Consider the following 60948-nt stretch of genomic DNA (forward strand, 5'->3'; position numbering starts at 1 on the left):
TACAGGATTAGCTAAAGGTAAAGGTACCCCTGCCTGTTTGGGCCAGTCTTGACAGACTCTGGGGTTTGTGCGCCCATCTCACTCAAGAGGCCGGGGGCCAGCGCTGTCCGGAGACACTTCCGGGTCACGTGGCCAGCGTGACAAAGCTGCATCTGGTGAGCCAGCGCAGCACACGGAACGCCGTTTACCTTCCCGCTGGTAAGCGGTACCTATTTATCTACTTGCACCCGGGGGTGCTTTCGAACTGCTAGGTTGGCAGGCGCTGGGACCGAGCGACGGGAGCGCACCCCGCCGCGGGGATTCGAACCGCCGACCTTTCGATCGGCAAGCCCTAGGCGCTGAGGCTTTTACCCACAGCGCCTCCCGCGTCTCATAACCCCTCACTGTACTAAATGGGTCTGATGGGAGCTGGAATCCAACAACATCATCTTGAGCATGTCAGAGAGTGAGAGGGTTTAATGGCGGCAGGAGGTCAGGGCAGGGTGGGGACAGTCTTTCACAGATACTCCTGTGTCAGGAGTGAGCCAGCAGTAAATCACACCGTGCAAGTTGGAATTAAGTTTCATTAGCAAAAACACAATCTGTACACGGGTGGCGCTGTGGGTTAAACCACAGAGCCTAGGACTTGCTGATCAGAAGGTCAGCGGTTTGAATCCCCGCGACGGGGTGAGCTCCCATTGCTCTGTCCCTGCTCCTGCCAACCTAGCAGTTCGAAAGCACGTCAAAGTGCAAGTAGATAAATAGGTACCACTCTGGCGGGAAGGTAAACGGCGTTTCCGTGCGCTGCTCTGGTTCGCCAGAAGCGGCTTAGTCATGCTGGCCACATGACCCGGAAGCTGTATGCCGGCTCCCTCGGCCAATAAAGTGAGATGAGCGCCGCAACCCCAGAGTCAGTCACGACTGGACCTAATGGTCAGGGCTCCCTTTACCTTTACCTTACAATGTGTAGAGGAGTGTCAGGCCTAATGAGGACAGCGACCCATCTCTGGTAGGTCTTGCCACCATGAAGCAGGTGAAGGACTGAAGGTCAGGGATGATGGGAAATATAGTCCCAAACATCTGGAGGACCGGAGTTTGCCTATGCCTGAATAAACAGTAAATGCATTCTACAATCTCACATGTTGTGTTTTCTCACAATGCAGCCTCTGCACACCAGGTGCACACACCCAACAAAAACCCATCTCTTTCTCGGCAGGTTGGGAACAACGCTGAAGCCTGGATCAGTGTTAACGTCAAACTTTTAATATTATGTCACACTACTGATTGCTTATCTCATCTTAATTTGCAGGGCCCAACCCTATCCAAGTATAATGCCAACTTGGTCTGCTATGGCTTGACATTCTAAACCTTTAATTTAATTTTTTTAAAAAAACAAATACAAATATGTACAAAAAGCCAGCTTCTTGTAAAGCTTATCTTAAGGTGCAGAGGGCAATCTTGTACATGCTTATCCCTAAACAAATAGTGCAGAGTAACTATTCAGGGTTCTCGGGACATCAGACTTGCAGAGCTGCTTGGCTCCATCTGTCAGTTCCAAAAGAAAAAAATTAATTCGTTTTAAACATGTATGCATGTTTACTCATATATGCAGGTCTCCTCCTTTATCCTGTTCTCTTCTGTGTAACCCCTGAGGGTGGATGGCTATGTCGGTTTTCCAAGCTGAGGTTTCGTTTGACACATTTCTGCACCAGTTTGCAATTTCCCCTAATGCGCATTTTTGCAAGCAGTGCTCCCTAACGTTAATGCATTTTTGTATGCTGTTTTCACTTGTATATGCATTGTTCTGCACACTTTCCCCTAACATAGCTGTCAACTTACAGATTTGAAAATAAGGGACCGGCAGCCTCAAAAATAAGGGATCAGCAGCCAAAATAAGGGATTTTCAGAGCACAGGTATGTTCGACTTCTGAGCCCCTCCGAGCCAAAGGCAGAAAGCCCAGCCAGCAGCCAAACGAAGCCTCAAGCGGTGGTTCCCACAGCGCAGCAACCCGGCAAAGGGGATGCAGCAAGGAAAACCCCCATCACCTCTCCGCTGGGAAGCGCTGAGCAAAGACAAGTCCCGAGGCAACACGGCCGATTTGATCGGCACAAGGCATGCAAGCTCCACCCGCCAGTCGTTCTTAGACTCCTTATTGGGTGAGCAACGCAGCCAAGCAACACAGTTGGAGCCTCCCTCCTCCCTGGCCGGCAGGGAGGGAGGGAGAGGAGCTGCTTCCTTTGAAACCCGGGAAATTTAAGGGACATCATCAGTCCGGGAGAGCAGAGGGACACGGCGCTGGGATAAGGGACTTTCCCACCAAATAAGGGACGGTTGACAGCTATGTCCCATAATAGGTGCATTTTTGTACACTTCAGTGGGGGGGGGGAGAACTGCATCACCCGGTTCAGAGAAGTGTGAATTTCAAATGCTCGCTGCATTTCTTTGGAACTCCCTCCCTAGAGAAGTTTAACTAGTTCCCTCCTAGTTGTCTTCCTGTTGGCAAGTGAAGACCTTCTTACTCCAGCAGCTTTTGAGAACCAACTGTTTTAATGAAAGTGTCATGCAGTATTACGGCAATTATATGTATAGTTTTAAAAGATGAAAGAACGGGAGCACTTTAATTCTATGAATGTTTAATTGTTTTTTAATCATGGATGTGTGTGTTTTCCTATGTTTTTAGCTGTTCTTATTCTAACTGCAAGTTCCTGTCAAGGGAAAAGGGTGGAGTATAAACAAATATATAACAATTATCATAATCATAAGTCATTAAGGAGGCTCATTAAAATGCAAGCTAGAGCAAACTTTCCCCCATTCCTAGTTACCTTGTGGTGTACACAGACCCTATAACCGTTTCCTCAAGTCTTGTGGTCCTCTCTGCATCCTGTCAAATTCATTCCCCTGTCCCCACAGAAAACGTAGCAAATACCATTTTCACCAACCCAAAAGCAAATATTTCCCTGGCTAGATAAAACACATATTAAAAAAAAAATGTTTCAGGAAAACATGTTATAAAGCTCATACAGTCATACCTTGGAAGTCGAACATCCGTTTGATTTCCAAAGTGTTCGACTTCCAAAGCGCAGCTTCGGATTGGATGCAGGAACCTCCCGCAGCCAATCAGAAGCCACAGAAGCCCTGTCGGACGTTCGGCTTCCAAAAGAACATTCGAAAACCGGAACATTCACTTCCAATTTTCAATCGTTCAGGAGCCAGAACGTTCGACTCCCAAGGCGTTTGGGAGCAAAGGCATGACTTTAATGGGAAATCACGTTGCTGAAGGATCAAACTCTATAGCACCATCTGGTGTTATACGCATTTAATGCTCTTTTTTTTTACTAATGTAGCTGAGTCTCCTGAGATGACCTAGCTGACCCCGTGTCCCCTCTTGCTCACTAATATCCTGAGTCAGCCCAACCAGTTCCCAGCAGGCAGATGTTATAGCAGTCCAGCCCAGCCTGATTCAAGAAAGTGAACGGGAGTCCTGCCATTTTGTACTTTGTTGTGTAAAAAAAGGGGTAAAGGTAAAGGACCTCTGGACGGTTAAGTCCAGCCAAAGGCGACTCTGGGGTTGTGGCGCTCATCTTGCTTTAAGGCCGAAGCAGCCATCGTTTCTCCACAGACAGCTTTCCAGGTTGTGCGGCCAGCATGACTAAACCACTTCTGGCGCAAGGGAACAAGAGCGCACGGAAACGGCGTTTACCTTCTCGCCACAGTGGTACCTATTTATCTACTTGCACTGGCATGCTTTCGAACTGCTAGGTTGGCAGGAGCTGGGACAGAGCAACAGGAGCTCACCCCGTCACGGGGATTCGAACCGCCGACCTTTCGATCGGCAAGCCCAAGAGGCTCATAAGCGAGATGAGCACTGCAACCCCAGAGTCGGCCACGACTGGACCTAATGGTCAGGGGTCCCTTTACCTTTACCTTTTCTGCATTATAGTAACTGAAGCCACAGTTCCCCAAAAACGAGAGGCACCAGCAATTTGATAATTTAGAGCAGGGGTAGGCAACCTAAGGCCCGGAGACTAGATGCGGCCCAATCGACTTCTCAATCCGGCCCACGGACGGTCCAGGAGTCAGCGTGTTTTTACATGAGTAGAATGTGTCCTTTTATTTAAAATGCACCTCTGAGTTATTTGTGATGCCTGCCTGGTGTTTTTACATGAGTAGAATGTGTGCTTTTATTTAAAATGCATCTCTGGGTTATTTGTGGGGCATAGGAATTCGTTCATTATTATTTTTTCAAAATATAGTCTGGCCCACCACATGATCTTTTTTAGTCATTCCTCTTGATATCAACTTAACATTGCCGAAATCACATTAAAACAAAAACGTAAGACGCTGAGAGTAAAATTAAGACACCACCTTCCTTGTTTTCTTATCTCAGTGCCATTTTGGAATGCTGCCATCTTATGGCCACCTGTAAGCATAACAAGAAAGTAGACAGGAGACTGCAGGATTTGAGAGCTTGGACTATTAAGCTCTCCTTAATATCAGGTGTTGTTGCCAAATGAATTCTGTAGTGCTTGCTTTTCAGTCCTCAAGTTCTGGAGTCCAGAGGGAGATAGCCAATGGAGTAAAACACCTGAGAAAAGGGGAAAGGGCCAGATTCTGAGTTTCATGGCATCTTTTGCTATGTTGTACATTTTCCAGATTGCATTATGGGAGAATGTGATGCTAAAGTCCTAAACCAGGAGTAGGATTGCCATATGTCCTCTTTTTCCCCAAACATGTCCTTTTTTCAGGATTAAAATTTCTATCAAGGTGGATTTTTTTAAACTGGCAAAATGTTGGGGGGGGGGTTGTTTGGTTTTCTGGTTTACAGTAACCCAAGAATTTTTTTCTTGTGCGTTAGACTCAGATCTAAGGCACCTGGCTAAGCTAGTCTGTATCAGAGAATCACAACAGAGCAGCATCCTAAGCTAGCTACTTACTGTATAAATCCCTTCTCTTGTTGCTGAACTCAAAGGGCGCTGGCTCAGCTAAAAGATCTTGGAGAAGGAGTCTGGGAGGGCAGGAGTTAATATCCCCCTGCCTTTAAGGAGAGTTCATATGTACATGTTAAACAGTTTAATAAATTGTGAACATGAGCCCAAATACTTTCATGTGGCAAGTGAGGGAGCAATATGTATGTATGTATGTATGATGATGATGATGATGATGATGATGATTATTATTATTATTTTGTTGAAAGTTAAGAACATTGCTACTAGCAACATATCACAGATTCTATAGCCTACATATAGCGGGGGGGGGGGGTATTTAAGATGAGAGTCGTCAAAGTGTTAAAAGCAGTAGTTGGCAAATGTGTCCTCTTTTCCGCTCTACAAAATATGGCAACCCTAAGAAGGTCTGCCTGCCATGAAGCTGACGCTCCAATACTTTGGCCACCTCATGAGAAGAGAAGACTCCCTGGAAAAGACCCTGATGTTGGGAAAGATGGAGGGCACAAGGAGAAGGGGACGACAGAGGACGAGATGGTTGGATAGTGTTCTGGAAGCTACCAGCATGAGTTTGACCAAACTGCGGGAGGCAGTGGAAGACAGGAGTGCCTGGCGTGCTCTGGTCCATGGGTTCGTGAAGAGTCAGACACGACTAAACAACTAATCAACAACAACAAGAAGGTCTGCCAGGCTTGTGTGCTGAGCACTGTGGCGTTTGCCTCCTAGGATGGGTCATAAGGAAAGGGTTAAAATGGGTGTGCTGTGATTGGCCAGTGAGAATGCAAGGGGGGAATAAAAGTTAGAGTGGGAGGTTTTGAAAGTTAGTTGAGGTTTGGGAGTTGGGAGTTGAGGCTTGGGTGTTGGAGAAGGAAGAGGGAGGATTAGATGTGGGTTGGTAGAGTTGTATTGTGAGAGAGTGAGAGGAATTGTTAGGTGGAGTTAGATAGATAGTTGGGAATAATCCAGGTTGAAGTTGTTAGGAACTAAGATTTAAGAAACTGTCAAGAGAAACAAACGGAAACCATACGCTTGTTCCTGCATTTAAAAATGAACTTGATTATTTGTTTATGTTAACAACTGTCTGGACTCCATGTGTCCCTGGGAGAAGCGGGGTGGTGGCAGCGGAAAAAGCTAACGCAGTGGTGGCGCAGGGTCAATAGACCGTCAAACGTCCGGGGGCCCTGTGTGTGATCGCCACAAGCACACTGCTTTATGGAAGTGAATCGTGGGCAACCTAGGAGTAACGGAGTATGCGCTGTATCAAACATGGATAATAGCATTCATCGAAGTGTTTTGGAATTGAATTAGACAATGTAAAAAAAAAAGGTAAAGGACCCCTGGACTGTTAAGTCCAGTCAAAGGCGACTATGAGGTTGCGGCACTCATCTCACTTTCAGGCTGAGGGAGCTGGCATTTGTCCGCAGACAGCTTTCCAGGTGATGTGGCCAGCATGACTAAACCACTTCTGGCGCAATGGAACATCATGATGGAAGCGCCGTTTACCTTCCCGCCGAACCGGCACCTATTTATCTACTTGCACTGGCGTGCTTTCGAACTGCCAGGTTGGCAGGAGCTGGCACAGAACAATGGGAGCTCACCCCGTCACAGGGATTCAAACCGCCAGCCTTCTGATCAGCAAGCTCAAGAGGCTCAGTGGTTTAGACCACAGTGCCATCTGTGTCCCCTTAATTAGACAATGTATGTTATTATTAACAGTACTGGGATCGAAACAAATCTGCAAGTTGTCCTTTTTCTTTGAAGACAAAGAAGAAGAAGAAGAAGAAGAAGAAGAAGAAGAAGAAGAAGAAGAAGAAGAAGGGGCATTTGGATTTGATATCCCGCTTTATCACTACCCTAAGGAGTCTCAAAGCGGCTAACATTCTCCTTTCCCTTCCTCCCCCACAACAAACACTCAGTGAGGTGAGTGGGGCTGAGAGACTTCAAAGAAGTGTGACTAGCCCAAGGTCACCCAGCAGCTGCATGTGGAGGAGCGGGGAAGCGAACCTGGTTCACCAGATTACGAGTCCACCACTCTTAGCTGCTGATGCTGACACCTTGACTATAACTCTTCCCCCACCCCAGCTTTAGAACAGGGGATCCCGTGGGGGGCACATGTGACATTGGCACCACCCACCACCTCATTACATGAGGAAGAGAAGGTTTAAACCTTCCCCCAGATGTGTGGAAATCCCATGCTGCCTCCCCAACTGATTCTAGAAGTTGCCGCAAGCCCTTCAAGTCTAAAATGGCACATTCCTATCACGGGGTAACCATCGGGTCTGTCGACTTTTCTGTGGCTTTTAAAATGTGTTTCTTGGAGGAGGGGTTATTGATTTGTTTTTGTTTTATTACATATTTTATGTTCTCATTTTGTATTTTTCCACGGTGAACCGCCCTGGGATATTTGGATGAGGGACAAAACAGTGGTACCTCTGGTTGAGTACTTAATTCGTTCCGGAGGTCCATTCTTAACCTGAAACTGTTCTTAACCTGAAGCACCACTTTAGCTAATGGGGCCTCCTGCTGCTGCCGCACCGACAAAGCACGATTTCTGTTCTCATCCTGAAGCAAAGTTCTTAACCTGAAGCACTATTTCTGGGTTAGCGGAGTCTGTAACCTGAAGCATACGTAACTTGAGGTACCATTGTACACACATTAGAAGAGGAAGAGGAAGAGGAAGAGGAGGAGGAGGAGGAGGAGGAGGAGGAAGAAGAAGAAGAAGAAGAAGAAGAAGATATATCCCAAAGTTGCTTGACGTCCCCAATATACTGCACAATCATTTCTTTGTTGTGGTTTCTATTGCATCGTGCTTATCTTGCACATTGGGTTGAGCTGCATGCTCAACAAACAACCAAACCTGATGGTGGATAAACCACCCTCCTCCCAATTTGTGTCCACACTAATTTTGTCGTACGCTTTGTCCCTGTTCGCAGCCTCCATCCCCACATCATGAAAAGGAGTGGCAAAGTCAGAGGAGGCATTCCAGCTTATTCTGCTTCGAGAGCTTATTTGGGCATGTATATATCTATCTATAGACCTACACCACCCTCAATTTGCTTGGGAGATATTTGGCATGGGAAAAGGGTCAGTCATGTGTTTTCTATGAGTTTAATTCTCACACCCTTTTCTATTGCAGCCGAGAGGGTGTTGCCAGGGTAGCTTCTCAAATCTGCATAACCGGAAATTAAACAATGGGATGCCATTCCAAAAACTGAGATTGTCTTGCGGCTGTGGGAGGGTTTTTCCCTTTCTTTCGGGAATTGCTTCTGGGAAACCCTTTGGGTTGGCCAAACAATCTGACTTCCAAGTGTTACTGTGACTACATGCAGTGCAACCTTCGCCAAGCCGGTGCCCTTCAGATGTTTTAGGTGCATTACTGGCAGGGCCTGATCAGAGTTGTAGTCCAAAACATCTGGAAGGCAGCAAAAGTTAATATAATTATATATATACAGTATATGCCTCTGTTGTGATAGGCAGCCATCTTTTTCCCCATATAAACACAAGACAAGCCTGGCTGCATCAGGCCCAAGTCTCATCAGGAACCGACTCTCACAGTGGCCAATCAGATACTTACAGGGAGCCCGCAAAGAGGCATAGCTGTCAACCGTCCCCTATTTGGCGGGAAACTCCCTTATCCCAGCTCCGTGTCCCACTGCTGTCCCTTATTGATGATGTCCCTTAAATTTCCCGGGTTTCATGCTCGCCCGGCTCGGGAGGGAAGCAGCGGCCCGGGGTCCTCTGCCATGAGAGAGAGCACGCACACGAGCTGCCGTGTCTCTGTCTCTTCCTTTTCCCTCTCAGGGGCACGTCGTGAGGAGACAGGTGGCAGCAGGCGGGCAGGCAGCCCCTCTCTTGCGAGACTTCCGCCGCGCTGCCAGGGAAGCCGGAGGTGGTGGTGGCGGCTGAGGAGGCGGCCTGAGGGAGGAGGAAGAGGAGGGGATGGGGAGGGACGCAGAAGGGCGGTGCTTCAGCGGCCATGGCGGTGCCGCAACCGCCTCATGCTGGGCTCGCGGGCGGCATGGGTGAGAGTCTCTCTCCCTCCCTCCCTCTCTCTCGGGCGGGGAAGGGCCGATGGAACTCCTCGCGCCAGGACGACGGCAGCCCCGACGTGCTGCTTAGCATCCCCTCCAACCAGTGCAGCATCTTAATGTAGTGATTTCCCCCTCTGCCTCCCTTTCATAACTCTATTTTTATAAATCATTTGTCCATCCATAGTTCACATTTTTACTACAAGTTTTCTGTCAATCCTACCAATGTATGTAACTCTTGACAATAGCTTTTCAAATAAATTATAAACTTGGTTTCTAATTCTGCCTGTAAGCTTTGCCATCTCGACGTCGTTCATCAGTTTTGTCTGCCACTCTTCTTCGGTTGGAGTTGTAGACCCTTAGGATCATGTAGCCCAACCCCCTGCAAAATACAGTCAGTGGCAGCCAAAGCAGCACGGCTCCATCAGTGGTGGATTGATGTATAAGCCAAGCAAAATCCCTTATTTTTGAGGCTGCTGGTCCCTTATTTTCAAATGTGTAAGTTGACAGCTATGCAAAGACGATGCTGGACTAGATGTCCACCACATATGAAAAAAGTACCTTCTTTTTCTTTACATTTCCAACATAGACTATCGTTAGTATGATAGAGCTTTGCTACTTTCACCGGGGTTAAGTACCATCTATACATCATTTTCATAATATTTTCTTTTAATACAGTACAGGCAGTAAACTTAACCCCCTTCTCCCACAGCCTTTCCCAATCTTCCAACATTATATTGTGTCCTACATCTCTTGCCCTGAGTCACTATTTATTTATTTTTTTAAAGGATCAAGACTCCTTCAGCTCCGCTCTGCTCCCTCTTTCTTCCCACCCAGGGTGCCCCTGCCCTTTGCCTGCCCCTCAGAGCCAGCGTGTCATGTGGGGCTGGGTCTCGGCAGCAGCCTTCCCTCCTCATCCTCACCCACCCAAGGGTGGAAGCCAGAAGCAATGGCCATGGGGAGGCAATGGGGTGCTCCCTTGCAGCTGCTGCAGCTGCTGCCGCCTCTCAGGATAAGTACTGACTCATCCTCCTCCCATAGCTTGTGGCGGCGCTGGCAGGGGAGATAGGGTCATTCCGGGATCAAATCAGAAGCCAGGATGGCTTTCTTAATTCCAGAACTGTCCCCTGGAAAATCAGGACACTTGGAGCGTATGATAAGGCCGTTCTCATTAAGGAACACTGCTGAGAAGCTGCTGGTTTTTGAAGCTCTGCTACCACCACTGGCTGTGGTCTGCTGGTAGTTGGAGCAGCTATTCGAGAGGAGCCTACATATACCACATAACACCAGTCTTGAAAGACCTCCATTGGCTCCCAGTACATTTCCAAGCACAATTCAAAGTGTTGGTGCTGACCTTTAAAGCCCTAAACGGCCTTGGCCCAGTATACCTGAAGGAGCATCTCCACCCCCATCACTCACCCGGACACTGAGGTCCAGCTCCGAGGGCCTTCTGGCGGTTCCCTCACTGCAAGAAGTGAAGTTACAGAGGGCCTTCTCGGTGGTGGCGCCCTTCCATCAGATGTCAAGGAAATAAACAACTACCTGACTTTTAGAAGACATCTGAAGGCAGCCCTGTCTAGGGAAGTTTTTAATGTGTGATGTTTTACTGTGTTTTTAATATTCTCTTGGAAGCCGCTCAGTGTGGCTAGGGAGGCCTGGCCAGATGGGTGGGGTATAAGTAATAAATTTATTATTATTATTATTATTATTATTATTATTATTATTATTATTAGGGTGGGTTGTGTTGATTGCATGCTGATTGCAGCATCTGGGATTGATAATATTTGTACCCTGTCCATCTAACCCCCACACTGGGCAAAACGGCCTCGGCCCAGTATAAAGGAGCACCTCCACCCCCATCGTTCACCAAGGTCCAGCTCCGAGGGCCTTCTGGCGGTTCCCTCACTGTAAGAAGTGAGGTGACAGGGAACCAGGCAGAGGGCCTTCTCGATAGTGGCGCCCTCCCTGTGGAACTCCCTCCCATCAGATGTCAAGGAAATAAACAACTATCTGACTTTTAGAAGACATCTGAAGGCAGCATTGTTTAGGGAAGTTTTTAATGTTTGATGTTTTGTCGTGTTTTTAATATTCTGTTGTGAGCTGCCCAGAGTGGCTGGGAAAACCCAGCCAGATGGGAGGGGTACAAATAATAATAAATTATGATGATGATAGGGATGCGGGTGGCGCTGTGGGTTAAACCACAGAGCCTAGGACTTGCTGATCAGAAGGTCGGCGGTTCGAATCCCCGCGACGTGGTGAGCTCCCGTTGCTCGGCCCCTGCTCCTGCCAACCTAGTAGTTCGAAAGCACGTCAAAGTGCAAGTAGCTAAATAGAAATTCGTTTTGCGAAGCACCTCCAAAACGGAAAACCCTTTCGTCTAGCGAGTTTTCCGTCTTGCGAGGCATTCGTCTTGCGGGGCACCACTGTATTACCAACTTTCCCCACATGGCTCCCAAGTGGAATCATCATCTTCATCACATTTTCCCCAGTGGTTCCCAAGGCTTTTGAGGGGGGAGGTTTTCCTGGGACTAAGCCCACTGGACCCAGTGGAACTGACTTCTGAGTCAACAGGTGGAAGATGCTACTCTTAGACATAAACATTTCCAGATTTCTGGGCATGGCGGTGGGGGGGGAGAGAGAGAACCAGCAAGTTCCTACAAGCTCAGGTTGTCGTGTTGAAATCAGGCACATTCCAAGGCCACAAGGAGTTTCATTTCTCGCTAGGTGTTGGCAAACGTTGTGCCCCTTCTTGTTTGAAGAAGTAAGGAAAGTTCTCTCTTTTTTTTTTTCCTGGTGGATATTAAATGTCTGCATGTGATCCTCTGAGCTCTGTAGCGACTGGCCCACGCCTCTAAAATAAATATAGCAACCAGTTGCAATAAGTAGAGGAATCAGGTCACAGGTTAAGAACACATTACAGGGGTAGGCAACCTATACCATTCAGGATTCCATTATTGCATCCATCAAAACTTGTTTACACTGTTGAATTTATCTCAATGCTGCCAGCATTTTCAGCTGTATACAATTATTTCCCATATATTCAATAGACCAGTGGCGTAGCGTGGGCTGTCAGCACCCGGGGCAAGGCAAGTAATTTGCGCCCCCTAACCCGTGGATTTGCGCCCCCTAACCCTAACCCCCAGATGTTGCGCCCGGTGCAGCCCGCCCCGCTGCACCCCCCACGCTACGCCACTGCAATAGACATTTTCCAATCTTCTTTAAACGCATGTTCTTCTTGTTCTCTTATTCTATATGTTTATTTGTATATATTTTAAAATTCTCTATATGGATCTTTTACGATGGCGCAATACCTAATAAAGGTTTGGCAAAGTGAAGCGAAGCTTGGGGCGAAACACACACACACACACACACACACACACAATCCCGCACAGACAAGGAACCTTAAAGGACTGCTCTCTGCCTGGAAAGAGCACAGCTTCCGGGTCATGTGGCCAGCATGACTAAGCCGCTTCTGGCGAAACAGAGCAGTGCACGGAAACGCCGTTTACCTTCCCGCCCGAGTGGTACCTATTTATCTACTTGCACTTTGACGTGCTTTCAAACTGCTAGGTTTGCAGGAGCAGGGACCAAGCAACGGGAGCTCACCCTGTCGCGGGGATTCGAATCACCGACCTTCTGATCGGCAAGCCCTAGGCTCTGTGGTTTAACCCACAGCGCCATCTGCGTCCCACAGAGCAAAAGGTAAGTGGGGATAACTGTTCCACAGTGACTAAGCACCCATTGCATTACTTCACTGCGAGTGGGTTGACACTCAGGAATGCTATGCAGCTGCTACTCTGTCATGTTCCCTTTCCTATTTTATTTAACGCAGCCAAGCCATTAGCAGCCCACACTGTGCCATTCACTGAAGATGAAACATAAATAGTCTCTCTTTCTTCTCTTTGGCTATCACTCGTAGCCGAGTAAGATCATCTTCCATAAACACGGTTTTAACAATGACTCTGTAAATGATTGTGGAGGCCAATTCTGGATCCACACGTCCTTCCGCAGTGGGGACATTGATTTCCGAGCGGGAGTTGATCACGGTGTGGATTTGTCAAGTGTGCCTTCCACTTAGCACGTTTCTCCCTTGCGTCCCGAGTTTGAGTGTCTTCAAAGCCCATGACACCTTTGGTAAAGGCTGTTCTCCAATTGGAGCGCTTGCAGGCAAGTGTTTCCCAATTATTGGTGTTTATACTGCATTTTTTAAGATTTGCCTTGAGGCAGTCTTTAAACCTCTTTTGTTGACCACCAGCATTTCCATTTTTAAGTTCGGAATAGACTAGTTGCTTTGGAAGATGATCATCAGGCATCCACACAACATGACCAATCCAACGAAGCACATTTTGAAGAATTATCGCTTCAGCACAGGTGATCTTTGCTTCTTCCAGTACACTGGTATTAATTCACCTGTCTTCCCAAGTGATGCGTAAAAATTTCCGGAGACACCGTTGATGGAATCTTTTGAGGAGTTGGAGATGGCATTTATAAGTGGTCCATATTTCACAAGCATCCAGTAGGGTTGGTAGTACAATAGCTTTGTAAACAAGCATTTTGGTTTCCCTGCGAATGTCCCGGTCCTCAAACACTCTGCACTTCAATCGGGAGAAAGCCGCACTCACAGAGCTCAGGTGATATTGGATTTTGGCATCAATGTCGACCCTTGTGGAAAGATAACTGCCCAGGTAGGAGAAGTCTAAATAGTCTAGGGATTACTCTCTTTACAGAGACATAGGAGAGTCACCTTCAAAACAAATAACCTAATAGTCAATGTATACAAGAGTCAGTTCCAAACATTCTAGGTAGAATCCAATTCTATAAATCCTCTAGTGCAAGGATATATGCTTGTGCAATGGATTTTTGCCTCCCACTCCTCTCTCTACACACAGCCCACACCCTCCCAAAATCTCATTGAAAGCGTTGCGGGGAACCCAGAACAGAATGGTGGGTGTGGGAAGAGAGCGAGGGGAGGTTCCTTTGGGCATCCTAAAGTCCTTTTCTGTTTAGTGGGGTGCCCAAGACTCTGTCACATTCCAGCATCAACTAACAATGCGGTTGATTCAAATTATTACAATTTGGAAATAAATGCAGGTGTGTCAATCACATATTTTGTGGTCCTAGAATGAAGGCATACTGGGAACAAAGGTTAGGAGAGACATTAATAAAATCATGGGATTTGAACTACAAACTAACAGTGCTATTTGGGTGTGTGAAAGAAGATGTGGTCCGAGAAGACAAAGAAATGGTTATCCACCTACGAACAGCGGCTTATTTGACTATAAGTACAAGTTTGGGAAAAGTCACAGACAGCTAAGCTTGAAGGCTGATTGGCTCATCAAAAACTGGGGCATTGCACAAATGGTCAAAGTGGCAAATATAATGAGGGTGAGGCAAGATAGATTGCATGACAACAATTTCATGGAAAAGTGGGAGTCTGTCCATAGACCACTCAGAGCACTTTGTGGCACTTGGATATTTTTTTGAAAGCTGCAGAAATGCTGTTTTATTGGAGAAAAACTATCACTCTCTAACCACAGGGGAAATGTCAGGATGGGGTGAAGAAAGGATGGAACTTTCCCCCAGAGCCTAATTTTTTGTTGTCGTTTAGTCGTGTCCGACTCTTTGTGACCCCATGGACCAGAGCACACCAGGCACTCCTGTCTTCCACTGCCTCCCACAGTTTGGTCAAACTCATGCTGGTAGCTTCAAGAACACTGTCCAACCATCTTGTCCTCTATAGTCCCCTTCTCCTTGTGCCCTCCATCTTTCCCAGCATCAGGGTCTTTTCCAGGGAGTCTTCTCTTCTCATGAGGTGGCCAGAGTATAGGAGCCTCAGCTTCAGGATCTGTCCTTCCAGTGAGCACTCAGGGCTGATTTCCTTCAGAATGGATAGGTTTGATCTTCTTGCAGTCCATGGGACTCTCAAGAGTCTCCTCCAGCACCGTAAGTCAATCTGTACATCATCTTCATGTAATTCTCCTTCAATAGGGAAAAATCTGTAAATATTAAATCAGTTTTCCATAATTTTTCCCAATCTTCCATTATAATATTATGACCTACAACTTGTGCCCATTTAGACACTTCTAGAAGCTTTCAAGCAAGTCACGAGGCTGCTGGCTTTTCCCTGTTATTACCCTCACCATCTGAGATGTGCTGCTTTTGAGCATGGAAATTACACCAGTTGTCACATTGGTAATAACCACGGCAGTTGCCACAACAATAGTCAAATACTCTCCTGCCTTCCTGTACCTATGTGGCATCACACAACAATCTTGTGGGCGTGCCCATTGCAGTGAAGAACCTCAATTTAGGTGGGTTGCGGATGTGCATTAGTTTCATCTCGTGATTAAAATTAGCTACCGGCAGATTCGCATTACATATCTGCAATTGTCACATAAAATGCTAATGCAATGCACTGACCTCTGACCGCGTTGCTCTCATTAAGGCACAGTGTGCTAGGTCACCCCAGCCTCACCCCCAGTTCCAAAACAACAAGTGGAGCTGGAAAATTACTACTAGGATCACATGACATTGCATCACATGGCTATCGGATTTCTGATGATGCAACGCAGGACACCGAAGGGTATTTATTTGCCATGCCTAGTTTTGACCAAAGACTGAAACTGGTGGGGCTGTTATAATTGCACAAAGCGGTCGATTGAGTCAAGAAGAAGGGGGGGAAATGCCCGCTAACTATGGGCAGCATGCGGCATTATGTCAGAGATGACTTAGTCATAAAATTTCATCACCATCAGTGCCTCAGACATGGCTGTGCATTGGTGCAAGGGAAACTTATTTAGGTTACAAGGCCACCAATTAAGCACAGAGAAGAAATTGCCCAAACACTGCTAACTTTTTAAAATGCTGTTTTCATGGAGCTTTTAATAACTTGGGACTGGTTTACCTGCGAGATCACCTTACCACACTCAACCATTTCGATCGGCGGAAATGACACTAATAGAAGTTCCATAGAAATAGCCATTCTGCAATTGTAAATACTTGATCGTTTAGTGTTGGAACTCCCTGACTATTGAGACCAAGCAGGTGCCTTCAATGTACTCTTTTCAGCACATAACATTCTTGCTTAGACAAGTCTACCCAGATGGTTAGGGCATTGGGGGAATTTTAATCTCTTTTAGTATTTTAACTTTCATATGTTTTAAAGTACGGTCGTAATTTGTTTGTTTTATCTTTTTGTAAAGTGCTTTGAGGGTTTTTCTTTTCTTTTTTACAATCAAGCAGTGTATCCATTTTATGAAATAAATATATAAAATAAACGCTAACTCAGCTACATTGTTGTTGTTGTTGTTTAGTTGTTTAGTCGTGTCCGACTCTTCGTGACCCCATGGACCAGAGCACGCCAGGCACTCCTGTCTTCCACTGCCTCCCGCAGTTTGGTCAAACTCATGCTGGTAGCTTCGAGAACACTGTCCAACCATCTCGTCCTCTGTCGTCCCCTTCTCCTTGTGCCCTCCATCTTTCCCAACACAGGGTCTTTTCCAGGGAGTCTTCTCTTCTCATGAGGTGGCCAAAGTATTGGAGCCTCAGCTTCAGGATCTGTCCTTCCAGTGAGCACTCAGGGCTGATTTCCTTCAGAATGGAGAGGTTTGATCTTCTTGCAGTCCATGGGACTCTCAAGAGTCTCCTCCAGCACTGTAATTCAAAAGCATCAATTCTTCGGCGATCACTCAGCTACATTAGTAAGGAAAAATACGTTTTATATGCGTTATAACACTGTGACACCACAGGACACTGTGGAGTCCCGTCTTTCATCAACGTGATTTCCCTTTATGAAGTTTACAACACGTATAATTGAAATGCTTCTTTGATGTGTCTAGAACCAACCAATGTTGTCTTAAAGAAATTAAGGCAACCTCCCAGTGATTATTCCAAAACCAAACATTTCTCTGATGTATTATGAGCATTTTTTGGCGGGGAAAGCCTACAAATCTTTGAGGGAACGATTTGGATTCAGAGAACCAAAGGGAGCCCTGAATTCTAATCCTTTCCTTTCACCTCATCCCAACCCACTCCCACAATACAGTGGTACCTTGGTTTTCGAACTTAATTCATTACGGGAATCCGTTACTGAAGCAGAAGCTGTGTCTGACATTTGGCTTCTCAAAAATGTTCACAAACCAGAACACTTACCGTACTTTCGGGTTTGTGGCGTTTGGAAGCCAATTTGTTCAACAACTACGGTAAGCCGTTCAAGAACCAAGGTACCAATGTAGCTTCAGTGCTGAAGTGAAACTTAGACTCCCTTTGTCCTCAAAGTAGTACTGAGAAGAGGAATTTGCACCATACATTTAAGCACTATGATGCCACTTTTAACAGTCATGGTTCCCCCCGAAAGAATCCTGGGAATTGTAGCTTCTTAAGGGTGCTGGGAGTTGTTCGGAGAACCCTATTCCCCTCAAAGAGCTACAATTCCCAGGGTGGTTTAACAATCAATTCCTCTTCCCGTTGAACTCTGAGGTTTTTAGCTCTGTGAGGGAAAGAGTGTCTCATAACAACTCTCAGGACCCTTTATGTACTACAGCTTCCAGGGAAGCCATTACTATTTAAGTGCTATAGTGCTGATAAGACCACTCTTTCAGGAAACCATTCCTAGATTCTGAGAGCTTAAGCAACCACCAGCCAGTTGCCCACCCCCCTTTTGGGGGGCAAGGTTTTTGAGCGGGTATTCACTGACCAGATCCAGGCACCCTTGGAGGAGACTGTTTTTCTAAATCTATTTCAATTGGGGTTTTGGTCTAGCATTGGCACAGAAACTGCCCTGGTCACCTCAGGGGCGTAGCTAACTGCTCCGGCACCTGGAGCAGCGTGGGCAGGGCGAGCCGTGACGATCCACCCAGAGGGGTGGCATGGTGATCTACCCAGGGGGCTGGCGCAGTGAGCTGCCCACGGAGTCCGCCTGGCAGACACAAGCCACTGCATAATAATAATAATTTATTATTTATACTCCGCCCATCTGGCTGAGTTTCCCCAGCCACTCTGGGCGGTTTCCAACAAAACACTAAAATACAATAACCAATTAAACATTAAAAGCTTCCCTAAACAGAGCTGCCTTCAGATGTCTTCTAAAAGTCTGGTAGTTATTTTTCTCTTTGACATCTGATGGGAGGGCGTTCCACGGGGTGGGTGCCACTACTGAGAAGGCCCTATGCCTGGTTTCCCGTAACTTGGCTTCTCGTAGCAAGGGAACCACCAGAAGGCCCTCGGCGCTGGACCTCAGTGTCCGGGCAGAATGATGGAGGTGGAGACGCTCCTTCAGGAGAGACGTGTGGCTTGAGTGTGCTGCAGGCCAGACCCTGCGGTAAGTGCCGCCCCCCGTGGTGTGCCATTTTGTCACCTCCTCAGGTATGACACCTGGGGTGGACCGCAAGTCCCACACACCCCTTCCTATGCCCCTGGGTCACCTTACATAATTATTTCTGTTGAGAGACAGGCAGGGGAAGGCAATGTATCCATGATCTATTAGCGGCTTTTGATACCACCGACCGCTGTGTCCTCCTGAAGAGCTTATCCAAGGTGCGGGTGGGCTCTTTCAATAAAGAACCAGAGGCCTACCTCCTGGGAATAACAGATTTGGATATTCCACAAAAGAGGAAGGGTATCTTTTTATATGCAACGGCGGCAGCAAGAGTTTTGGTCGCAGCAAAATGGAAGAGTAATGAAATCCCCTCTATACAAGATTGGATCCAAAAGCTGACAGAATATGCCAAATAAGATGGTCTATCAGAAAAAATAAAGAATAAATCAAAACAGGAATTTGTTTCAAAATGGGAGGTTTTCAAAGAATATCTGAAAAATAAATATAGTAGTTTAAATTCTGTTGCAGCATTCGAGGAACTTCAGTAATAGTTGCAAGGTAGCTATAAGAAATTAGATATATTAAGAATAAGTTTTATTATGATAAAAGTGTGTATTGGCAATAAGTAATATGAAACTGAAATATGGAATAGACGGGAGGTTGGGTCTTTAGGGTTAAGACCAATATATGCTTTATTGTTTGCTAAGAAAATTATGTGTCTATGGTTATTCTTGTGTGTAATTTGGTATTTGTGGTTTTTTTCTTTTTTCTTGTTGTATCAATAAAAATCTTTTTTAAAAAAAAACCAAGATGGGGGTGGGTGGCACTGCTTTGAAGTGGTTCCAGTCCAAATTGGATGGTCATCTTCAATGGGTGATGCTTGGGAAGTGTTCTTTGGCACCAGGAGGCCTTCAATGTGGGGTTCGTCAAGGTTCAATTCTATCCCTCGTGTTGTTTAATATCTATGTGAAGCCGCTGAGTGGGGTCAACTGGAGTTTTGGAGTGTGCCGACAGCAGGATGCTGATGACACACAGCTCTGCTTCTCATTTACATCTACAGGTGTGGCAGCGGAAGTGCTGGACCGGTGTCTTGCCTCGGTAATGGACTGGATCAGAGCCAATAAACTGATGCTCAATCCAGAAGCACTGTTAGTGGGTGGTTCCCTAGACCAGAAGGATGGGAGGTTGCCTGCTCTTGATGGAGTTACGCTCCTTCTAAAGGAGCAGGTACGTAGCTTGGGGATACTCCCGGATCCTTTGCTGTGACCTGAGGCTCCAGTGGCCTTGGTAGTAGAGAGTGCCTTCCATCTGCTTCAGCTGAGCCCTTATCCAGACAGGGATAGCCTGTTGTCTATGTTCTGGTAACCTCTAGGTTAGATTCTGGTTCACCAGAAGCAGCTTAGTCATGCTGGCCACATGACCCGGAAGCTGTATGCCGGCTCCCTCAGCCAATAAAGCGAGATGAGCACACAACCCCAGAGTCGGCCACGACTGGACCTAATGGTCAGGGGTCCCTTTACGTTTACCTTTTAGGTTAGATTACTGCAAGGCATTATATGTGAGGCCGCCTTTCAAGATGCTTCAGAAACTCAGCTTGTGCAGAATTCAGCGGCCAGGTTGTTCACCAGGGCAAGACATGTTGAGCATATAACACCAATCCTGGCCTGACTGCAGTGGCTGCCAATTACCGTATTTTTCGCTCTATAGGACGCACCCAGCCATAGGACGCACCTTGTTTTAGAGGGGGAGAACAAGAAAAAAAAATCTCCCCCTCTCTGCTTATTGCCCCTTCAATGAAGTAGCAGTAGAAACGAAGTCCCTTCCATTTCTCCTCCCGCTTGGCTGAAGGGGCGCTGTGCAGCTCTCCCTCTCTGCTGAAGCCGGGAGAGTCTTGCTCTCCCGGCTTCAGCGAAAGGAATCTGAAGCCTTCGGAGCGCAGCGGGAACTCGCGCTGTTCTCCAAAGGCTTCAGGCGGCTATCCCTGAAGCCTGGAGAGTGAGAGGGGTCGGTGCTCACTGATACGTCTCGCTCTCCAGGCTTCAGCGAAAGCAACGTGAAGCCTCCGGAGCGCGGAAGGAGTGCTCTCTCTGCGCTTCGGAGGCTTCCTGTTGCTATCGCTGAAGCCAAGGAGCTTGCATTCGCTCCATAGGACGCACACACATTTCCCCTTAATTTTTTGAGGGGGAAAAGTGTGTCCTATAGAGCGAAAAATACGGTAGTTACCGGGCCAAATTCAAAGTATTAGTACCAATCCGTAAAGCCTTACATGGCTTAAAACTTCAGTACCTTAAGGACTGTCTCTCAAGAGATTGCTTCCACCCACCTGGGTCTCAGGGCTCATTCTCCTCCATTGTCTTGCTGTAGAGTAAATGTGTGGATCACCAATGTTTTACCAATGGGGTCCCCCCCCCCTCTTTTTTGTTGATGATTTTATTGTCTAAATTATGCCAGTAAAGGCTGAATGAATGAATTTCTCTCCCCATATAAACCAGCCTCTACCCTGCAATTGTTCTCTGAGGCCCATCTCTGTCCCGGCCGCTCCCATCATCACATTGCTACCTGTCTTCAGGTACCAGGGGGAAACAATCCTCTTTACCTAGGCCTTTGGCCATTAAACAACCTATGGCTTTTAAAATGTGGAGGTGGGGCTGTCATTGCGATATTTTCCGTGATCGTTTATTGTCCTTTATTACGATGCTATGTAAATTATGTTGTTAATGTTGTGCACCGCCCTGGGATTTTCGGCTAAAGGGCGGCGTTTAACTTGAATAAATAAATAAATAACCTTCCAAAACAAAACACTCATAAGAAAGTTAAGACATGTTTTGCAACCAACAGTGTAACTGAAGTAAATTTAGTCAGTATAGGGTATGGAGGGGGAAATCCTGTTGTTGAGAGCTTGGGATTCTCAGACCCAGTCTCCCAGTAGCTAGGTTCCAGAATGGGACTTCCTGAACCCACAGCGTTCAGCAAGTCTGGCGAGCTCAACTCTGTGGTTCATGGGCTCCATCTGCTGGCCTGAGTGTCGTCAAACGACCCCAATGGCTGATCTTGCTTGAGGGGCCACAAAGAGCAACTAATCCCAAGGATGAGGATTCTGCTGACACTGACACTTTCATGACCCCTGCTGAGTGACTGAGTGTGTATCCTGCTTTTCCCCCTAATGGGACTCAAGGCAGCTTACAGATAAACCAAGAACCACTAAAAACATAGAAAAAACAATCTTTTAAAAAAAAAACATTGCTAGAATTAAAGCTACATTAATAATAATAATCGGTGCTTTTTCTGGGAAGACTCAGGGGTAAACATAACCCTAAATGTTTTGTGAATCTAACGGGAGAAGAAACAGACGAAAGTGAGCGTTTAACGTGTGAAGTAGGAATTGGAATCTAGCATGGTAACTGGTCAGTTTCGTTGCTGCCACCTCCAATGGCAGCTTCCCGGTGATTTTCTTGTCAAAATGAGAGTACCCCTAAACATTTTTTTAGAAAAAAACACTAATAATAATAATAACAACAACAACTTGTATTACAGGTAGGTTGGTCTGCTGTAGTTGAAACAAAATTTTAAAAATCCTTCCAGTAGCACCTTAAAGGTAAAGGGACCCCTGAACATTAGGTCCAGTCGTGGCCGACTCTGGGATTGCAGCGCTCATCTCGTTTTATCGGCTGAGGGAGCCAGCGTACAGCTTCCGGGTCATGTGGCCAGAGCAGCGCACGGAAACACCGTTTACCTTCCCGCCAGAGTGGTGCCTATTTATCTACTTGCACTTTGACGTGCTTTTGAACTGCTAGGTTGGCAGGAGCAGGGACCGAGCAAAGGGAGCTCACCCCGTCGCAGGAATTAGAACCGCCGACCTTCTGAGCAGCAACTCCTAGGCACTGTGGTTTAACCAACTAAGTTTGTTATTGGTATGAGCTTCTATGTGCTCATGTATCTGAAGAAGTGTGCATGCTTGCGAAAGCTCATACCAATAACAGACTTCATTGGTCTCTAAGGTGCTACTGGAAGGAATTTTTAAATTTTGCTTCAAATAGATTTGTATGCCACAGCACCTCGCTGAAGCCTGATTCTTGCAGAAGCTGCGGCACTCTTTTCAAATGGAAAGCTTTCTCCAGCCGACGTTGACATAAGATGTGTGTAATAAACGGCTTTTGATGACCGATTTCATAGAAATGGTGTGAAAAGTGCAGTTTGCCTAAGGAAATGACTCTCTCTCCCTCTCATCTGTCAACACTCTAGCCTTACAAGCACATTCAGGTGAGCTTAGTCATTTGCAGAATTCCTGGCCTCATGACTCCCAGTTTTATTACAGGGATGGGACTTGCTGAGACCAGCCCTCTCTGTATGCTAGGGAAGGCGCTTTGGGGAGGTGTGTGACCAATGCATTTGTAAGCATGGTGGTGATACAAAGTTGAACGGCAGTGATGCAAGAAGCATGGGCTTGGCTCACAGGGTTATTGTACCACACCTGCTTCCTGGGTGCTCTGATTGTTGCTGCAGCTACACAGCTGATCGTTTCTTGGCTGCCGACTACGCTGAGTTGGCTAGCCCCAATGGCTGGTGTTTATGAGGCCAATCCCAAACCTCTAAAACAGTCCTGCACAGTTGGGTTCAATCCTGCCAAGACAGAAGCACTGTTTGTGGGGGACAGGGGCCAGGCAGCTGTGGGGGGACTCCCTGGTCAATAATAATAATAATCATAATAATTTTTATTTATACCCCGCCCTCCCCAGCCAGAGCTGGGCTCAGGGCAACTAATATCAGTAAAATTACAATAGAAACACAATGGGGGGGCAGAGAGGGAAAAATTAAAATACAGGTTTAAATGCAATTTAAAATGCAGCCTCATTTTAAAAGTAGCCAACATAGATCAAAACTGCAAGGGGAGGGAAGACATAAGGGTCAGACTGAGTCCAAACCAAAGGCCAGGCAGAACGGGTCTGTCTTGCAGGCCCTGCAGAAATATGTCAAGTCCCACAGGGCCCTAGTCTCTTGTGACAGAGCATTCCACCAAGTCGGGGCCAGTACTGAAAAGGCCCTGGCCCTAGTTGAAACCAGTTTAACCACCTTGCGACTTGGGACCTCCAAGGTGTTGTCATTTGTGGACCTTAAGGTCCCCCACGGGGCATACCAGGAGAGGCGGTTTCCGTAGGTTTATGGGTCCTAGGTCGCATAGGGCTTTAAAGGTCAAAACCAGCAACATAAACCTGACCCTGTACTCCACCGGGAGCCAGTGCAGTGCAGCCAATGGGGTAACTGTGCCCTTAAAACTGCGCAGCCTGGGAGTCATTTTGGACTCACAGCTGTCCATGGAGGCACAAGTCTTTTTAAAAACATTTTTGTTTTAGTTTCCGATTTTACGACAAATACATAATTTTTGAAATCATCTCGTTATCCACGACTTCCCTTCCCCGCCTTCCATGGTTTGTTAAAATTTCCCCTATTCGACTGCATATCCAAAATACTACTTTACCCTTTTATTTTCACCTTCAGTCTTATTTCGTTTTATTAAACTTCCTCTACTCTGATTATTCCAGTCCTGCTCGCATTTTAAGATGTTTACAATAATTCTTCATGTGCTCCACACATTTTCCCCATTCTTTCTTAAAAATCTCCTTCTCTAGGTCTCAAATTCTGCTTCCTAACTGTTCCAGTTCAGCATATTCCCCCAGTTTCATCTGTCATTCCTCTTTTGTTGGTATTACTCCTTCCTTCCATTTCTGGGTGTATAACATCCATGACAGCAGCCACGAAATTAAAAGACGCCTGCTTCTTGGGAGAAAAGCAATGACAAACCTAGACAGCATCTTAAAAAGTAGAGACATCACCTTGCCAACAAAGGTCCGTATAGTAAAAGCTATGGTTTTCCCAGTAGTGATGTATGGAAGTGAGAGCTAGACCATAAAGAAGGCTGATCACCGAAGAATTGATGCTTTTGAATTATGGTGCTGGAGGAGACTCTTGAGAGTCCCATGGACTGCAAGAAGATCAAACCTCTCCATTCTGAAGGAAATCAGCCCTGAGTGCTCACTGGAAGGACAGATCCTGAAGCTGAGGCTCCAATACTTTGGCCCCCACATGAGAAGAGAAGACTCCCTGGAAAAGACCCTGATGTTGGGAAAGATGGAGGGCACAAGGAGAAGGGGACAACAGAGGACGAGATGGTGGGACAGTGTTCTCGAAGCTACCAGCATGTGTTTGACCAAACTGCGGGAGGCAGTGGAAGACAGGAGTGCCTGGCATGCTCTGGTCCATGGGGTCACGAAGAGTCGGACACGACTAAATGACTAAACAACAACAACATCCATGAGGGCACGGGTCAATTCTGTGTCCGGGGCAGAGCGCCGGCTGAGACCCTTCATGCCTGCGTCTCTCCAGAGTGGTATATGCACTGGTTATCTCCCGCTCGGACTACTGTTGGATCCAATCAAAGGTCATAGAATCACAGAATCATAGAATGCTAGCGTTGGAAGGGACCCCTGGGTCATCTAGACCAACCCCCTGCAATGCAGGAATCTCAGCTAAAGCAGCCGTGACAGATGGCCATCCAACCTCTGCTGAAAAATCTCCAAGGAAGGAGAGTGTAAAACCTCCTGAGGACACCCAGTGGCTAACCAGGTGCCTCTGGAAAGCCTACACTGATCATGCTGAGACATTCTTAGCATGCTGAATACACACAGAATACTTCCTTTTTCCATTCTGTTTTAATAAGTTAATCCTCCTTGCATGTTTACCCAGAGACCTTTCTGACTTGGCCGTGACACTGGCCCCGCAAAGGAACTAATGAGGACTACAAAGGAATAGTTTCCTTGAGCAAATAATTAAACTGCCGCAATATATAGACAGCGAGATAAGGAAGCCAGATTCCCAGGTGTCACGGGGAGCCTTTGTTAGCAAAAATTGGCAGCCGTACCTGTTTGCTTTGCCGCATAACACCCACAAACATTCCTCTCACTGCCACCCTGTTTATAGGCAGTCCACACCTGGCAACGCACAAAAGCTATCCTGGCAATCTTCAGGCAGTGCCAGGATCTCAGAGCCGTGGTATGCCTGCCCCACCAGTACTGATCCTTGCCCTGCCCAAAGGCATGTCCAAAGTCCGTCTCAGGGGCCTAATCCGGCCTGCCAGTCAGTTTAATCAAAAAGCTCAACAACTTCAATCGTAAAAAAAGGTCAGCAACTTTGTTTGGCCCTTTGGCCGGCCCTCACGGCCCTTCACTTCATCAAATCTAGCCCTCTTCAAAAGAAGCTTAGACACCACTGACCTAGCATCCCATCCGTGGCACTCTTGGGTACCATGGCGCCCTGTGTGGGGCCAAAATTTGGCGTTCCTCCAGCCCAGCTCTTACGCTGCCTTTGCCATTGTGGGTAAGGAGGTGCCCAGCTTTGGGAAGGAGGCGTGAGGGCTCTGGAAGGGTCCTAAGATGGCGGGGAGAAAATTAGACTCGTAGGCTGTATGAATTGTGTATTGCTTTGTAACGATTTGTTGGGTCTCTGGACCGTAATAAAGGTTGATGATGATGAATTAGGCTCAGTTCACATTTAAAGGCAAAGCAACCGAATTTGAACTTTCTGAAACAATGTGTAAACTGAAACACGGTTGACCTTCTAAATTCACGCTTCTCTGAAATTTGCAATGCCGTTCTCTGGACAAGTGCTGTGTACAAAATTGCAGATATTAGGGTAAAGTGTGCATTAAAATGCATATATTATTGAAAAATGGCATACAGAAGTTCATTACATTAAGAGAAGTACAGCAGTACCTTGGGTTAAGTCCTTAATTCATTCTGGAGGTCCGTTCTTAACCTGAAACTGTTCTTAACCTGAAGCACCACTTTAGCTAATGTGGCCTCCTGCTGCCACCACGCTGCCGGAGCACGATTTCTGTTCTCATCCTGAAGCAAAGTTCTTAACCCAAGGTACTATTTCTGGGTTAGCGGAGTCTGTAACCTGAAGTGTCTGTAACCCGAGGTACCACTGTATAAATATCCTGTGCAAAACCGTGTCTAGTAGTCAAGACCGCTACTTTAGGGTACTTTAGGGTTTTTTGAGAAAATTGCACAGAGGTGAATTTTCATGGGGATTTTATAGGAAAACCATAAACTGATGTGGAGAACTTAAGACTAGAAAAAAAATAGAAATTGAGAGAAACCAGATTTGCCCATCCTTAAGGCAGGGCCAACCCAAGATGCTTTTCTGCCCTGTGTTTAGAAGCTGGCCTCCAAACACCTCACTGTTGCTCTTTGTTCCAGAGCATCAGCTACCTGAGGCAAACACCTCACTCTGCCCATTGGGAGGGAGAGACCCAGGACTTTTTTTTTTCAGTCAGAACTCACCGGAACATAGTTACAGCACCTCTCAGGTTGGCGCCATTGCCATGATAAGGGAACAAGGGAGGCGTTTGTGGTGAGTTCCGGCCCCCTTTTTTCTAGAAAAATAGCACTGGCTGATCGCCGAAGAATTGATGCTTTTGAATTCTGGTGCTGGAGGAGACTCTTGAGAGTCCCATGGACTGCAAGAAGATCCAACCTATCCATTCTGAAGGAAATCAGCCCTGAGTGCTCACTGGAAGGAGAGATCGTGAAGCTGAGGCTCCAATACTTTGGCTACCTCATGAGAAGAGAAGACTCCCTGGAAAAGACCCTGATGTTGGGAAAGATGGAGGGCACAAGGAGAAGAGGATGACAGAAGACGAGATGGTTGGACAGTGTTCTTGAAGCTATGAACATGAGTTTGACCAAACTTCATGTCAAAGACAGGAGTGCCTGGCGTGCTCTGGTCCATGGGGTCACGAAGAGTTGGACACGACAACAACAATAACAACAAGCACTGGCACAGACCCAAAGTTAAGATTCACTGGCACAGTCCAGCACAGGCCAAGTGACTCTGAAGAGACAAAAAGGAATGAGTAAACGCTTTTTCAAAACTGGGAATGTTGCCCCCGAGCTGCGTATCTGAATAGGCACAGGCAGGTGTGGTGTCAAGAAGTCATTTCCTAGGAAATTAAGGTAAAAATGAATCAGACCTCGGCAGCCTCCAAGTTGTGATGCAAGGAGGTTCCTTCCTCATTGTCGAGTATTTAAATATGTACCTGTCTCAGAGCTTGTGGTTTGCTTTGGAAGGCGGCCATGTCGTCGTTGCTGCAGGATATTTAACAATAATGCTGATTTTGTAAAAGAGATGACACGTGCTTCGTGCTATTGGGGGAGAGAAACAGAAGTGTCATTTGACGGCTGATTTCCCTACCGTTTTTGCACCTAAGTTGATGTGTTAAATTGTACAGTGGTACCTCGGGATGCAGGTGGCGCTGAGGGTTAATCCACAGTGCCTAGGGCTTGCCGATCAGAAGGTCGGCGGTTCGAATCCCCGCAACGGGGTGAGCTCCCGTTGCTCGGTCCCTGCTCCTGCCAACCTAGCAGTTCAAAAGCACGTCAAAGTGCAAGTAGATAAATAGGCACCACTCCGGCGGGAAGGTAAACGGTGTTTCCGTGCGCTGCTCTGGTTCGCCAGAAGTGGCTTAGTCATGCTGGCCACATGACCCGGAAGCTGTACACTGGCTCCCTCAGCCGATAAAACGAGATGAGCGCCGCAATCCCAGAGTCGGCCATGACTGGACCTAATGGTCAGGGGTCCCTTTACCTTTACCTCGGGTTACATACGCTTCAGGTTACATACACTTCAGGTTACATACGCTTCAGGTTACAGACTCCACTAACCCAGAAATAGTGCCTCGGGTTAAGAACTTTGCTTCAGGATGAGAACAGAAATCGTGCTCTGGCGGTGTGGCAGCAGCAGGATGTTATATGTTGAAAGAAAATTATATGAAAGTGATGTACCAATGGTATTTAACTCCTAGTAAATTAGCAAAAATGTATAAAACAGGCTCAAATGTAAAGAAAAAGAAGGCACCTTTTATCATATGTGGTGGAAATGTCAGGTAGTAAAAGGATTTTGGGAAATGATATAGAATGAGTTTAAAAAATCTTTAAAATAACATTTGCTTAAAAAAACACCTGAAGCCTTCCTTTTAGGAATTCTAGGAGCCGAAATCCCAATGGAGGAGAAAATACTATTTATAGATGCGACCACAGCTTTGTGGATGTTATTGGCCCAGAGATGGAAAGAAGATAAAGTCCCTACCAGAGAAGAATGGCAGATCAAGTTGATGGACTATGCCAAAATAGCTAAAATGACAGGAAGAATCAGAAATCAGGAAGACCAAAATTTTAATAAGGAATGGGGAAAATTTGGAACTTATCTTAAAGACCATTGAAAACAGTTAAAATAATTAGCAGGATTGGAATATCACTTGTAGTTTAATGGTGAATTCTAGATACAATGGAGATGTAAAAGATTTGGAGCATCATAAAAGATGCAGGAGGAAATGGTTAATAATAGGAGGATGGAAGGCCAGGAAATTCCTTGGAAACTTGTTTTTTATTATCTATGTTTGATATATGACTGTAAAATTTTAATCTGAAAAACCAAATAAATTTATATACATATTAAAAAGAGAGAGAACCATGGCACGAACAGGTTGTGAAAGGAATAAATTCATTTTACGCAAAAGAATGAAGTAAGGATGGCCACTCTCCCTCGAACACGTCAACCCTTTTCTACAACAAAATTAGATGTGGAACAAAATACTAAATTTTAGTGCCTAACTTTGAAACGACTACATTGTCAGCGCTGCTGCAACTGATTTGGGCAACGACTCTGGCATGAGGTAGGGAGAGTTCAAATGCAAGGAAACGGTCCTGCAGACATCTCACTTGAGAGCGAAGGAGAGCAGGCACGGACATGCACAGATCAGTAATGCGCCACCCCCTCATATGCTCACATTGGACAGGCCCTGTGGATAGAGATCGAGGAGAATTTTGCTTCGGTTCTCATTTGAATGTGAACTTACTTAATTCATACTTCCTGAAATTACGTGTGTGGGAGAAAACTCCTTTTGGGGGGTTCAATACAGAGACTCAAACCAGATTCCCAATTACTCAGACTTTTATTTGGTAATACATAGCAGTCTAAAAGAGTCTGTGAGAGCAGTCCAGTAAAACACTCCCTGTCTAGGAAAAATAAGATTTCTTGGCTGTTTCAACCTCTTAGCCAACCACCTACAGCCACCCTGGCACCTCATCATCTCCTCATCCAAGCATAGTACTTGAAAACACTTTGTTTTTTTCTTGTATGTGCAGTGGCCTTCTTGCATCTGATCTAGAATCATAGAATCAGAGAGTTGGAAGGGACCCTGAGGTTCATCTAGTCCAGGCATAGGCAAACTTGGCCCTCCAGATGTTTTGGGACTACAATTCCCATCATCCCTGACCACTGGTCCTGTTAGCGAGGGATCATGGGAGTTGTAGTCCCGAAACATCTGGAGGGCCGAGTTTGCCTATGCATGATTGAAGGAATGACCGCTGGGTGTGAAGCACACTTCCGCCCGCAGACAAGTCACAGCTGACTGAACATCATGCCCTCTATCTAACCTTTTGCTCTCTTAGTGGTCTGCCATGCCCTGTCTGTGACCTTTGTCTCCTTCGTTTAAACATTGTTCAGGGGGGGAATGACGCGGTGGAAACAGGTGCCAAAATAACTTTGTACCATCCCACGATTACGTGATTGGAAGATATGTAAAGGGCACAGTCCAAAATGTATCTGATTGGTTTTGCATATTGTGCTAATAAAAAGAGCCTCTGCAAAGCTAGCTGGCAGCTTGCTTATGCACAGCTCACCTACATTATCAGCTCCTGTCTCATGTCCTTCACTTCACATTATTTAGTCCAACATCTCACAATGCAGGAATCTCAACAGTCGCCCATCCAATTTGAAACCATACTGACCCCTGCTTAGCATTGCAAATATGTTAGCAGCTTTATTGCTGCACCACTGGAACCGTTTTTTCCTGATTCCCCCTAAATTGGTTCTTGTCAGTTTTGTGACCAGGTCGTACCCTTATGTATGTGAAGCTGACCTTACTGATAATGGGTTTTGCAGAATTTCCACCTCGCGTGCAAATTGAAATGCGGCTATCCTTCCAAAACCACACCTCTCCAAATTTTGCAATGCAGTTCTCCGGCCATGTAATGTGTTCAAAAATACATGTACTAGGGTGGGGTGGGGATATGCATTAAAATGCATATATATTGGTGAAAAGGAACCTACAGAACTGCATTATATTAGGTGAAATGGCCTAAATTTGGGGAGAAAATTGCATTAAAATGTGTGTATGTTAGGAGATATTAGCACTTAAATACTGATGAATTTTCATGATGACCTTTTTGATTAAAAAAAAAGTTAAGAGTGGAAAATGGAAAACCATGATTGACAGACCCACCATCCCTCCATGCAGATATTTTGTCCAGTGCCTCCCCAATTCTGGTACTTGCCCTGAGTTTTGGGTAGGCTTAGAGAAAAATAATGACAAACCTAGACAGCATCTTAAAAAGCAGAGACATCACCTTGCCAACAAAGGCCCGTAAGTTAAAGCTATGGTCTTCCCAGTAGTGATGTATGGAAGTGAGAGCTGGACCATAAAGAAGGCTGATTGCCGAAGAATTGATGCTTTTGAATTATGGTGCTGGAGGAGACTCTTGAGAGTCCCATGGACTGCAAGAAGATCAAACCTCTCCATTCTTAAGGAAATCAGCCCTGAGTGCTCACTGGAAGGACAGATCCTGAAGCTGAGGCTCCAATACTTTGGCCCCCTCATGAGAAGAGAAGACTCCCTGGAAAAGACCCTGATGTTGGGAAAGATGGAGGGCAAAAGGAGACGGGGACGACAGAGGACGAGATGGTTGAACAGTGTTCTCGAAGCTACCAGCATGAGTTTGACCAAACTGTGGGCGACAGTGGAAGACAGGAGTGCCTGGCGTGCTCTGGTCCATGGGGTCACAAAGAGTCGGACACGACTAAATGACTAAACAACAGAGAAGAACAAAATAGCAAACAGGTGTCCCAAAGTATCTCCTAAAAATGTAGCCTAGCTCAGAAGGCACTGAAGGTCTTAACACGCAGGCTTCCCTCCCCCCCCCCCTGCCCCCGCGAGAATCTGAGATTTCCAAGTCCAACAATGACGCAACACTTGAACGGGTGACCATGGTTTTCTTCCAATCCTTTAGCTGACAGTGTGTGATTTGGTGAATGGATATCAGGTTGCTCTCAGTGTAAGTTTGTTTGTGTGGGCTTGTGTGTGGAGAGGAGAGCTGAGCCCGCTTCCTGTATATTGTGAAAAGATTCCTGCAAGCGATGCAAGCAGAGGAAGAAGGATTATACCAAAGAGAGGCATCTGCTTCTCTCAAGGGGCACATGAGGGTTCTTCTGTGACGACTGGATATGGAGAAGGTGCAGGCAGCAGGACATTTAACCATGTGTCCTCTTGACCCCTGTCCCGTGTGGCTTATTAAATCTAGCAGAGGGGGGTCTTGATGGTTGCATCCAGAGTATGCTTAATGTTTCATTGCAAGAGGGTCTTGTCCCAGTTGCCTTAAAAGAGGCAGTGGTGTGGTCCCCCCTAAAGAAACTGGTTCCGGACCCCTTAGACTGGAAAAATTATCAACCAGCTACAGATACCGTATTTTTCGCTCTATAAGATGCACTTTTCCCCTCCTCAAAAGTAAAGGGAAATGTGTGTGTGTCTTATGGCGTGAATGCAGGTGGAAGGCTCTGCTCAGCACTCCCTTTAAAGAGCCGCGTGGAGCATGTGTGCGGCTCTTGCGAGGTGGGAGAAGGGACTGATGGGCTGCCCTCTGTCCCTTCCCCCACCTCCTGGAAAAGCGAGCAAGAGCCGCTGCCAGGGGGAAAGCCCCCAAGAGCCGCACACACGCTCCACGCGCTCTTTAAATGGAGCGCGGCTCTTGGGGGAGCCTTCCTCCCGCTGTCCGGGAGAGGCTTTGCATGGCTATCCCATAAGCCAGAACAGCAAGAGGCTATCCCAGAAGCCAGATCCCTCTTGCTGTTCTGGCTTCTGGTATTCAGAATATTTTTTTTCTTGTTTTCCCCTTCCAAAAAACTAGGTGCGTCTTATGGTCTGCTGCGTCTTATGGAGTGAAAAATACAGTGCCTGCTTTGTGGAGAGGGTGGTGGAGATTGTGGTGCTGCGATAGCCACAAGCATTCCCGGATGAGACAGATTATTTACATCCATTTCGATCCGGGTTCAGGGCTGGCCATGGTACTGAGTTGACCTTGGTCACCCTGATGGATGACGTTTGCAGTGTGTGAGACAGGCAGAGAGCATCCGTGTTCTTGCTTCTTGATCCCTCTTCAGCTTTCAATATCATTGACCGCAGTATCCTCATAGATTGGCTTCCTTACCTGCTTCTGAAATTTCAGACATAAATGCCATTTAATTTGCTCTGCTAAGAGGATAGTTAAGGTCCGTATAGTTAAAGCTATGGTTTTCCCAGTAGTGATGTATGGAAGTGAGAGCTGGACCATAAAGAAGGCTGCTCGCCGAAGAATGGATGCTTTTGAATTATGGTGATGGAGGAGACTCTTGAGAGTCCCATGGACTGCAAGAAGATCCAACCTCTCCATTCTGAAGGAAATCAGCCCTGAGTGCTCACTGGAAGGACAGATCCTGAAGCTGAGGCTCCAATACTTTGGCCACCTCGTGAGAAGAGAAGAGAAGACTCCATGGAGAAGACCCTGATGTTGGCAAAGATGGAGGGCACAAGGAGAAAGAAGGGGACGCCAGAGGATGAGATGGCTGGGCAGTGCTCTGGAAGCTATCAGCATGAGTTTGACCAAACTGCGGGAGGCAGTGGAAGACAGGAATGCCTGGTGTGCTCTGGTCCATGGGGTCACGAAGAGTCGGACACGACTAAACGACTAAACAACAAGAAGAAGAAGATGATAATTTACTGCATCTTGTTCATGAGTAACCCCATGATGCAGAAAAAAAGGAAAAGAATTGGCCTCAGCCCTGGTTCTTTGCCTTCTTTGCCTGCTCATGCCCAGATGTCTGATACCTTAGAGCATGTCTGTGCATTGAAAAGGGGAGGTGGGGAGGATGTTGCAAGTCTCTGAAGCATAGGATGTTCTGCAGTGAAGCCTCCTCACGTCAGATCCTCAGCCCCTGACCTTTTGAGTCATCCAGGTGCACATTAGGTAAGGAGAGCTCTGATAAAATCAGTCTGGAAGATTAAAGGGCCGTGGATTTCCCGTAGACTCGAGCACAAATTGATGTGCAAATTCCTCTAGAACAACCAAGTCTGCCAGTTGCAATCTTATTTTCATATTTGGGAAATGGGCAATTGTGTGCACAGGTGAAGCACGCCAAATTACCTCTGCATCTGCTGTGCTCTTTCTTGTTACTGACTTTGGCGTTGTTGTTGTTGTTTAAAAAAAACTTATTTAAAAGGTTTCACATTCACAGTGTTCTTAACCTGCCAAATGAGTTGTGCTGCCAATTTTCCCCTTCTTATTGCTATGCCTGTAATGGCTATTTTGGTGGAAACTGGTGTTATTTGGAACAGGGGGGTGGAAAATAAATATTAGGTTACAAAATGTGAGGTGGTAACAGAAATCCCACAGGTCCTCTCCAATAATGAACCTTGCTTCTAAGTAAAGATGCACATGACTGCACTGTCAGTCTACTCTATAGCATTACTTAGAAAAAGCAAAAGGTACGTTGGCCAATAAGAAGGGCAGTGCTTTTACTAGGCGAACCAAAATGTCATAAAATAGCTGGCAAGCTTTTTCAAGTTATCCAGACACTTCATGAAGGTGTATGTTAAACATCTTGCAAGCTATTTTGTAACACGTTGGTTGCCCTTAGTAAAAGCATTGTTCTACTACGGATTTCGGAATCAAACAAGTTTTAAAGTAACATCGTGATGGCAACTAGGATAATCAGTTCATCCATTAGGGTGTAGTGCCATCTTGAGGTAAAATGCCAGATTCAAATTTCTTTTCCCGTAAATCCAGGGTGCCTCAGACTATCACTACTTTATAGGAGGGATTCAACAGCATACTGTAACTGTAGGTTACATTAAAACGCTCTGTTGCCCTAGCAGAACAAATCCACAATCTTTTAGAAATGGATCTTTTGCAGTTTTGTGACGGGGAAATGAATTGAAAAGTGTGCAATGTGCCGTCAAATACAGTGGTACCTCGGGTTAAGTATTTAATTTGTTCCGGAAGTCCGTTCTTAACCTGAAACTGTTCTTAACCTGAAGCACCACTTTAGCTAATGGGGCCTCCTGCTGCCGCGGCGCCACCAGAGCACAATTTCTGTTCTCATCCAAAGTTCTTAACCCGAGGTACTATTTCTGGGTTAGCGGAGTCTGTAACCTGAAGCGTATGTAACCTGAAGCATATGTAACCCGAGGTACCACTGTAATGGTATGAAGTGTCTATGGCACCCTGCAAGCAAATCAGGATGAATACTACCGGTATATTAATTGGGAAGTTCAAGTGCTGGAGGAGCCATATACAGAACATTTGGGAAACACCCAACACAAGCATACTAAAGATCAGTGGTATCCTGGTTGAGCAGAGTATCTGGCAATCAATATAATCTCACCTTTTCTTCCTTCCCTGCAAGGTAAAAATACCAGGCGTTCATATGAAACATTGGAGAAACCTCCACTCCACCCAAAAAATGTAGGGGAAGAGAAAATATGCTCTTTCTAACTCTAATTAAGAACGTTAGTCTCTAAATATATATTTTTTTAAATGAACCACAAAAGGGTTTTTTTTTAAAAAAAAAAAGGTAAAAGACCCCTGGGTGGTAAATCCAGTCAAAGGTGGCTATGGGGTTGCAGCACTCATATCGCTTTCAGACCGGGGGAGCCAGCATTTGTCATGTGGCCAGCATGATTAAACCACTTCTGGCGCAACGGAACAGAAACCAGAGTGCACAGAAATGCCGTTTACATTCCCGCCGCAGCGGTACCTACTTATCTACTTGCACTGGCATGCTTTTGAACTGCTCAGTTGGCAGGAGCTGGGACAGAGCAACAGGTGCTCACCCTGTCACGGGGATTCGAACCACCGGTTTTCTGATCAGAGGTTCAATGGTTTAGACCACAGCGCCACCCAGGTCCCCAATAAAGCACAAATGCAAAGGCAGTTCTTACTGGCACATTGAGGTGGCTGTGACCAAAACAGAGACTTGGGAGCAGGCATAAGCAAAACTCGGCCCTCCAGATGTTTGAGACTACAACTCCCATCATCCTTGACCACTGGTCCTGTTAGTTAGGGATGGTGGGAGTTGTAGTCCCAAAACATTTGGAGGGCCAAGTTTGCCTAGGCCTGCTTAGGAGAGTCCTCCTATATAGTCCATTTATTGTAGGTGCAGGCAAGGGAGCTGATAAATGAATGCCTTGTGTCCTTAGGATACCTCTGGAATGTGGTCCGCTGTTAACACTGCATGTTGGAACTGGGACAAGGTGGAACCATTTGCAACACCCCTGCAATGTTATGCTTAGCAGCAGCAGACCAAATGTGGAGGAACCTTTGGTCATCGTCCATACATTGCCAAACAGCATTGCTCTCGCCAGCTCCAGCAAACTCCATTGAACAGAGAGCACCTGATTGGGGCGGAGCAGTGATTGACAGCGGCTCGGAGACCAACCAGGAAGGTGCGGGGCTGGCGGGGCGGAGCTAAGCGATTTAAAAAAAAAAAAGCCGTTCGAAAGGAGACGCCTGCTGCGGATGTGAAGTTCCGGCTTCCGACGCTGGCCGCTTTCTGCTTCCGGGTCGCGGCTGCCATCTCTTCACCGCTTCCCCCCCCCACGCGAGGCCTTTGCCGCCGAGGGTGGGCGGGGCCCGCTTCCCCAGCCATGGCGGCGGCGGCGGCGGCGGCACCTGCTGCTGCTGCTGCTGTGGGGCGGGAGAGGGCAGAGGGGGGAGGGGGCGCCCCCTCCCCCCCGCTGCCGCCACCCCCCCGCGGCCAGAGAGCAGGTGAGTGGTGAGCTGAGTGGCCGGCAGGGAAAGGCCCTGCCCACCCCAACTCTTAGGTAGAGGAAGGGGCGCGGGAGGAGGAGGAAGTGACGCACAGGAAGCTGGGGGGGTGTTTCAGGTAAATTGGGGGCTCTCTAGGATTTAGTGGGGGGGTGATGTAAACAAAAATTGCCCTTTTCCCTTATGGGGTATCCAAGAGCCCATATAGAGTCCTTACATAGGTTCCCTGTTGGTAGGAGAGAATAACAGAGGCCAGCCAGAGAATATTGAGAAGCAAAGCAGCTAGTAAGCCTGATCTTTATGGATCTGTTGCAACAGGGTGCTCCCCTCACCCGCAGGAGAGAGGAGGAACCCAGAACAATGGTGGGCAAGGCCTTCTATGGACTTTTGGAATTGCCACCCTGTAGATCAAGACCACCCCCAGAAACATCATACATACATCACAGAAGGGGTGAAATCTAAGACCACCCCCCAGATACATCATACCTACATCACAGAAAAGGCGGTCTTAAAACAGAAATTTGAATGTTGTTTTTTCTCCTGTCCTTGTTTATCTGGCAGGTTACTTGCTTAGATTGCCTGGGTAGCCTGGCCAGTCCTTTGTAATGATAAATACTTAGTTCCTGGGCCATGTCGCAGGCTCACACCCTATTCATATCTTAAATATGTCCTTAAGACAGGATTCGTGAGGAAAGAGGCAATGGGGAGGTTACATTTGACCTTGCAGAAAAAAACATTTGGTCAGTTTAGGAAGCAAAATGCTTCCAGGTTGGCCTTCCTGTGCTGATCTATGTACGTGCTTGGTTGGTACACTTATGAACATTACCATATATCTAAGACCATAAGATTCCTATCACAGGGGGTAGAGCAAAAGTGACTGATAATGGTGTGGTGAGTCTCTGGGAAAGAGGAAGCAGCTATAAGAGGAACCTTATTATTTTAAGAAAAATACTACTATTATTATTTATTTATTTATACCCTGCCTTTTCCTCTGACAGGGACTCAGAGCGGCTTATAAAAAAAAATAAGAAAAACTAAAAATGGGGGAGAATCCTTAAAACACACACACACAATTAAACTTTGGTAGAGTTTCTGTGCAGCTCCTATTACACACATGCATAGAAACGAAGTGTTGGGATGGCAAGAGGCATCTTAGTCCAGTCACCTTAAATGCAGGAATCTTTTGTCCATTGTGGGGCTCGAACCCATGACCCCCGAGATTCATGCTGAATTAGAGGGAAAAACCAGCACAGCGCCAGGTGCTGAAAGGGCGGCAGGTTGGGGTACGTCGACAGGGAACCAACCCAATAGGTGAGCCGCCTCCTTGTGAGTGGTGTAATGTTACAAACAAAACTAAAGGGAGAACACAAGCAAAGTAAGGGTTGGGTGTGTCCTGCTCAGGTGTACTTCTGTCATATTATGCTGAACATGCACATCATCTGCTCAGATAAGTAGTAAGTTGCTTAGGTGAACTTGGAAGTAATACAGTGGTGCCCCACAAGACGAATGCCTCGCAAGACGGAAAACTCGCTAGACGAAAGAGTTTTCAGTTTTGGAGGTGCTTCGCAAAACAAATTTCCTATGGGCTTGCTTCGCAAGATGACAATGTCTTGCGAGTTCCTGCTGGGGTTTTTTCCTCCCCCCCCTTTTCTAAGCCGCTAAGCCGCTTATCAGCTGATCCGATCAGCAGATAAGCCGCTAATAGCGCTAATCCGCTAATCCATCAATGGGCTTGCTTCGCAAGACGAAAAAACCGCTAGATGAAGAGAATCACAGAACAGATTCTTTTCGTCTTGCGAGGCACCACTGTAAGGTCTGCGCTAGCTCTAGTGTCATTCTTGCATATAGAGTTTCTGCGGCGTTGTGTTGGATTTATTGGTTTGGACTTTGTATCACACAGTTCTGGTAAGCACTCAAAAGCGGCTTCTATGGCAAAAAAAACCCCACCATAATAAATGACAAGAAGCAGTCATCAGTTTGAAAACAAGCAATCGTGATGTTGTAGGAATGCAGTGGTGTGGCAGAGCTCTAATGGCACAGTGGGCTTCATGGACAACACACATGGAAAAGATGGGGAAATATAACTCCCCCCCCCCATAAGTATTGACCATCATGTTTTAAGAATCCTTTGTGCAGCCAAAACCTGCTCACTTCGTACCACAGGGTGGCTACAGTAGTCAAAGCACATTGCAGGCAAACTGTCCGAGAATCCATTAACAACCAGACTTGGAGACCACCTCACAGAGAATCAGACTTGCAACACCTCCCAGGAATGAGTGGCAAGAGATTTCCTCCCTACAACATTTTACTGGCTCTGAAAAATATACAGCAACAGTGAGTGAAATCTTAAATCTCATCCAATACACCCACTAAAAAAACCTCACAACTCTTCAGAAAGCAAACATTTGAAAAATATCTTAAAACACATCATTTGAGTTAGAAATTTCTTTTGGCCCATGTACAATCATAAAATTGAAGAGTTGGAAGGGATCCTGAGGGTCATCTAGTCCAACCCCCTGCAAGGCAGGAATCTCAACAAAAGCATCCATGGCAAATGGCCATCCGACATCTGCTTAGAAACCTCCAAGGATGGAGAGTCCACCACCTCTCTTTTGAGTGTTGAGCAACCCTTACCATCTGAAAGTTCTTCCTGATACTTATTTTTTTAAAAAAATAATGCTTATTAAAGTTTCACAAACAATGAAAAGTTTCAAAATTTAAACATAAGAAAAACTACAAAAATGAAAAAATACAAAAACAAAACATAAAAAATACACAATAAAAACAGTTAACAAAAGAAGGGAAGGAAAGAAGGAAAGGAAAGGAAAACAAAACAGAAAATAGAAAATAGATTAGTATTTTCATATCTTATACTTCATTCACTAGTTTCTTGACCTCACACCTCCCATTTTGTATTCCAGTTCAAATATTAAATTCAGCAAGTCCTTACCCTCTAGCATTTATCCTCACTCCAGATATTAACCTATTATAAATATCAATTTTCCAGTTATCAATCCTTATTTACATTTTCTTAAAAATCTTTTTACCAATACCACTTATTTTCCATCAGACATCGTTTTAACATTCCTTAATTTTGCAGTGCTTCTGCAGGTAGTCTTTAAATTTCTTCCAGTCTTCCTCCACCGACTCTTCTCCCTGGTCACGAATTCTGCCAGTCATTTCTGCCGAAAGTTCTTCCTGATACTTAATCAGAATCTCCTTATAACTTGAATAAATTGGTTCAGGTTGTGCCCTCCCCTGCAGGAGCTTGCTCCATCTGCCCTTTAGATATTTGAAGATGGCTATCATATCTCCTCTCGGTCTCCTCTTATCCAGGCTAAATATAGCCAACTTCCTCAATCGTTCCTCATGAGGCTTGGTTTCTGGACTCTCGATCATCTTGGTCTCCCTCTTCTGCACTCATTCCAGCTTGTCAATATCCTTCTTAAATTATGGCACTCAGAACTGGGCACAGTATTCCAGGTGCGGTCTGACCAAGGCAGAATAGAGTGGTACTATTCATTCCCTTGATTTGGACACTAGACTTCTTTTGATGTAGCCTTGAATAGCATTAGCTTTTCTTTCTTTTTTTTTTGCTATTGCATTACACTGTTGACTCATGTTAAGCTTTTGTTCTACTAAGACCCCTAGATCCTTTTCTCATGTACAGTGGTGCCTCGCAAGACGAAAATAATCCGTTCTGTGATTCTCTTCGTCTAGCGGTTTTTTCGTCTTGCGAAGCAAGCCCATTGACGGATTAGCGGATTAGCGCTATTAGCGGCTTTTAGTGGCTTATCGGATCAGCTGATAAGCGGCTTAGCGGCTTAGAAAAGGGGGGAAAGGGGGGGAACCCACAGGAACTCGCAAGACATTGTCGTCTTGCGAAGCAAGCCCATAGGAAATTCGTTTTGCGAAGCACCTCCAAAACGGAAAATTCTTTCATCTAGCGAGTTTTCCGTCTTGCGAGGCATTCGTCTTGCGGGGCACCACTGTACTACCGGCAGACCAGGTCTCCCCAATCTTACATTTGTTCAGCTGGTTCTTCCTGCCTATGTGTAAAGCCTGACGTTTGTCCCTACTGAAATTCTTTTAGTTTGGGCCCAGTTCTCCAATCTGTTCAGGTCATTTTGAATCCCAATTCTGTCTTCAGTGGCATTGGCTACCCCTCCCAGTTTGGTGTCATCAGCAGATTTGAGTAGCCTCCCCTCAATATCTTCATATAATCTTGCTTCATACCACATCAGACACTTGGTTCATCAAAGCCTTGTGGTATCTGCTTTGGCTTGGAGTGGTTCTGATATCCCGTCCTGCTATCCAAGTTGGAATTAACTTTGGGGAAAAAATTCATGCAGGCGTGTGCTCTGCCACTGAGGTATATCTCCGCCACCTTAACAGTTGATCTGTGGCATTACATTATTCATGTGGTCTTTGAAGATGGATGGACCTTAGTTTGTATCACACGTGTGGTGCCTTACAGAAAACATGTATGCCACTTACGGCTAGAGAGGTTTGGTGCAGATTCCAAATAATTGTCAGAGTTTGTACCTCTCCTTTTGAGTGATTGGACTTTGTGTGTGCTTCAGCAAGAGATTTAAAATATCACTCACTCAGATTGTCACAGCTTGTGAGGTCATAAATCCTTATTCATATCCCAGCAGATTTCACAACGGCCTTTAGGTATGGATTTTTAATTTTTTCTTTTTGATTTCTAACTTCCTTTCTCATTATTTAAAACAATGAAAATACAGAGACAAGGGCAGTAGAATTTTGTCACTGTAATTAAATTTGCCACTTGTTCCTTTCCATCTCTTCTCTTTCTTCAGTTGAGCTCATTATACCTATAGAGGAATGAGAAGTGGTGAGCAAGGCTTATGCTATTCACACTTAGCAACAGGCACGCCCCATTGAATTCTGGGGGTTTTACAGCCCCCAGGCCTCATGTCGGACCACTCTGATATAGGCTGTAACTCTGATTTGTAGTAGGAAGAGTCTTTCATTCTGAGTATTCCTACATTGCAGGGGAATGACCTCAGGGTCCCTTCCTACTCTACAATTCTATTATTCCTTCTTGTAGGTGTTTGCCAGTGTGGTGTAGTGGTTAAGAGCGGTAGTCACGTAATCTGGGGAACCGGGTTCGCGTCTCCGCTCCTCCACATGCAGCTGCTGGGTGACCTTGGGCCAGTCACACTTCTTTGAAGTCTCTCAGCCCCACTCACCTCACAGAGTGTTTGTTGTGGGGGAGGAAGGGAAAGGAGATTGTTAGCCGCTTTGAGACTCCTGAAGGGGAGTGAAAGGCGGGATATCAAATCCAAACTCTTCTTCTTCTTCTAAATGGAGGCAGGAGGAGGCCTGTTCTTTCCTGAAGTTTCGTTCCAACCAAATATTTGTCCCAACAGAGCAATCTTCTGTTTGGGGTTAGTAAGCAGGCGATTTCTCTCTTTCTCTAATCCTTAAGAGACTGTGTTTAAACTGCACAAAGTAGCAAACTAGGGGAACAATTGTGATTTAAGAGCTGAGTCGCATGCTGTTCTTCCAGGTTCATACACGCCACAAATTGTCGCCCCACTGATCTGCAGTGACTCTCCAAGGGTCTCCATCAAATGGGGCTCCCAAACCTTTTAACTCAGGTCGTTTAGCTGGGAGTGGCATGATTGAGCCTGGGAACGTATTCATGGAAAATATGTGCTCTTCCACAGGGTTTAAGCCCCTTCTTCCTCAAGCAGGAAAATGTACTTTCCTGTACAGTGAGTTGAGAAGTCATTATCTTGCTTGCGCAAGTTCCTCTCTCCACCAATTCTCTGCTCAAAACACGTTGAATGCTTACAGTGCACAAATTATATATGCGGCAATATATGAGACAACTCATAGGCTCAAAGCCCTGAGCAAAATGCCACTGTGCCACTTTGCCAGGCAATAAACATAAGATCAAATTATGAGATGGAATGCAGGAATGCCTAATGTGAAATAACTCTCTCACTCCGCATTAGACACCTGGAAACGTGCATCAGTGGTGCTAGCGTGCTGCTGAACTTGCGTAAAGCGCGGCAAAAGGTGGGAGGCAGACCCTGCCACCTCTACTCAGGACCAACAATAAATGGCTGGCTGACACGTTGGACTGGATTTTTTTGTGAACTGATGATAGTGGGACATGAGTATATGGAAGCAGGGCAAGAAAGAATTAGAGGCCTTATGTCATGGCAAAATCACTCCAATACTATTTTCTTGCACCAATTTCACACAGTGAATCTTTTTCATCGGTGTTTCTACAGCTGGCATTTCCCATGTATGGAAAAAAATATGCAAGGCCCCCTGATGTGGCGAATAACTGCTCTCACCGCATGGGGTACATTCATAAGAAATATACACCACGTGAAATTGCCGAGACGAAAGCTAGTAGGAGCTAAGCAAAGTGAAATGGATTGCAACCCAAATACAGTGGTACCTCAGGTTACATACGCTTCAGGTTACAGACTCCGCTAACCCATAAATAGTGCTTCAGGTTAAGAACTTTGCTTCAGGATGAGAGCAAAAATTGTGCTCTGGCGGTGCAGCAGCAGGAGGAGGCCCCATTAGCTAAAGTGGTGCTTCAGGTTAAGAACAGTTTCAGGTTAAGTACGGACCTCAGGAATGAATTAAGTACTTAACCCAAGGTACCACTGTAAAAGGGAAACAACATGGCCGAAAGCAGGATCCACTCTAAGCACCGAAAGCATTTTTGAGCTTACTTTAGAGTTGTTGACAAAGATTTTCCAAACCAAGCTTGAAAACTGAATTCGGAGGCTCTTAAAAGGCCACCACAAATGAGAGATGAGTTTTTGGAGCTGCAGGGTGTATTCTCCATCCCATATGAAAATCTGAGCTGCGGGAGAATTAGGGGCTCGTTTTCCTGGCACCCGCTGTTCCCCAGACCCCCAAAACACACATTCCTTCTAGCTTTTACTCTTCAAACAGCAGGAGAAGCAACAGCCATGCCATAAGAAGGATTGAGGGGGGAGAACTTCCTGAGATTGCCTTCATCATCTAGGTAACACAGCATTAGGGTGCAAAGTTTAGGGGATTTGGGGAGACGTAGTTTTTGTGAGGACTCCTGCAATTGCAGTAATGTCTTGTGATCCTCTGCTAACTCAAAGCAACAGGGCATTGTAGAATGAGAGCCCTGCTGAATCAGACCAAAGACCTTTCAAGTTCAGCATCCTGCATACAAGAAGCCTAGAAGTCTGAGGGCAGTAGTCTTCCTTGCAGCTGGTATTCAGAACCCCCAACCATTCCCTCTTGGTTCCACTTCTGCATGTAACACGAGGGGTGCAGGGACTGGTTGGCAAAACGATCTCGGATATTTTCGAAATTAATCAGAGGCAAGCTTGGGCCTGCGCATCCACCTCCAGTTTAAATCCATTAAATGTCAAAGCTGCTTGGTGAAGCAGATTATCCGTAAGTGTACGTTTATAAGCAACATTTAGGGTTCGGACATAATGTTTAAAATGTGGTTAATCATCAATGGAAGCAAAAGCTTCTGATCTTGCAGTTGCTTTCGAAGGGGAACAGGGCCATGTGAGACCAAAGCTCCCCATAGGTAAAGGTAAAGGGACCCCTGACCATTAGGTCCAGTCATGGCCGACTCGGGTTGTGGCGCTCATCTCGCTTTATTGGCCAAGGGAGCTGAGGTACAGCTTCCGGGTCATGTGGCCAGCATGACTAAGCCACTTCTGGTGGACCAGAGCAGTGCATGGAAATGCCATTTACCTTCCCGCCGGAGCGGTACCTATTTATCTACTTGCACTTTGACGTGCTTTCAAACTGCTGGGTTGGCAGGAGCAGGGACCGAGCAACGGGAGCTCACCCCGTCACGGGGATTCAAACCGCCGACCTTCTGATCGGCAAGTCCTAGGCTCTGTGGTTTAACCCGCACCACCACCTGCATCCCCATACCTTGTTCATAATGCTAAAGCATGGTTTGCCATGGTATTCAAACCAGACCAATGTGGATGTGAAGAAGAATATGCGAAGCTGAATTAAAGTTTTAATAATTAAAAGAATTAAACATGGCAATTGCCTCAGGAGCATGGCATGAGTATTTACAAAATCTGCATAAATTTGCATACAAATAATACAGTAATCTTAAAGCATTCTTTCTTGTTTTAAAATGCGGCATACCACATGTCACCACATGTGCCTCTTGTGTGAGAAGGGGTGTGGAATGATGATCCCTGTTTAATTCCTTGAAATGTTTTTGTTTCCTAAGTGCCCAATTAGTTAGGGCCAGCTTGTCAACTGATCAAAAAGTTTTTAATTAATCTGATGTGAATGTGCATTTGTAGATTGGCACCTGAATGTTCCACTCTGCAACTCTGCCCTGTGTTTGGTTGTTCATACGTAACCTTGCAGAATAAGTACCTACTTGGGAGTGAGCCTGGCTGGTTGGACTGAGATGGCTTAGTTGACCGTGCATGACAATCTCAGGGTTGCGGGTTCAAGCTCTACGCTGGACAAAAGATTCCTGCATTCCAGAGAGTTGGACTAGATGATCATCAGGGTCCCTGACGACACTACAATTCTATAATTTTAAATTTAGTGGGGCTTCCTTCTGAATAGACTTTGCCGAAGTAGATTTGAGCAGCTGCTAGCGATCATACCTGGCTGATCTTGGGGGGGAAACTATATTCTGGATAATGATTTAGAACGTGTTTTTACAAGCAAGTCCTCACGTTCGGGTATTTTATTTTAAATTTGGAACTTAAATTTTGATTTATGTTCGTTTACAGAAAGCCATTGACTCCCATTGAATCTTTATCCATGTAAATGGATTTTGGGCTTCAGCTGGATATCGTCAAATGTTGCCTCGAAGCATGTGCACAGAAACCCACATAAACTTAGATACTTAGAATTAGCCAAATTGACAGACATAATAAGACAAAAACCAAAAAGTGAAGTACCGTATTTTTCGCCCCATAGGACGCGCCGGCCCATAGGACGCATCAAGTTTTTTTTTGGGGGGGGGGAATAAAGAAAAAAAAATTATTTCCCCCCTAGGCGCTTGTGGGGCAGGCAGCGGGGAGAAGTGCTCTTCTCCCCGTCTCCCACCTTCAGATCAAGTCCGGGGACAGCCTGGAGACGCGCTGCGTCTCCCTGCTGTCCCCGGAGTGGTGGGGCAGGCAGTGGGGAGAAGCGCTCTTCTCCCCGCCGTCCGCCTCCAAACCACTTTGGGAGACAGCGGGATGGCGGCGTTCCGCCTCCCTCTGTCCCCCGACCTTGTGGGGCTGGCGCTGGGGCTCTCCTGAAGCCTGGAGAGCGAGAGGGGTCGGTGCGCACCTACCACTCTCGCTCTCCAGGCTTCAGCAAAAGCCTGCATTCGCCCCATAGGACGCACCCACATTTCCCCTTCATTTTTGGAGGGGAAAAAGTGCGTCCTATAGGGCGAAAAATACGGTAAAAAAAGAATGGGAGTGCCTAAATGAATACCTCAAAAGTCAAGGTTCGAGGACAGAAATCTGGCTGAGTCTGGAATAACCTTGTGAAGGGGAAGGATATGAAAGAGGGATTTATATCTAGATGTTAGGATAGAGATGATAAAGAAAACAGGAAGACACAATGAGAGATAAAGGAGGTGCTGTGGGATTGGTGGAAGTCTTGTTTTAGTGTCTTCTTGTTTTAGTGTTTATAATCTTAACTTGTAAGATATAGATTTGTGGGTTTTTTGCTTTTTTGTTGTTGTTGCTTTCGTTTTCGAATGTTGATTTTTGTGTATTGTTATTTTTCGATATCTTTTGTGTTGTTGTGTGGAAAATACTAATAAAATTTATTTTAAAAATGAAAATAAAGAAACCCACATAAACACACTGCTCCCCCCACTGGTTCCCATGTTCATTCTCTTCCTCCACTTGCTGTGGGTTTTTCTTTTTTTATATAAAAGTGTTCTGCGTGGTACAGCATGCAGGAGAGGAGTTGGGGCAGGCAACACAAAGATGGCTGCCAGAAGCAGCCATTCTGTTAATCAGCAGCATCCTCTGCCTTAGGATTTGCTGAATGGTTGGAACAGAAAACCCTGCCAAAAACATGAATAGATTGCCTTGATAATGCCACATTTGCACACGATCTTGACTTCATTCTGGCTGCTGAGCTCTTAGTGTCTATGGTTAAGTGTCCAAACATGAAATCAAGTTTTCTTCCAACATTCCTCCACATTCCCCACTAATTCTGTCTTCCCATGTGTCTTAATTTTTCATCCTTTCCCCAGTGCTTTGAAAATGGACTGCTTCGTGCATATCATAGCCTGATCTTCTCATAATACGAGGTGGAAGGCAGTCCACTGTCATACAAATAACAAATCCTTTCCCCTTGCGCCAGCACAGTTTGCATTACAAGCGGGGACCATTTTAGGCATGCCCAATTAACACGCGGTCGCCAACGCATGGGTCCTTTTGGACCCAGAAGAAGGCAAAACGGGCATGCGTGCTTATATGCACTCTGCCAACGTGTGGGGTCCGAGGACCAGGAACACAACCCCTGCACAAAATGGTCACCACCTGCATTATGGCTAAACCTCCACCCATTAACTTCACTGGGTCTACTCTTAGTTGTATGCAATCCCTTATGATTCCTTTGGAAAATACAAGTAGCACACCAGTTTTCCACAGCAAACACCTAACATGTAGACATTGCAGATAAGTGTACATGCTTCTTTACATCACTTTTCACATATCTTAAGAAACACCTGTTCCTCACCCCTAGCAGCTGTAATGAGTGAAACTGGTTTAATTCAATCTCCTCCATTGGGACAAGAGTTGCCTGTTGTTGTTGTTTAGTCGTTTAGTCGTGTCCGACTCTTCGTGACCCCATGGACCAGAGCACGCCAGGCACTCCTGTCTTCCACTGCCTCCCGCAGTTTGGTCAAACTCATGCTGGTAGCTTCGAGAACACTGTCCAACCGTCTCGTCCTCTGTCGTCCCCTTCTCCTTGTGCCCTCCATCTTTCCCAACATCAGGGTCTTTTTTTTTTTCATTTCTTTTTTATTAGTTTCAATTCATTATACAACACCAAACATTAAAGCAACAAAAAGGACAAACAAAACACACACACAAAAAAAGAAAAACATTACATAACATAAAACACCAACAAATTAAATTTACAGTAACTAAATAACTAAATCACAACTCGGTTTCGGAATATGTTACAAAAGGTTTTCTATCTGCAGTTTTGTTTTCTTAAAACTCTTTAAAGATATCAGGCATCCGGGCATGAGCAGGCAAAGAAGGCAAAGAACCAGGATTGAGGCCAATTCTTTTTTCTTTTTTTCTGCATTATGGGGTTACTCATGAACAAGATGCAGTAAATTATCATCTTCTTGTTGTTTAGTCGTGTCCGACTCTTTGTGACCCCGTGGACCAGAGCATGCCAGGCCCTCCTGTCTTCCACTGCCTCCCGCAGTTTGGTCAGACTCATGCTGGTAGCTTCGAGAACACTGTCCAACCATCTCGTCCTCTGTCGTCCCCTTCTCCTTGTGCCCTCCATCTTTCCCAACATCAGGGTCTTTTCCAGGGAGTCTTCTCTTCTCATGAGGTGGCCAAAGTCTTGGAGCCTCAGCTTCACGATCTGTCCTTCTAGTGAGCACTCAGGGCTGATTTCCTTCAGAATGGATAGGTTTGATCTTCTTGCGGTCCATGGAACTCTCAAGAGTCTCCTCCAGCACCATAATTCAAAAGCATCCATTCTTCGGCAATCAACCTTCTTTATTGTCCAGCTCTCACTTCCATACATCACTGCTAGGAAAACCATAGCTTTTACTATACGGACCTGCCTGTACTGTATTGCAAAATCTGGCACAAATCTCCAAGGACCAGTTCAGATGGTCCTCAAGAAGCAGGAATCCTTACTGTGCTTGAACTTTGTCCACAACGCCCAAGGGCCACTTAAAATTCATTACAATTTCCTAAATGCCAAAAGTGATGGGTTTTGTAGCATAAGGTCTGTCCTCTCTGCAGCTGCCTTCCTTTATTAACCCCTGAGGCTGTGCTGGCCTTTAAGGAAAGTAGAATCTACAAAACCCACAACCGAACAATACTATTAATAAGACACACCAAACTCTCAAAACAGTGTCCAAACGTTTGAGTTCTGTGTGTCTCTTAATTGAGCTAGATGTTATGCAGAACACAGGTTGAAGGGTTAAGTAGAAAAATAGAAGAAGAAAATAGGCTGGACGTTACAGCCCTGATGTTATAGGGCTAGGGCTGCTTTGAGATGGACACTGTTTTGCCAGTTGGATTAACATGCAGACCAACAGATTTGGTTAAAGTGGATTTGTCACTTGTGCGCACACACCCTCAAAAGAACAACCCAGACTTTTTGTAGGAAGAAAAGCGAGGGATAACAATTCCTTGATAAGACTTAACTTCTCTGCAAACAAATCAGGATAAGCGTTCGGTAAATAGGTCCCTCAGTTCCAAGATCAAAATTGTGGGCTGAATAAGTCTCTGCTAAACGCTAAAGGTAATCAGATCACAGCTCTGCTTATTGACTGCGATATCCTTAATCATTCATTTAGATGATACTTTGGATGAAGTGACAAGGAAAGAACTGTGCACAGACACTTTCTGCAAAGTTTGTGGAGCTGTACTGCAGTTTGAATCGCAAAGGGCTGCACACTATGAGGTAAGCTTTTGGAGCGGAATATGTCAGTTGTGTTTCCTGTACACACACACACCCCTTAACTCCTAGCAAAGGACATTTCAGTGTTTCCCAGTACAGGCTCAATTTCCTTAGGAGGAGAGTCCACTAGAGAATTGTAGCATTTTTAGAATATCTGTTCATTTATAAATATTCAAACTGAATAGGCAGACACCCAGACATAGAGTGTTGCACTTTGAAACAGTTCATTTATTTTATTTGTTTATTAAATTTGTTGGTTGCTTTTATCTTGCCCAGGGCAGCCCAAGGCAACTTACAAACAAACAACAAACATAGATAGATAGATAGATAGATAGATAGATAGATAGATAGATAGATAGATAGATAAGAGTAAAACCAAGGGGTTTTCTCCAAAAATAGGCAGGATACTGGGGGGGGGCTGTCTCCTCAAAGCCACCTGCAAAAACTCAGACTTGTCTCTGTGGGTTGCAGTACAAGTCATGCCCAAAATTGCCCTACTTCACCCTTGGCTGGTAAGTCTTAAGAATCCCCATGAGCTTGTAATCACCATCCACAATTGTTCAGTGAAGAAACCTGTTCTAGCCATCTGTGCGCTTTGACCCATTGGGAAAAGATCAAGTAACGGGTTACATCATCGCCTGACAGCCGTAACAATATTATCCCATGTAAATGCATATTCATGCTGTCCTGCCATACAGTCGCTTCTCCTAGTCCTGAACACATGTTAATATAGGGCCGCAGCTATTAATTTTCCTAAGACGCACACCCCAACCCAAGTACAGTGGTACCTCGCGTTAAGTACTTAATTTGTTCCGGAGGTCCGTTCTTAACCTGAAACTGTTCTTAACCTGAAGCACCACTTTAGCTAATGGGGCCTCCTGCTGCTGCTGCGCCGCCACCACACAATTTCTGTTCTCATCCTGAAGCAAAGTTCTTAACCCAAGGTACTATTTCTGGGTTAGCGGAGTCTGTAACCTGAAGTGTCTGTAACCCGAGGTACCACTGTAAAATATTTGTCTTGTTTCATTGCTAATAACATTGCTTTGGCCAGTGAAACCAACATATTAAAGGCATGGGATCCATTTTTCTTTATCCCGCGCCACTTTGATTTAATCTCTTCTGTAAACCAGCTTATTAAAGTTTTCCCCTGAGCATTTTAGCATCGGCTGCTGTGGGCGTTCTGAGACAAGTAGCCTCTGAACTTGTCTGTGTTGTCATGCTTCCTTCTCTCCCTTCTCCTTGTCCTGCCTGGACACTTGAGCCTCTGCAGGCACATTGCCTGAGGAAGCCCCCACCAAACAAGACAAGAAAGGGGCGGGAGCTGTGCTAGGCCACTAAATTGCTCTTCCGTGGCTCCCATTCATTCTGATGGGGCTCATAGGTTCTGTAAGGAGAGTCGCGAGCCGTCCTGCATCCCAGCCAGCCATGCATTGGCCACTGTTGGGATGCAAAGAAACAACTCTCTAGCAGAGCTTAGGTAGTGGTCAGGCTGGCAGAGGAGGAGACAGTCTCGTAAGTATCTGGGGTCAAGCTATTTAATGCTTTAGAGGTAACCGCAAGCACTTGAAGCTGGCAAGCAATTGCTGCTGTTGTGAAATGGGGACAATATTCTCTCACAGCTAAGAAATTCTCTCTTTTTAAAAAAAAATGTTTAATAATTTTTCATTAATAACATTGCAATTAATAACATATCAAATCATGCTACATCACATAACAAATAAAAAGGCCAATTACAGTGGTACCTCGGGTTAAGAACTCAATTCGTTCTGGGGGTCTGTTCTTAACCTGAAACTGTTCTTAACCTGAAGCACCACTTTAGCTAATGGGGCCTCCTGCTGCTGCCGCACCGCCGGAGCACGATTTCTGTTCTCATCCTGAAGCAAAGTTCTTAACCTGAGGTAATATTTCTGGGTTAGCGGCGTATGTAACCTGAAACGTATGTAAACCGAGGTACCACTGTATATATTCTGAATTAAATAATTTAATGGGACTTCCCATGTTCTGGCCGCTCCAGAGAAAATCTTTTGCTTTTGTTCCTGTGTTTTCTCCCAATATCATAGTTCCGATCTTAACCCCTTCTTATCATCACAGTCGCTGGTATGGGACTTTTCCATCATACTTAACAAGTCCATATTATGTTGGCAGGCAAGAGGGATTTATTCTCCTTGTTATTCTTATAGCTAAGGATTTCTCTAAACATTGCAGTTCTCCAAGTTTTTTTTCAAAGGTACCGTATATTCCAGCCCTTACTCATTTCATCTCAAAAGAGAACCCCAAGGTGCATCCTGATATAAAACCAATCCTTCTGTTTTCCAGGGCAAAAGGCACGCTCAGAAAGTCCGGCTTTATTTACAGATGCATAGTGAACAGAAGGATGCCCAGGAGCCCAGCAAACAGAAGTTACAGTATGTGAATTTCCAGGTAATGTTATCTCATCCTCAGCATAAGCCTGGGAGGTAGCAGAGATTGAGCTGGCAGCCAGTTTTGGGGAAACTGTGACCACCTTTCCTGTGCCTGTCACAATCAGAAATGGGAGATTTCAAGCTGTGGTTAAAGTGAAGAAGAGCCAGGAGCATGCTGTGCATGGCAAAAAGGCAAAGGTACCAAATTCAAGACGGACGCACAGAGCCTAGGACTTGCCAATCAGAAGGTTGGCGGTTCAGATCCCCGTGACGGGGTGAGCTCCCGTTGCTTGGTCCCTGCTCCTGCCAACCAAGCAGTTCGAAAGCACATCAAAGTGCAAGTAGATAAATAGGTACCGCTCCAGTGGGAAGGTAAACGGTGTTTTCCGTGCACTGCCCTGGTTCGCCAGAAGCAGCTTAGTCCTGCTGGCCACATGACCCGGAAGCTGTACGCTGACTCCCTCGGCCAATAAAGCGAGATGAGCACCGCAACCCCAGAGTCGGTCACGACTGGACCTAATGGTCAGGGGTCCCTTTACCTTTACCTTTTTACCAAATTCAGGAAGTGCCAATGTTTTTGGTGCAAAGAAAGAATCAAGAGCATACCTAGAGATTGCATTTCCGATTATTTCTTTGAATCAAAAGCTTGAATTGCAGGGAGCTTTGCAATGCAAATAATCCTTGCCCAGGGTGGCATCTGCCGCCCAAAGGGAGCTTGTTGTTTGCCTGATGTCATGGTGGAATCAGGTGATTGGCAAGTGGTTGTCCCTAGCCACCTATCAGAATGGCCCAGCTGGGTGGGAGAGCTCAGGATCCAGCCTGGAGTTAGATCTTCTTTTCTACTCTGCTCTATATGGCTAGTTGCCGATTAAGACCAAAACCATCCTAAACTGCGTCCTAAACCCTGTTGTTGTTGTTGTTGTTGTTGTTGTTGTTTGCACCATATACACCAGTTTTTCTCCTTTTCCCTTTCCCTTTCTCTGTCCCACTCATTCTCCTCTCAGAAATTTCCCATCGGTTTAGCACTAGTGGATTAAATGTCTTCACGCTTTGATTTCAGATGGACCCAAATGTGGACGAAAACACCTACTGCAGGCTTTGCAACATGGTCTTCACGTCCCCAATAGTTGCTCAATCACACTACCTGGGAAAGATCCACACCAAGAAGCTGAAACGGCTGTCGGAAGATCAGGCACAACAGCCTGTGCAGAACGCTCAGCCAGAACCTGGTGAAGACCCAGTGGTTTTTTTATAATAATAATTTTATTAGTTATACCCCAACCATCTGACTGGGTTGCCCCGGCCACTCTGTCCTCTGTCAGGGCAAAGTGGTGCAACATTTTAGCTGAATCCAAGGAACTGTCAGGCTTCAGAGAATCCAGTCCCTCCCACGGTGGGCAGCCAAGAAGTTGATGACAAGAAGAGTTCTTACCAAGTCCATTATTCAATATTCCCAGATAGAGGCTTTGAGAAGTGCCTCTCCATTCCAGTAATGGCGTTGCTCCAAGTAAAGTCCTACGCCCTCCATCTCTCCTATCATATGTCATCCCCGCTCAGGCTGATCTGAGCTTTCTGCCTCTGAGCTTTCTGCTCTCCTACTCTCAATGCTCGCCGGGACCTGGGAGAGGGGTGGGTAGGATCTGGCATGCTTTCCAAAGACAGAGTCTGTCAGCTGCCTCTCCCCTGGTGCTGCTTCTCCCACCTTCTCCCTCTTCTCCCCTTCCCAGCTTCTCCCCTCTGCAGCCTCTGAACTGTGACCTTCTGCAAACCACCATTCTAAATCTATACTGTCTCCCTCTTCTCTGGGAAGTGCAGCAGGGAAGGGGTGGGGGGTCTCCACCATTCCTCCTCAGTCCAGTCCCTGACAAGAACAAGGAAAGCAAAATTTCCCTTCTTCTTTGCTCCCTTGTTCACTTCTGCCTTTCCCCTGGTCTTTCCGCACAGTGCAGGAAAGGGAAGGGAGAAAGTATTGACTTAGGCCTGCCAACCAGCCGCTTGCAGGAGGCTACACCTATAGCAGCTCACCACCAAGTGTAGTTGTCATCCAGAGAGATAGACGCACATGGGATGAGGCATACTGTATTTTTTGCTCCATAAGACACACTTTTTTCCTCCTAAAAAGTAAGGGGAAATGTGTGTGCGTCTTATGGAGCGAATGCAGACAGGAGGCTCTTGCTGGAGCCGCGCACTCTTTAAAGAGCCGTCTGTCCCTTCCCTCACCTCCCGGAAAAGCCAGCAAGAGCTGCTGCCAGGCTCTGCTCAGCGCTCCCTTGTAAGGGCTCCCTTTCGTCCCTCATCCCACTTTGCTGGGAATCCAGCAGAAGAGGCGCTGCGCAGCTATCGCTCTTTCTCTGCTGGCTTCAGCGAGAGCTGCGCAGCTTGCTCTGCTGGCTTCTCAGCGAAGCAGGAGGAGGGACGGAAGGTGTAATGGGAATTGTAGTTGCTTGTGTGTCAGTCACCGACTTCCCTAAACTGCTTGTTGTTTAAACCTTTCCCTAACTGAAGCGCACTCCTGTGCATCTGCTTCAGTCGCTGGCAGAATCCGTTAGTGGGTGTTTCCTAAATTTTTTCCAACATAAGAATTCCTTGACAGCCAGTCTCCGCCTAGCCTCTCTGCGCGGAAGCCTTCTGCGCAGAGTAGGCGTGCCCAGTGGTGGTCCGGCACTCTCCCCACTGATCTCACTGGAAGAGTCCCTGAGCCTTCCCTCCAAAGTGCTCTCATCCCCTCCTGCCTTCTTGGTGTCACCTTGATTCCCTTCCCCCTCGGAAACCCTCTCTCTCTCCTTGCTGGTTCCCTCTCCTGCACTATCGGGGCGACTTCTCTCTCTGCTGGTCTCCGATGTCAGTTCCCTGACAGAAGGGTTTAAAGCAAGAAAAGCGAGAGCCGCTTACATGCTCTGCGCATAATATTTTTTTCCTTGATTTCCCCCTCTAAAAACTAGGTGCGTCTTATGGTCAGGTGCGTCTTATGAAGTGAAAACTATGGTATTTGTATGTCAGGCATTCCTTCTTGATACATGAGAGCTGCATGGAATATATTCTCAGCATAAGCGAAAGACTTACAGGGCCACTACCGTATCTTCTCTGGCTGCTTTGTTGGGAGAGCTGACCTTCCTTCCTTGCACTTATTTCCCAGGTCCCTCCACGGTTCCATCTCTGCCGGAGCCATCTCTTGAAAACGCCTCGCAGGACACTGATGCGAAAGACCCGTCGCCATCCTGTAAAGCCACGTTGGATCTAGACGATCCGGATAAATTCTGCAAGCTTTGCTCGGCGCCCTTCAACAACCCGCTTATGGCACACCAACACTACGTGGGCAAGAAGCACAAAAGGAACGAAGTGCGCAAGAAGCTGATGACCGAGATGGGATCTGAGGGCGTTCCCGTGGAATCCCAGGCCAATGGTAAGCAGGCGACACAGGGAGACACTGTCCATTGAGCGTGGCTCAGAACCAAGCTACATGGTCAGCAGACTCGTGGGACTTTGTGGCTGTTGCTGCAGAGGGGATTCCATGTTTTCCTGGAATGCTTCCCTGTATTTAAAAATATTCTCTGAACACACAACACCGTATCCAGCTGTCAGTTAGTGGAAGACTTTTTCCAGGAATTGGCGGGCAGAGAGATATGGCACAAGGAATTCGGACAGGTTTTGGACGTGCCCTGGGGCCATTTTCATTGCAATCTGTTTAACCTGCAGCCCTCTGTTCTTTTAGCAGTTGGAGTGGGCAGGTATATATGCCCCATATGCAGCATCAGTCTCACGTCCATAGAAATGTACCAGTCGCACATGCAAGGAAATAAGCATCAGATAAAGTAAGTGTTTTCCCAGGTGTGCATTTTTCTCTTCTCCCCAACCCCCCCCCCAAACAAGACTGACAGTTCAGTGTGGGAAGTGTGTGCTAATGTTTGCAGTGGAGCCTCACAAAGACTGGGTGGTGATCTCTGTGCAGTCCTTCATCTGGGTTCAGCTGTCAACTTTTCCCTTTTCTTGAGAGGAATCCTATTCGGAATAAGGGAATCTCCCTTAAAAAAAAGGGAAACGTTGACAGCTATGGTTCTGTACCTGCACAGCTTTCTCTTAGAAGGCAGAGGAGAAGAGATTTTTCTTCTCTTGAAAGCGCCTTGCTGCTCAGTTCTCTAACAGCAGTCCTTTTTTTTCAGGGACGCAGGGGTACACATACTCCTAAACATTTTCTGAATCTAAGTTTGGCCTCGTTGAGTGGGCAGTATTTTCAATATGAGTAGGAAAATGAGAGTACCCCTAAACATTTTTTAAGAAGCACTGAGTAGCATCAACTTTAGGACATCCTCTCTGAGATGTCTCCTCAGTTTGCTCTTTCAGGTTTTTTAAAATTCCTGCAGAAGATTTCATTGTCCATTTTATTTACTTCCCCTATTCTCTTTTTAATATTTATTAAAGTTTCCATTTTAACAATCCAATAAAAAACCACATTAAAACATTCTAAATTACAATGCAATCAAAAAAGCCAAATATTCAATGCCAAATTATTTATCTTTTGGGTGACTTCCCATGCTCTGAAGTTCTTTTGTGGTTTTAGTTAAGTAGCATTTAATATGGTGGACAGGGGACGCAGGTGGCGCTGTGGTCTAAACCACTGAGCCTTGGGCTTGCCAATCGGAAGGTCGGCAGTTTGAATCCCCGCGATGGGGTAAGCTGCCGTTGTTCAGTCCCTGCTCCTGCCAACCTAGCAGGAAAGCTAATCAAAGTGCAAGTAGATAAATAGGTACTGCTCCGGCAGGAAGGTAAACAGCGTCTCCGTGCACTGCTCTGGTTTCGCCAGAAGCGGCTTTGTCATGCTGGCCACATGACCCGGAAAAACTGCGCACAAATGCCAGCTCCCTCAGCCAGTAAAGCGAGATGAGCGCCGCAATCCCAGAGTCGTTCACGACTGGACTTAACTGTCAGGGGTCCTTTACCTTTTTAATGTGGTGGGTATTGTGACCTTTCTTCATGCTTACGGTGCAGCAGGTGTCTTCAAGGAAGCACAGGGTTTGGGGGGGGGGAACATAACCACCTCTCATTACAGATGGGTAGCCGTGTTGGTCTGCCATAGTCAAAATAAAAAAATTTCTTCCAGTAGCACCTTAAAGACCAACTAAGTTAGTTCTTGGTATGAGCTTTCGTGTGTATCTGAAGAAGTGTGCATGCACACGAAAGCTCATACCAAGAACTAACTTAGTTGGTCTTTAAGGTGCTACTGGAAGGAATTTTTTTATTTCACCTCTCATTAGTGTAAGTTCCACTTGATTTGCGTCTCCCACAAGTTCACCAGGCAAGCGCAGTGGACTAATGTGTCAAGGCTTCTAAGAAGAGCTGTGCAGGAACAGGCCTATTTCGTCCACCGCTGTTTTATGGATTTTCTTGCTTTAAAGGATTTCTATACTGCCCTTCATCCAGGCCAGTTTTACAGCAGCACATAAAATGATAATCAGTGAAACAGCAGCAAAAGGCAGTGCTAAAAATAACCACAGCAGGGATGGATGCATGGATGGATGGATGGATGGAGTACCTGACACCTTAAAAAAAGCATATTAATGTAGACAAGTGAGCCTCACTGGAGAGCATGTTCCATCACTTTTATGCACCAGGCAAAAATGTTTTTTCAGTCATGCTTTTGGCTTTAATTTGGAGAGTTTCAGATAATTGTGGTCTCCTTTAGTGGGTGGGATGGAGGAGACTACTTTTTATGTACAGGAATGTTTTTAGCTTTCATATTGTTTTAGTTTGTATTGGTTGAACATTTGTATTGTATTGCAAGTCACTTGTGAGCTCACTTGTTGTAAAGAGAAGTGGCTAATAACTGAAAAGGTCCTTTATCCCAGTGCATCCTACCTCTGTTCAAATGGCAGGACAGGGGTAGCAGCAGCAAGAAAAGTGGAAGAGCAGCTCTTAGATGTGCTTCTGAGCGAGTGGCTTTTAATTAGTGTACCCAAATGAGATATAGGAAGACCCTTTGCTTTGATCAAAATATGTTGGGAAGTCTTTGCAGAAAAGCCTTGAGGAGGAGGAGGAGGAGGAGGAGGAGGAGGAGGAGGAGGAAGAAGAAGAAGAAGAAGAAGAAGAAGAAGAAGAAGAGGAGGAGGAGGAGGAGGAGGAGGAGGAGGAGGAGGAGGAGTTGTTGTTTGGATTTGATATCCCGCCTTTCACTCCCTTTAAGGAGTCTCAAAGCAGCTAACGTTCTCCTTTCCCTTCCTCCCCCACAACAAACACTCTATGAAGAGAGTGGGGCTGAGAGAATTCAGAGAAGTGAGACTGGCCCAAGGTCACCCAGCAGCTGCATGTGGAGGAGCGGAGACGCGAACCCAGTTCCCCAGATTACGAGACTACCGCTCTTAACCCCTACACCACACTGGCTCTCAGTGTGAGGCCTACATCTTCCATCAAATTATATCACAGGAGAGCAGGATCAAGTACACCCTCTCTTAATTCAGCTCCTGAATACATATGCATGTACTGGGACGACAAAGGATTTGTTTCTCAGCAGTGTGAAACGGGCAAAAACTGATCTATCGCACGTATTATGTAAAAGCCCCTTTAAATCCAGACTTGCTTCCCAGTGAAATGTGGGTAGAATACTGCAGGAATCTAGGTGGTGCTAAAGTGGAACTGTGGGATGCGGGTGGCGCTGTGGGTTAAACCACAGAGCCTAGGACTTGCCGATCAGAAGGTCGGCGGTTCGAATCCCCACTCGGGGTGCGCTCCCATTGCTCAGTCCCTGCTCCTGGCAACCTAGCAGTTCGAAAGCACGCAATGCAAGTAGATAAATAGGTACCACTTCGGCAGGAAGGTAAACGGCATTTCCGTGCGCTGCTCTGGTTCGCCAGAAGCGGCTTAGTCATGCTGGCCACAGGACCCGGAAGCTGTACGCCGGCTCCCTCGGCCAATAAAGCGAGATGAGCGCCGCAACCCGAGTCGGCCACGACTGGACCTAATGGTCAGGGGTCCCCTTTACCTTTAAAGTGGAACTATAAATCATTCAGCTGACATTTTGGTCCACAGGCACTTCTTTCTTTCTGACTTCAGCCAATTTGGTTAAAAATCATGTTGTTGTCATTTTTGCTCATTCCCGCCACAATTATCTCTCTTCTCCCTTTTATTCTTGTAGAGAAACCATGATTTCCAATCTAATAACGAACTCCAGGAAAACATACGGCTCCTTCCAAGATGAACTGGAAGATTATATTAAAGTGCAAAAAGCGAGGGGGCTGGAACCAAAGACACACTTCAGAAAGCCAGAAGAAGACTTTCAAATGGAAGAGTATGGTGCCATGAATGGCCACGAACGGGGCTTTGGATTTGATCAGGATCAATTTTCTGGCGACGCTAACACACCAGAGCAGTATTCTGGCATTTTCTCAGAAACATGTCTACCTTTGTATTCTGCTAGAAGCAGATTGTCCCACTGGCTGCCAGGGTACAGAGACCTGCCGAAACTAGAAAATGCACCCGTTTCTCAGCACAGCACAGGTGGTTCCCTAGAAAAGCAGGCATCTCCACTGGCCACCTACAAAAGTGACAATTGCAACCCATCATCCGAATCCGTTGATGAGTACAAACATCTATCTTCCGATAGTAGCTCTGCCTTTCATAGGAGGAGCCAGAAGTCGCCAAAGACATTCAGAAAGGAGGAAGAATGTTCAGGAGAGGAAGACGGCGACCCTCGCCCACCCCCTGCAAAGTTCAAGAGAAAACCGCACTGGAAAGGAGACGCAAACTTTGGAAAGGGCGGAGAGAAGAGAAAGAGAAAGAAAGAGGACGTCGACTCAAGTGCCGAGTCGAAATCGAAGCAGGGTAAAGACAGAGGAAATACAGAGGGATCTTCTGAGAAGGAGAGCAGGAAGCACAAGAAGGAGAAAAAGAAGGCGGGAGCCAGTGGACCAACAGAGGAGGAGATGCTATGGGATGAATCCATCCTGGGATTCTGAGCTTCTCCTAATTAATGATTTTTTGCGTTCATTTGAACCGTTGTGCACTTTTATGTTCCCATTACTGGTTACTTTCCCTGCCCCCCCCCCCCCCCTTTTAATTGCTTGTTCAGGAATAATAAATGAAGGGCACAAGATCTCTTAGCAAAGCACTAGGGAAGAAGTGGAACTGAAATTTTGTTGTACTGTACGAAACATAATTAGCAATTTTCAGTATTTATCCTGAAGCGGCATTTAATGCGTTATGAATTTAGTGTGTAATATTCTTTCCGGTAGCATTTAAATGCAGGTTTAAAAAAACCCAAAAAGCTATGCATTGTCTACGGTTGCAGCGATATCTGTGTTGTTGAAAGCTTTAATATGAAAGTATGGGGACAGAGAGAGGGTTTATTCCATTTCTTCTTTATAATTGTTTTCCCCTTCCAGTTCTGAAAGTATAAAATAACACATTAAACCAAGAAGAGGAAACTAATTGAATGTATACACACACACACACACACACACCCTTTACATCTCAGGTACATTTTATTTAGGTACAGTTCTTAATCCTAAGCCCCAAAATCTCTCATAAAGGTTTATTTGACTACAACAGGTTTCACTGTTAAAACTGGGGTGAGGACCTTGCTTTCTGCAGTGCCTCACTGCCCACTGGTGCTTTGAAGCCCCAATTTCAGGACTTCAAAGCACCACATCCCCTGACGCCATTTGTAAACTCAAGTGATTGCCCACCTTTTAAATTTGGCCCACAAGCCAGATCCTGATAGGGATCTGGACCATGGAGCCAAAGGATTTCCCCATCTTTGGCTTAAGATGGTGATTGTCACCATCTCCAACAGGTAAGAGGTGCTTGTAAAGTTCAAGGATGGTTTTTCTGAAAACGAAACACTATTTAAGAGTGTTCAAGGATCGGGGATTAAGGCAGTCAGTTTAAAATGAGAATTAAGATGCCCAGAAATTCATGCCTGCTTTCAAGGCATGGAAATGGTTGAAGCAATGTTTGCCTTTACTTGTATGTCATGTAGACAGTAAAGATGATTTCTGAAAAGCGCTCTCCTGTTTTGCTCCCATGAATGTTAGGTCCCTGTTCCCACAATTCCACCTTATGTTTCACCTGCTCTGCAGGTCCGGCCGAGCACTGACCCTGGGGTCACTGCAATAGAAATGTTTAATATTCAGCTACGAGTTGAAATTAATGATGTTGGATTTCTGCTGAATGGAGAAGAAAACTTCCAAACTGCACATCTCTAGTATTCTCCAAAGCAACATAGAAGGATATTTTCGTTCCATCTTTTAAAATCCCGTCATCTTAGAGGAGACCTATTCCTCATTAATTAGTCCTGTGTCAAATCAAGAGGGCAGAAGCAGTGGCTGCAACTCTTATGAACGCTCAACCTTCGTTTGTGCAGATATGTCCCAGCCACATAAGGTATACGCACAGGCCCTTTCTCCTCATCGTCCAAGCAGGCACCGTTTTAACATTTCATGGTGGAGTCTCCTGCTTTGGAGGTCTTTAAGCAGAGGCTTGACAACCATATGTCAGGAGTGCTCTGATGGTGTTTCCTGCTTGGCAGGGGGTTGGACTCGATGGCCCTTGTGGTCTCTTCCAACTCTATGATTCTATGGGCACATTCCAACCAGATGAGCATTTGGAAAGTTGGAGCAGGGGAAGAGGAGGGGCGACACCCCCCCCCCCCGAACACCCTTTCCAGAAATGAGGTTATTCAGCTATATATGCTAAGGTATCAACAAAGCCTGTGCGCAATAACATCCTTGCTGGGA

At 46.0% G+C, this 60948-nt stretch overlaps 1 protein-coding gene and 1 long non-coding RNA gene across 2 annotated transcripts; one reads left to right on the top strand and one right to left on the bottom strand.

The window, feature by feature from the left end:
• The first annotated feature begins 36030 nt into the window (after nucleotides 1-36030).
• LOC309516233 (zinc finger matrin-type protein 1-like) lies at nucleotides 36031-60214 on the top strand. Its single transcript, XM_082194917.1, has 7 exons — nucleotides 36031-36179; nucleotides 48718-48824; nucleotides 51138-51242; nucleotides 52284-52452; nucleotides 54360-54626; nucleotides 54936-55035; nucleotides 58350-60214. The coding sequence occupies exons 1-7, from the start codon at nucleotides 36059-36061 to the stop codon at nucleotides 59167-59169; spliced, it is 1689 nt and encodes a 562-aa protein (XP_082051043.1). The 5' UTR covers nucleotides 36031-36058; the 3' UTR covers nucleotides 59170-60214.
• LOC309516395 lies at nucleotides 59358-60649 on the bottom strand. The gene is made up of 2 exons (XR_014212876.1): nucleotides 59668-60649; nucleotides 59358-59637 (listed from the first exon to the last, which is right to left on the bottom strand). It is a non-coding gene; the product is annotated as an uncharacterized lncRNA (long non-coding RNA).
• Nucleotides 60650-60948: the final 299 nt, after the last annotated feature.

Source organism: Podarcis vaucheri, assembly GCF_965113315.1.
Source record: "Podarcis vaucheri genome assembly, chromosome: 13".
Classification (NCBI taxonomy): Eukaryota; Metazoa; Chordata; class Lepidosauria; order Squamata; family Lacertidae; genus Podarcis; species Podarcis vaucheri.

What these genes read in the sequence shown, in the direction of transcription:
- LOC309516233 (XM_082194917.1), top strand. Translation starts at nt 36,059, where the DNA reads ATGGCGGCGGCGGCGGCGGCGGCACCTGCTGCTGCTGCTGCTGTGGGG. An exon ending in TACAGTATGTGAATTTCCAG is followed by an intron (nt 51,243 to 52,283) that starts GTAATGTTATCT and finishes CTTTGATTTCAG; the next exon opens with ATGGACCCAAATGTGGACGA. An exon ending in CGTGGAATCCCAGGCCAATG is followed by an intron (nt 54,627 to 54,935) that starts GTAAGCAGGCGA and finishes CTGTTCTTTTAG; the next exon opens with CAGTTGGAGTGGGCAGGTAT.